General features: G+C 34.9%; 2 protein-coding genes across 2 annotated transcripts; one reads left to right on the forward strand and one right to left on the reverse strand.

Moving 5' to 3' along the window:
- Window positions 1-13,683: 13,683 nt before the first annotated feature.
- LOC145594214 (uncharacterized) lies at window positions 13,684-15,168 on the forward strand. Its single transcript, XM_081650549.1, has 2 exons — window positions 13,684-14,296; window positions 14,579-15,168. Exons 1-2 carry the CDS (start codon window positions 13,684-13,686, stop codon window positions 15,166-15,168), a joined length of 1,203 nt encoding a protein of 400 aa, XP_081506675.1.
- A 26,133-nt stretch (window positions 15,169-41,301) lies between these two features.
- Window positions 41,302-43,141, reverse strand: LOC145594216 (protein FAR1-RELATED SEQUENCE 5-like). Its single transcript, XM_081650550.1, has 3 exons — window positions 43,076-43,141; window positions 42,312-42,790; window positions 41,302-42,142 (listed from the first exon to the last, which is right to left on the reverse strand). Exons 1-3 carry the CDS (start codon window positions 43,139-43,141, stop codon window positions 41,302-41,304), a joined length of 1,386 nt encoding a protein of 461 aa, XP_081506676.1.
- Window positions 43,142-72,089: the final 28,948 nt, after the last annotated feature.

A 72,089-nucleotide genomic window follows, 5' to 3' on the forward strand; every position in this document is an offset into this window, starting at 1 on the left:
ACTTTTGGACATGTAAGGCACTTTGCCACAAACTCGGCTACATCACACTTCATGTTTGGCCACTAAAAATGTTGCTTAAGATCCTTGTGGAGCTTATCTTCTCGGGGATGTACAAAGTACGGGGTGTTGTGAGCTTCTTCTAAAATCTTCCTTTTGAGATCTTCATTTTTAGGAGTACACCATCTCCCTTTGTATTTCACTGTTCCACTATCTTCTACATCAAACTCAGTTGTCGCTCCTTCTTCTTTCATCTTTCTCACCTTGGTCAACAACTCATCTAACATTTGCTTCTCACGAATCTCATCATATATGGTAGGTTTGACTGACATTGCATTCAGCTGAGCGTTCACCTGACCATACTCTAGTACTCTACAACCTCCAAGTTCAACTTCCTAAATTCTTCACAAAGTTCCTTGGCTAAAATCATCAAGTTCACTGTATGACTTGTCTTCCTACTCAAAGCATCAGCTACCTTGTTCGCCTTTCCTTCGTGATATAGAATGTCTGGGTTGTAATCGGTTAGAACCTCAAGCCATTTCCTTTGCCTTATGTTCAAATGAGTCTGTGTGAATATGTATTTAAGACTCTTATGGTTCGTATACACCTTACATCTCACACCATACAAGTAGTGTGTCCAAATCTTGAGAACAAACACTACAACTCCTAGCTCCAAATCATGAGTAGGGTAATTCTGTTCATGTTGCTTGAGTTGTCTTGATGCATAAGCTACTACCTTCCCATGTTGCATATGTACACACCCAAAGCCATTATTAGATGTGTCACTATAGATTTCAAACCCCTCAGTCTTGATGGTAAGGTTAAGACTGGTGCTGAGGTGAGTCTTCGCTTAAATTCTTGAAAAGATTGCTCACACCTCTCATCCCATTGAAACTTAGTAGTCTTCTTCATCAAATTTGTTAAGGGTTGAGCTATCCTCGAAAATTCTTGCACAAATCTTCTGTAGTATCCAGCAAGCCCTAAGAAACTTCTCACTTCAGTCACACTTTTGGGTCTTGGCCAATCAGAAACTGCCCGAATCTTAGATGGGTCCACCGCAACTCCTTCCTTTGAGATCACATGGCCTAGAAATGACACCTTCTCTAGCCAAAATTCACATTTTGAAAATTTGGCAGACAACTTCTTTTCTCTAAGAATCTCTAACACTTTCTTTAGATGTTCTTCGTGCTCTTCTCTATCCCTCGAGTACACCAAAATATCATCTATGATCACCACCACAAATTTATCCAAATATGGCTGAAAAGTTCTATTCATGAGATCCATAAAAGCTGCCGGCGCATTAGTGAGTCCAAAAGGCATAACCGTGAACTCATAATGGCCGTATCTCGTGCGAAAGGCTATCTTTGGTATATCTTCCTTAGCAATCCTCAAATGATGGTATCCTGTCCTCAAGTCAATCTTTGAAAAGATCACAGCACCTTTATATTTGAAAAGATCAAACAAGTCCTCGATCCTAGGCAATGGATATTTGTTCTTTATAATGACATTATTTAACTCTCGGTAGTCAATACACAACCTTAAGGATCCGTCCTTCTTCCTCACAAACAAAACTGGTGCTCCCCAAGGTGAAACACTTAGCCTTATATAACCCTTCTCCAGCAACTCCTCCAACTGTACCTTCAACTCTTTCATCTCTGCTGGTGCCATTCTTTATGGTGCCTTAGAAATAGCTCCAGTTCCAGGCACTAAGTCTATTTTGAAATCCATCTCCTTAATTGGTGGCATCCTTGGGATTTCATCTAGAAACACATCTTGGAATTCTCTCACCACTGGAATGTGATCTATGGACTTCTCTTCTACACTCACATCTTGCACATGGCATAAATAAAATAGGGTAGCCCTTTCGGATATAAGAATGAAAAGTCATGGCTGACACAATACTAATCCCTGGTTTTGACACAACTCCCTAGTAATAGATTCTATTCCCCCTTGGCCCCCTAAGAGACACCTTTTGGGTATGACACTCAATTCTAGCCTTATACTTGCTAAGCCAATCCATCCCCAATATCACATCAAAGTCGGTTAAGTCAAACTGAATAAGGTTTGCAAGCAACTCAGTTCCAACAATGTTAATTGGAATGTCTTGGTATATGGATCTACAAGGAACTACCTCCCCTGAAGGAATTGTTATATTGGTTTGACACAAAGATGAAGGTTTTAAACCATGTTTATTCACAAAAGAAGTGGCTACAAAAGAATGAGATGCCCCAGAATCAAAAAGTAAGTAAGCAGGCTTTGAGTTCACGAGAAAAGTACCCGTCACAACGTTGGCATTAGAGTCAATCTCGTTCTGGTACATGACATAAATTCTTCCATTACTGGTCCTATCATTGCCATTGTGGTTGCGTCCTTCGCCATTGTTGTTGCTTTGGCTATTCCCTCCTTGAGCATTGCCATTTTGGTCCTAAGAATTGCTGTTGTTGAAGTGGTTGTTGTAGTTTGAGTTCCTCCCATAACCACCTCCATTATTGCCATTGTTGTTACTTTGCCCATTCTGAGCCTAATTATTGCCATTCTGCTTCTTTGGGCACTCAAATTTCTTGTGACCAACCTCCCCACATTCAAAGCAAGTAAGCAAATCTTCATTGTAGTTGTGTCCTGGATGGCTCTTGTTACATTTACGACATGGTCGATTGCGAGATCCTTGCTGATTTTGTTGTCCCTAGCCCCGGTAGTTATTGCTTCGATTGTTGTTGTTACGTCCTCCCTGCTGGCCATTTCCACCATTCCCATTGCTATTACCTCCGTGGCGTGGTCTCTTGTCATAATCTAAATGGTTCGATGAGCTCTCACCATTCCCCTTCCTCTTATGCCTATCCTTGACCTCTTGCTCACGTTTCAAAATCCTTTCAATATTACAAGCTCTATCATAGGCCTTCTTATAGGTAGCAGCAGTACCAACACCAATCACCTTCTTTTGAATCGTAAAAGTCAATCCATCTTCAAATTTCTGAGCTTTGGATCTCTCATCAGGCACTACATTGGGACAAAACCTAGCATACTCATTAAATTTCTCACCATACTCCTGCACACTCATACCAGCTGTTTGGTTAAACCTACTACACTCACTGTACTTCTGCCTCTTGATATGCTCAGGAAAGAAACGATCCCTGATTGCTTTCTTAAAAGCCTCCCAGTTAAAGTTCTGTTGGGCTCTTATAGTGGCTCCTTCATTCTCCCAACAAATATCAGCAGCCTCACGTAAGTAGAAAGTGGCTTGGTCCACCTTCTGAGCATCAGGGGGACCAGCAGCAGTAAAAATCTTGTCAAAGTCGCGTACCCAGTTCTCAACCAACATGGGATCTTCCTTCCCCATAAATAGTGGAGGTTTCAATGCAGCAAGTTTCTTAGCCATGGCAGCTTGAGGGTCGTTGTCAATGTTGTTGTTGTTAAGCTGGTTTTGCAACAACATTCAAAGATTCTGGTTCATTTGTTCAAGAGCTCTCATCCTTGCATCAATTTGTTCAGGAGTCTCAGCCATTTGTGCAATTCTTCTTCAACAAGACCTAGTGTAAACGTTGTAATTTTGCATACACAATCTGCACAATTTCAACACTGGTGTTACGTACCACCACACACATTTTAACACGACTTATTAGATCGTGTGAATTGCAATTAAATTAACAACCACACTCTTTCATGTCACACATCAGCACTATATTCAAGAATTAAGCGGTTTATAGAGTCGTCCAATTTTCAAAGCCAAATAATGCATCAACTTAGCATTAGACTATAACTTCGCACATTGCTTTGTGATTCGCTATCACCTGACCAAGTCATTACCAGTCTTGACTAAAGTAAGCATAAGAAAATAAGAACTTTGTTCTATATAAATACAATAGAAAAATGAAATGATTTTTATTAATAATCATAAAATAGCAAGGTATAAATATATTAATCAAAATTATTTTATTGCAAAACCAGAAGAGAATGAAAATTGTCTTTTGAAATAAAATACTAGTACCAAATAGCTCAATAAACTACTAGTTACAAATAAGCCAAAACTATAGTTTACAGTCATAATAAACTGGCTTTTATTTGCAAAATTAATATAATTTTTTAACCAAATAAACTAAGCGCAACTTAAGAAATTCAATTATTATTTTCCCCTTGACTCTCACGAGCTTCACTTTCCTGGGGCTCATCCTCCTCATCATCATCCAGGTTATCTCGCTTGGCTTCCATCATTGCCTTTTCAAGGTAGTCCATAGTAGGGATCCATCTTCCATCATAAAATACTTATCATTCGGTTTACCATTAATGTATAAGTCAACATACTTCTTTGTAAGTTGAGCATAGGGTCCCTTCCCAATTAACGTGTGCAGAAGGATTTGAGATCGCCTCTCTGGAGTGAGATAATCAGATTGGCCCCCAAGTATATTGTAATGAAAGTGCTCAATGCAGAGATTTAAGCGGTGCACGTAATGTAAAATATTTTCATTACAATTCATACTAATCCCGTAAGGAGAATCAGGTAATAAATGTGTACTCTTCATAGCACTCGACTTTCTTGCAGTTTTAAGTACTCGTACCATCTAAAAAAAGAAAGTAAATAACCACATAATAAGTATTAAATAAAAGTACTATAAAAATCAATAAATCCCTTATCGTGATTCCCACACTCAAGACTTTCCTAAGCTTAAATCAATTTTAAACTTAAATACAAATTTTAAACCTAAGTCTTTAATTCATTTTAGTCTCTAAATTTTGAAAAACCTGGGCTCTACATACCAATTTGTAACACCCCAAAAATTCGAGTCTTTAATAACAATAAGAGTAACCTTTTACTTTCAAACCGAACCATCAAACCCTGGGAGTGTTACTGTTACACTTATTTTCCGTGGAAAAAAAATGCAAAGCAAAATGAAATAATATATAATAAACTAAGTGGTCTAATTGGTGGCAAATCAAATAGTCATTACATCAAAACTACAATTATTTTGAAAACAATAGTTAAAAGGAAATAATTAAGCTCGGAAATAAATAAATTGTCTTAGCTACGTGATTATTCTAACGTCTCCTCACACGTAACCGAGTACCCTCTTACCAACCTGCAAAATAAATCAGAAAAAAGAAAAGAGAGAAAAATTCCAAAAATCAGATAAACTGAGTAATTCCAACTCCATCCCGTAAAATAAATAATTTTAGTTCAAAAACATATTATACATAATATAGCTTCATAGACATTATAATACTCAACCAAGTTCAAATTATCACATAACATATTATTACTTTGATGAGTGACATTTATGGCACTCATTTGGTCCCTTTTTGAGATGAATTTCATTTCATTTTATTACTCTTTTCTTTAGTTTTCCTTAGTTTTATTCTAGTTTTCTTCATTTTATGCTTTTTGTAGTTAGTTTCTCTATTTTATTCATTTTCTAGTTTACTTGTTATTTTTCCCTTTTACTTGCTTTTTATCCTTTGTTTGTAGGTTGTGATTGATTGTCCAAGAATTCCCGAGCTTCCTCTCCATGATCTTTCATTGTTTTTCATGCCTAAAGCTTGTGCAAGGAGTTTCAAGTCAAAGGGGGATCCAAGGAGCATGCTTCAAGGCCTTGCATATGCTCTTTCCATGGCCTATATCTTTCAAGAATTTCAAGAAAGTTACTGCCTACCTTGTCCTCTATCATCATCATCTAGGATGTGTGCACCACATGAGCTAGGACGAAGAGAAGAAAGGGGGGCTGCCAGTTATGTGCGGGCGCACATGGGGAGTGTGCGGCCGCACATTTGTCGTGTGCGGCCTCACATGAGGTGTGTGCGGGCGCACCTTTTTGGGTGTGTCCCGTGCGCACTTCTCTCTCTCCTCCACGCGCCCGCACCTGCGTGGGTCTATTCTTAGGCGTCAAAACCGACCTTCTCCTTTGTATATATAGTTATTTCCTTCTATTTTTGTAAGAAGAAGTTTTCATAATAGAATTAGATCATATTCTTAGCTTAGTTGAGAGCTTCTCTCTCTAGATTTAGGGGTTAGTTTTAGGAGTAGATTTTAGAGAGAGAAAGTGAAGAATTTCAATGGTGATTGAGAGATTGAAGATCCAATGGTGACAATTGTATTGGAGATCTACTCTATTATCAATGAGCATTTCTAAACTCTATCTCATTTATTGTTTTGTTTAGTATTAATGTTTGGATTGTTGGATTTTGATTGGATTTTGATGATTTGATGATTGATGTTTGATTAGAGTAATTGTTCTTCTTTGATTGTTGATTGTTGATTTCTTTGGTTATTAGTTGAATTGATGATGTTGCTAGAGTAATTGTTTGGTTAGGGATTTGGTGAAGCTTGTATTATGTAATGGATTGATGTAGATTGGGGATTTTGATGGAGTTGATGATGTGATTAAATTGGTTAATTGATTATGTGCATGTGTGTGTTTGATTTAGGCTTGATCACCCTAGTTATTCACACTAGATTGCATTGTAAGTTCACATTGATACGGACCATTGATTTATGGCTTGCATTTACACGATTGAGGTGTCTTGTGATGTTTCCTAGCTAGAGTTTATCGTAGTTGACGCTAGTTAGACCTCTAGGAGTATAGCTTGATATGCTCTTTTGGTTGCATAATTAATCTTCCCTCACATTGCTTGACTTAGTCAACTTCCTAAACCAATTTGCATTGTTCATTGCTATTATAAGTGAATCCTAATCCCTAGCATTTTATTTGTTTGATTTCTTTGTCTTTGTAGTTGTTAGTGTCCTCTTTTACCCTTCGTCTTCGACCCAGCTTAGGCACATAATTGAAAACACTTAGACATTACCGTTCCTTTGGGTTCGACCCTTAAATTACCTCTATACTTGTATTTAGGTTTGTTGAGTGTTTATAAATTTTGTTTGGCTTAGGAGGATTAGTCCAACGACCTAATTTTCCCACGTCATAATTTATTTAAGAAAGGGAAAGAGAACGCCACTAAGCCAAGACTAGTCCCTGTCATCACCTACTTTACAGAGGGTCGCGCGTAACCCCAAATGGCCATAAAACTATAAGAATGTCCCTAGTGTGCACACCCCTCACTAATACCTAGTGATTAGGAGGAAGACTAACAGTAATATACAATAATTTAAACAAACTAGTAGCAACCATAACCACTAGTGGGCAACCTGTTGTTCACCCTTTCGGATTTCATTTACCTTCTTAAATTAAATTTCACTGTACATTTTATTAGGTTACATTGTCCGATCACATAGCACACAAGCATTGCACAAATCAATTTAATCCCAAGTAAGAACATTTCAATTCCAATATTATTCGAACATAGTCATTCCACATGACATACTAATTATAACTCGATTCTCAATAGGCCCTAGAGAGCATCAATTAAATATAATCAATTATCTAATTCCCAAGATTATTTTTATTTTAAAATAACTCATACGATAACAAATAATCATATTTTTTTTATTTAAATTACATATACTAGTTCACAAAATAGAAAAACTCAAATATATTATATATGATTCCATATTACCATACGATAGCACACTCATCACATATAATTACATAAGCAAGTATTTGACACATAATATTTCAAAACAATTTCCTAACGAGATTCTAAAGATGATGGACATTGAAAATTACCTTGATCGTGCGTAATATCTCAAGGTAAATAACCTCTGAAATGTTCACCTATTAGCCTCCGTCTACAAATAAACGAGTCCAAGTTAGTTTAGTATACTAATCGAATTAGTTAGGCATCACCATTAATGCTTGATGCCTATTATTAATACACCACTACGTAAAAAGAAAGGAAGTAGATACTTTATTATAAAAGAGATGTCTGCCAACTCTTTCTAACTTTGTAGATCAATTACTCATCTTTCCCCACCATTGTTGCCTGCCTAACCATTGGTTGTGATTGAAATAATCATCTTACAATTTACAGAAGACCAAAACCCCCCCCCCCCTTTTTATTTTAACAAACAAAAATAAATAATAAAAATCATACTCCTTAAAATGTGAATCGGAAGAAGCCATAGAAATATAACTCAAGGTAAAGGGACGAAGGCGTAGTTCGTGGTGGGTTGGCTAACAATTATTATTATCAAGAATGATAGGTGAAGAAGAATTATCATAGCTTACCACTATACGCAATCAATTATAGTTGGTGTTTTAGCAAATGACACAAACTAAGGGATAATAATCGGTTTGAGGGGCACAACCATCACGTGGTTAACTTTTCTCTCTTTAAAATTTCTAGAGCATCTCTCTCGATCTAAAGCTTCTGTTATTTCTGTTTAGCCTTTTATGTTAAGTTGTTAACCTTGCCTTTTTGATCTGCATTTAACATGATCCATGATCAATCCTTTTTCCTTAATACAAGGAAAATGGGTCCTGTTTTTAGACCAACCAAAGAAGAAGAGTTAAAAGCTTTGAATGATAAGAGTATTATTGTAGTAGGGAAACATAAAAATTGGAGAGGGAAGACTTTTACAGAGGAGGAGATTCAAAGTTGGATATATTCTAGTTGGAGATTCAGAGGGCTGATTATTGTGGAAAAAGTTGATGGTCTGTTTCTCTTGAAGTTCACTAGAGAGGATGACTGTAATGCACTCTTGAGATATGGCCATGGGAACTATAAAGGGGCTTTGATAATATTTAAGAGGTTCCTGATTGGGCATGCCTTAAGGTCAATGAACTTTGATGGTGCAAACTTATGGGTTCGTGTTGAGGGGTTACCTATCCATTACAGTACTATCTCCATTGCCAGTAGAGTTCTTTCCAGAATAGGACGGGTGCTCTGTTTCGATGGTGAGTCTCTGAATCCGCCAGTAAGGGAAGCTTTTAGAGCCAAGGTCTGGCTAGCCTGAACAGGCCGTTAATTCCAGGCTTCTACTTTGAATTTGAACAAGGAAGCTTTGAATGGGTGGATATCCGATGTGAAGGAGTGTTTGTGCTCTGTAGAACTTGTGGAAGAATTGGACATAAAGAAAAGTACTGTAAGCTATGCCCTCAGAGAAGGAGTAGGGAGTTGCAAGCGGCGATGTATGCAGCGTGTGACAGCTCGGGTGAAATTCGAGTTGATCCAACCTACCTCCCTTTCTACACGAATAAAATCTTTGGACTTAAACGTGTTGAAAGGAATAGAACTTCAATGCTGAACTTAATTGAGATTAAAATGTCTAGAGAAAGAAGAGGTGAAAGCGAGTCTGAAGCAAACTGGTCTCCTGAGTCGTCGAACGGTTCAGGAGGTGATAGTCCAGTAGATGTGGATTGTTCGCGGGAGAGTGCAGAGGATGATGATGGTAGCTCGAGCTCTTCCAACATGAAGGGAGCAAAGGGTGGGGATGATGGTGATGGTGATAGTGAAGGTGAAGGTGGAAATGATGACAGCGATGGTGATGATGATGGTAATGGAGGGGGTAATGAAGAGAGGAAGGATGATGCCGGGGGGGATAAAGATAAAAATGGTGGAGGCGGAAGGGGGGCCGGTGGAAATGGGGGTGGTGGAAGTAATGGTGGTAACAATGGGGAGCAAAATGGAAATAAAAGAAAAAGGGATGAAGATGACGGTGGTGGTCAACGGGGAGCAAAATTTCGTATATAATTTTCCCAAGGAGGAAAGATCTTGGTGGCGCGTGGAAGACACAACCTTCTAAAGAGGGTGTCAGAAGGGGAAAGAAAGTGAAGTTGTCAGGAGAACCCGATAACCCGAAATGCTTGAACCCGTCTGGGTTGTGGGATAAGTCGAGATTTCTAAGCAGGAAAAGAAGCAGAGGGGACATGGAAGTAAATGATGGTTTAGAGGGGAGCAATTTTATGGTTGATGACTGTAAAAAAAGGAAGAGAGTTATTGAGACTGAAGGAAAATTAATTGGGGTGGCAGCTATAAGCTACTATCCTGTTTGCAAAAATAGATATCCGAGTTTAATGGGAGTTTTGGAGGAGTACGGGTATTTATTTATTCCCTCTTATGTTAAATTTTTGTTGGTTGATCCGAATCATTCTCATTCTTATTCTCTCTGGACCCCCACATCTCTCCAGTTTTTATTTGATAACCCTCTTATACACCCACTGGTACTAAAACACCTGAATAACTTCAGTACAACCCGATTTTTCCCTACTATAAAAAGCGCTGACTTTCCCCATTTGGATGCACTTTCCTTTTTTATTACATTGGTCCCCTCCTTTTACTCACTTGTCTATTTCATTTGGCTACTTGTGTCTCACGCACATCCAACAATCACACTTTTCATACGCCTTGTTTTGTGCACAATCATGGATAATTACCAATCCCTTGCGGATATTTTGCTGCATGATGACTCATCTTCGGAGTTTTTATCCGTGGCCTCCTCTCCATCAGTTTTGGAAGAAAATGAAAAGAATGAAAGTGTGAAGCACAATTCTATTGACTTGGAGGAGTTTAAGACTTTAACTCCACCTAGCCCAATAATTTCAGCATGGGGTCCTGAACCAAACTCTCCGATCTTGAGTTTTGCTCAAGCTCTTCTTGATCTTGATCTGTCGAGCAGTGACAGCGGTGGTGAAGCCCATGAAGAAGTTGCGGTTCCACTAAGCACAACGTTGGGCCAAGAGGAATCAGGTGAAAAAAGCCAATTCGAATCATGTGATGAGTTAAGTAAGGTTGTTAAGCCTTTTATGTTTGGTGATAGTGGATCGGGCCCAATTTCTTCTCTAGAGCCCAAACCAAACTCCTTATTTGAGCCTACTGATATCGCTAATAGTCCAAAAAAACCCTTGCTAAACATCAATCTTGTTACTGAGGAATTACCAAACCCGCCGAACTCCCCGGTTTCACCCACGGATTCATACCTCCCAAATTCTCCACCCGCCCAGCCATTGTCAGATCTGGTAATAGCCCAGATGAAGAAAAATAAGAGTGAGGTCTTGAAGCCGGCCCAGCCTGATCCAATTGATGAGCCTAGGAAGGAGTTAATGGATAAAGCTCGAATGGACAAAGGAAAGGGGATCTTGATTGAACATGAAAGTCCAACTCCACCTAAGCTCGCGTTCCGTGTGAATTTCAGCCCAGATATAGTTGAAATTAGCTCGGACTCGGAGGAGTGCGTGGGAACGTTCGATTTGAATGAGGTGCCAAGGCTGATTGAAGATGAGATTTCGGCAGTGTCTAAGGAGAATGGGAAGAAGAGCAGTGCTGCAAGAACTGGCAAGGGCGTCAAATTGGGATTATCTGATGGGGATAGCGTTAAGTCATATGAGGACTTGTTGGGAGGAGAGTTCAGGAAGAAGAGGATCTCAAAAGAACGAAATGTGCGTGAAGACAAAGGGTGGAAGTTCCAGTTACCAAGGGGAAGTCGTTGCTTTTGTGGATGTGTTAAGGGCTTGGTGGCTAGCCCAAAAGAGCCACAAGGAGATACATGAGGCTTTGGAGCTGGAATTACAGAGGACTAGGCAACAAAAATGACTCTGCAATTCCTTATATTAGGAGTATGTGTAATAAGCTTAAGTTGGATGTATGTTTTCTTTCTTAAACTAAGTGTAGTATTAGTAGTCTAAGTCCAGTCTTTGCTATTATGGGATATCATGAACATTTTGGAATCGATGCCTCGTGGGAGGCTGCGGGGGGGTTGTTTTTATGTTGGTCTTGTAAGTTAGAAGTTGTAGCTTCTTCTCCTAGCACTATTTGTTGTAAAGTGCAGGATGAATTTAACAATATAATATATGTATCGTTTGTTTATGGTTTGCCTTATGTTGATCGAAGGACGGAAGTGTGGGAAACTCTTGATGATTTCCTTAGCTCATATGTGGGGATACACGTTGTGATGGGTGATTTTAATCAAGTGGAAATGAGTAGTCAAAAACGAGGAGGGAGCAGGATAATCATTGGGGCACTGGCATTCACTAATTGGAGACTTAGCCATGGACTACTGGAAATCCCGCATAAAGGAGTAGACTACACCTGGACAAATAACAGAGCAGGTGATGAGAATGTTATGGAAAGACTTGATACGGCATATGGCAATGTGGCTTTTAGGGATCGGTTTTTGATGCTCTATTGTGGAATTATCCTATTTTCATCTCTGATCACGGGCCAATTCTTCTAGACTCGCAGCCCGGGAAAATTATAAGGAAAAACAGACCCTATAGGGTGGAGGCGTGGGCTTTGAACTTCTGGGAAGTGAGACAAGTAATAGCAGATTCGTGGAGAAGTGAAGTGGGTGGTTCAAGAATGTATTCATTGCAGCAAAAGATCAAGAATGTCAGAAATTGGGTGAAAAGGTGGTGTTTAGATTATAGAGACTTGAACAGAATTAATTGGGAACATATTCATGACTCTCTGAATGATTCACAAAGGCAGGAAGCGACGGTGGAAAATATTGAGCAGGAGAAGGAGATGAGGAAAAGTTTTGAAAAGGAAGTGGAAATTAAGAATTTGTTTTGGAAACAACGTGCCAAGAGTAGGTGGGATCATCTGGGAGATAGGACTACGTCTTTCTTCTTCAGAGCGGTAAAGGGAAGGAAAGTAAGGAATGAAATCCGTGCCATCCAAGTCAATGACAATGACTGGAGTTGGGAACCTGGGATCATCAAGCAAGAGTTCGTCAATTTTTTAAAAACACTTTACTGTGCAGATTCTGACCGAGAACTTGAATCAGGTGCAGTGGAGTTACAGCACGAGTTAGCCCAAGATGAGGAATGGTTTCAACACATGCCGCAAATGTCTGAAGCACAAATTTCTCTCTTGAATGCAGACTTCACTATGGAAGAAGTTCAGAAAGCGGTTTTTGACATGAAGCCTTTAAAAGCACCAGGACCAGATGGATGCCCTTCTGCCGTGTTTCAGAGATGTTGGGAGACAATGGGAAGCGACATTTTTGAAGTTGTGCTGAGTTTCTTTAATGGTGGATACATTCTGAAGGAATGGAACAAGACTTTCATCTGTCTGATCCTGAAGGAGGAAAATGCAAATAGGGTAGATCTATTTAGGCCTATCGGGTTATGTAACACAATATACAAGGTGATTTCTAAATGCCTGGTGAACAGATTGAAGCTGATCTTGGGAAGTATAATTAGTGAGTTCCAGAATGCGTTTGTTCCAGGAAGATCGATGGCAGATAGTGCAATTTTGGGACATGAGCTGATTCAGTATGTAAAGAAGAGGAGGGCGAGGGATGGAGTATTTACGGGGGTCATGAAAGTGGACCTAAACAAAGCATATGACAGAGTGAAGTGGAGCTTCATCAATAGGATTCTCAGACGAATGGCCTTCCCAGAAAGATGGATCCAATGGATAAATCAATGCATAACCACTGTCAGATACTCAGTACTTGTTAATGGAGAGCAAACATAGTGGTTTTCGCCAAGAGCAGGTCTTCGGCAAGGAGTTGTCTCCATATCTTTTTATCCTATGTATGGAAGTCTTATCCAGAAGACTATCATGGCTTCAGGAGCAAGGGGAGATTGCGGGAATTAAAGCAGCAAGGAGAAGCCCGGAAATTTCGCATTTGTTTTTTGATGATGACGCTTTGCTATTTTTCAGGCCAAACCCAGATACCTGTAAGGCGATGAGGCAAGTTTTGGATGATTTCTGCAAGATCTCAAGAGAAGTGGTGAGCTCAAAAAAAAGTCTTTTGTTATGTTTAGCCCGAATACCCCCTCAACTTTTGTAAAAATTCTAAGAAAGACTTTGGGCACGACAAGCAAAGCTGAGTTCGGAAAGTATTTAGGCTGTCCGATGGAAGTTGATGGGAGGAGTTTATCACAGTTTAGCTGGTTAGTGGAGAAGATTTCACAAAAGGTGTTGTCTTGGAAATTTAGCGCTTTGTCTCAGGCTGGGAGGTTGATCTTAATCAACTCTATACTGGTGGCCATGGCCTCGCATATTCTTACTCTCTATTTGCTGCCGAAGAACATTATGAGAAGATTAAGCTCTTTATGCTTAAGGTTTTTTTGGGCCGGGGTGAAGGATAGGAAGCCTATTTATTTGGTTAAAAAGGAAACGTTGGAAAGACATAAGGCGGAAGGGGGTTTGGGATTACGAAACTTCCACATGTTGAATCAGGCACTAGTTGCAAAGCAGGCGTGGAGGATCCATAACCAGAGAGACTTGTTAGTGAGCAAATTCCTGATTGGAAAGTATGGTCATATGCCAATTGAGAAAGCGGCCATGGGTAAAATACCACAGAGATGCACCTGGATGATTAGAGGAATGATCAAGGCAACAAGTCAAATGAAAGGCGCTTTCTGGTACAGGGTAGGGGACAAAAACAGTGTGCGAATAGAAGATGATAGGTGGACAGCTTCAGGGCTGGTCTGGGTGTCCTCAGGAATCCATGCAGAGGATAGAAGTAGATTTAGGGTGGTATAGGACCTTTTGGATGAACAAGGGAATTGGAAGTTTAGAGAGATTTGGAATTTGTTTAACTTCAATGACGCAAAGAAAATCCTGAGCGTTACCCCGAGAGCTGGAAAGAAAGATGAAATTTTATGGGGAGAAACAGAGAGTGGGGAGTACACTGTCAAGTCGGGATACTATTGGTTGAGGGGGGGGGGGTCAAGTGCAGATAGCGGGTGCAGATCCTGGAAGGAATACTAGAAGTTGGACATAATGCCCTCCTGGCTAATACTAGGTTGGAGGATTATGAATGGGGCTTGTAGCAGTAAATCTAATCTTATCAGGCGGGGATTGAATGTGAGCCCAATATGTATCCTCTGGAAGGAGGAAAGGGAAACTGCGGAACACCTGTTTAGAGATTGTCGGATAACCAGAAGGGTTTGGTCTTGCGGGCAGTTGGGTGTTAGGATTATGGAGGAAAAGCAGGATATAGGAGTCTGGTTGCGCAATTTCCTTTGGTATTCCATGAGGATAAAATTGGAGAATCCTACCCTTGCTGGATCACTCTTTGCTGTGATCTGGAGCCTTTGGAATCATAGGAATGACATCATTTTCAGGGGGAAAGACTGTTCTCCTTCCCATATAATGAGACTATGCAACCTTAATGTCGCTAAAGTGTGCAGGGACCAGGAAAAGAAGAAGGAAGGAAGCCATGTGCAACTCAATAAGGGTTCTGAGTCTAACGACCTAAACTACTGGCAAAGGGGGACGCATGATTCAAGATTAGTAGTCATAGTGATAGTGGATGGAGCATGGAAGAGAATGGATGGTAAGCGGGATGAAGCAGCAATAGGTTGGGCACTAGAGAAAGATGGATGGACTTAAGTAAAGGGAGCAAACAAGTGCTGGGTTCTTCCGCACTACACTGTGAACCGCTAGCAATGAGGGAAGGAATTATTGAAGCTGGTGCAAGATTTAATCAGATTGAAGTCAGGACTGATAGCAAGCTAACTGCTAAGGCGATTAGGAACCCAAGACAAGCCCGAAGGATCTGAGGAAAATAGTGGAAGAAATCCATTCGTTGATTGAAAAATTTGATTAATTTTGTTGTTGTCATGTCTCGCATAGTGGAGTCTCGAAAGCCCATGACCTAGCTGTTAAAGCTAGAAGGGGAACTTAAGAGACTCCTTTTCTGTTTGTTTACCGGTTGTCAAAAAAAAAAAAAAAATCGGTTTGAGGGAAAAAGAAAGCTTCTTGGAGCTAATATTTTCTCATAGTAATTTGGGTGCGTGAGATTGGGTATTTATTAACTTAATATTGTGAAGGTAGATTCATCCAGAAGTCATCTACAAGATAAGAATTGATTTCAAATAGAATTTGTTTGTTGTTTTTTCTTTTTCTCCGATAGCACCAATTCTAGAAAATCTGTTTCTCATTCGCTTTTTTTTCTCTCTCTTTTTTTTTTTTTTTTTTTTTTTACAAAATAAGTTTCTTGAAATAATCCAAAATCAGCTTCTGAAAATTATCTGTTTTCAGTTATATATATATATATATATATATATATATATATATATATATATATATATATATATACACGATATCAAATCCGAAAATAATAATTATAAATCTATTAAAAATTAACATATATAATTAAAGTTTAAAAGTTTATACTAGCTAGAAAAGTGGGGTATTACATCGACCCCTCATTTCGTCCGCCGTTTCTTGGGATCTGGGTTGGTAGGGTTTCGAATGGGCATAGGTTTGGTGGGTTTCGAAGGAGTTTGGAGGTTTGTTAGGCTAGGTTTCTAGTCGGCACTGTCGGCGTCGGGCTGGTAGTGGCGTTTCGATCTGGTGAGGTACGGTCATGTGGGGATGGTGGTGCGGCAGTGGCTGAAGGTGGTGATTTTTTTTTTAATCATATTTAACGTTTTTTTAAAAAAAATATTATTTGATTAACTTTTGTTTAAAAAATAATAATTATTGACCAATCACGTGGTGACACGTGTAAATTAATTTTTGTAAAAAATAAATAACCTATCCAACCGGTTACAAGTCACTTGGGACCATTTAAAGAAGTTTGGCATTAAAGGTCAGATTATTAAAAAATAATTAAAAGGTGGGATTATTTTCAGCGGATGAGGCAAAGGTGGGATTATTCCCGACAATTTTTCCTATTAGAAAATATAAGAAGTAGTAATTTACCATACATGTTCCTTAAGTGCCTTGTAAGTTGTAACTCCCCCTTGATCCACAAGAGCTTCCTATGCTCTCCGAATACTCGAAGTACCTCTACAATAAATATATCACAGTTATAAATTTGGTAGTGCATCCGAACCTTCACAGGAAATATGATCTTGAGATTCTTAACTATAATATTTGCTTAAAGGGTGGTCTTAAACCCTCAAAGAACATCAATGCTAGAATATTTTTATATACTATACTAATATAGGGTACACTAGCTCCTTGGCTGACACGCGTCCCTGTTTTAGTTTAGTGTAGGTGTTTATTTTTTGTTTAAGTTTGTCTCAGTGTATGTTTGTCAAATATTTTATTCATATATTGCATATATTTTTTTTTATTTTTTTTTGTCAACAGCTTAAACAAAAGAAAACAATACAGATAGAAACTAAAAAACGTCAAAAATTGCAGAAGTCGAAAATCTATTTGCGGTGACCCGACATTGGTTGGCTATTTGGTGGGAGAGATTGACCTCTGATCTGTCTACCTTAAGGACGATGCAATGTTGAAAGGTGCTTCCAATTTTAATAATTTCCTTCAAAGTCCAATAGAGGTGAATGTCCGAGGGGCTCTTTTTCCTCAAAGTTGTGACGAGTAAAGCAAAATCAGTTAAAACTTGAATAGATCTATACCCATTTTCACTAGCCCACCTTAAACCATAAAGGCAAGCCCAAAACTCGGTCTGTAAGGCTGAGGAAGCGATCCCAGAAAAGCCACTGGCCTCCTTTTCACCCACTTGTTGCAGCTCTATTGTCCAACCTACCCCATAACGCGTACTACGTTTGTGCCAGGATCCCTCCACTCTAATAGTACTTAGAGTTAATGTGTCGTTGAAAAGAAGGACATGTTGCAGATGACCTAGAGAAGCTTGTAAAAATCCTGGGGTTGGTAAGATGGATAAATCCGTAATAGAAACCAAGTCCTGTTGCCTAGTATATGATTTCATGAATTCGTGTAACAAGAGAAAAGCCTTTGAAAGATTCCTAAAATAACATCGTAGGTAGCCATTTTAACCTTGAAAGATACGCTTATTCTTTGTTATCCATATAGCACACAAAGTAACCACAAGGACTTGAATACGATGACTTCGTATTCCATCCTGACTATAAAAGAGCATAATATAACTTCGGATCCAATTTATGTAGAGAAATTGGTCCGGTAGGTTTTGTGCAGTTCGGAATTTGGCAAGTATCCCAAGCAAACCGAGCTATTGAACAGTCAAGGAAGAGGTGAAACCCATCCTCCTCCTTTACACCACAATAGTCACATAAGCTAGGTGTCAGTGATAATTCCTCTCGTTCGAAGATTAGCTCTAATGGGAATACCATTGACAACAAGTTTCCAAAAAGAGATACGCCTTTTAGGGGGAATTTTCAGGTGCCATAAAACTCTGTAAAATTAAAAAAAAATTTCTATGGGGGGGCTCAGCCTGTCCACCATGGTTAGCAAGAAAAGCATATCCTGTTTTAACCGTATAGGTACCTGTTTTATGCCAAGGCCAATACAATTGAAGTCTTCCTCTTCCTCTGACAGGAGATCAATAGTCAAAATCTCCTACGTACTATCCCACTCAAAACGTTCTCGAATAAGTCCCACTTTTCAGGAACGAAGAGGGGTGATAAGTTCCTCAACTTTCCATAAAGCACTCTGTCTGAGATTATGGTTTGAGTTCACTATTGGAATTTTATTGTTGACCCAGGGGGAGCTTGAAGCAAAAACGTTGTTCCTAGAGCCAATTTTCCAAGCAAAAGCTTTTCTCATTTTCATTGAGAGAGATGCATAGTCTTCCTAACCCAAGAGAGAGAAGCTGGAGGAGGCTTCCGCAAGTTAGTTGTTGGACAAAAGATATAGTCAGATTTTGCATTATAAATCCTTGTGGCAAGAAATTGAGGGTTGGTATGCATTTTGAGGATATTTTTAAATAATAAGGCATCATTATATATTCCCGTGGCACGGATACCCAAACCCCCCATGCCTTTAGGGAGCTGAATTTGTTGCCTGTTTATCCAGTGAATGCCTTTCTCTCCACTTTTAGCCCACCAAAACCTACTGAAAAGGGAATACAGTTTATTGGAGATGGAAATCAGGAGCTTGCAAGACTTCTAATAAGTGACTTTTATGTCACTTTTAGGGTGTTTATTGAGTCGTATTCCGGCTTATTTTCCAATAATTTTCACCCTTTTTATCCTTTATTTCTATTATTTTATTTTTCTCGTCTTTTATCTTTATTTTAGTACTTTTGTAATTTTCTATAGTTTTTAGTTTATTTTAGTGTTTTATTTTATTTTTCTTACTTTTAATGTTTATAGTTTAAGTTGTTAGTTTTTATTTTTATTAATTTCTATTTTTTATCTCGTTTTCTTATTTATTTTAGTTTCGTATTTTATTTTATTATTTCATTAGTTTTAGCATTTTATTTTATTTTACTTTATTTATCTTATTTTATTTTACTTTATTTATCTTATTTTATTTTATCTTCCAATACCCTCGTGTTTTTTGTTGTAGGTCGAGTTTGGTGTTCCGGGTTTCAAAGGCTTATTCGTGTTCGGACGTCCAAGGTTCGAGGCACAAAATTTGAGTGAAATATTCCAAAGTTGCTGCCAGCTCTAACCTACACCACACCATCCTTTAACCTACACCACACCATCCTTTAACCTCCACCACACTGCTCGAACTCTCCCTCTCCCCTGCTCCCTGCCTTCGCAACTGCATCACCACAAATCAACAAGATCAACGACAGCCAACAACTCCCTGCTTTCCCAACGCAACCAACATCAACAGCAGCAACCCCAAACCACCTCCAATCACACCACCGTCACACACTCACCAACAACCCCAATTACAGCAGCCACCACTCACTCCCCTGCTTCACCCCATCAACAACACCAGCAGCAGCGACAACAACCATCAACAACACCAACAGCAGCGACAACAACCATCAACAACAGCAACTGCAACAACAACAACAGCAGTTACAACCAGCAGCGCCACTCAAACCCAGCCTCACCTCCCATTTCGCACCAAAAACACCAGCACGAACCCCCCTTACCACCACGCAAACCACCTGCGAGCAGTGATGCAAATCAGAACAGCCCCCAAATTTCCCCAAATCAGCCCGCAACTTATACCCACAAACCTTAATTAAGGTTCAATTTGATTGGAGCTTCGCGGCCGCGCAGGTCTGTCAGAAGGCGCACACAAATTGGAGTCCAAATCAGAGTCGAGGCAGAAGGTTTGCGCGACCTCTGCACCTCGTCTTCGCGGGCGCGTAAATGTGGGTTCAATCACGAGCTTCTCACGCGAGTTTTAATGAAAATTGAACGGCCTTGATTGATACTTGACTGATGACGATGAGGATTGACGGTGGTGATTATGATGAATTCTTGCGTGATGTTGGATGATGAAGAGAGCAGCCATGATCGAAGGGAGGAGGAAATCGTGTCTGATGCAATTTGGGGATTTATGGGTTTTATTTTCTTTTTATTTTAATTTTATTTCCTTTTTCTATTTCCCTTTTCTTTTGTTTTATTTTATTTTCTTTATTTGTTTTCTTTTATTTCTTTTATTTTATTTTGACTTGTATTATAAATACCCCTTTGGGGGTAACTTTCAACAACTTTCAATAACCCTTAACATTTAATTTTACCCTAGATTAGATTAGAGTAGTTTTAGTTCTTTTATTTTCTCTCTCTTAGGGTTAGATTAGGAGTTTCTCTCTCTAGTTTAGGAGTAGTTTAGATGGAGAAAGCTTGGATTTTTCATGGAGTTTTGAGAGGTTGAAGAAGCATTTTTGGTGGATTTTTCTTCTCATTTATTCAATGAGTCTTCCTAACTTTCTCTCACCTTTATTGCTTTCATTTATTATTGTTTTTGCTTATTTATTTGTTTATTTGAGTAGATTAATTAATTTAGTTGTTTGATTCTTGCTTTTATTATTATTTTACCTTGTTTTCCTTGTTTTTGTTCAGCATGTTAGCTTAGATTTTGTTCTAGGGAAATGGATGAAGGTTATGTTAATAAATTGGATGATGCTTTTATGGATTAGAATCTTTCTAGCTAATTGATTCTATGTTCTTAATTGTATTTTCAATCAATTGCGCGAGAGTGAGTTGGTTGAGAGCCCATAAATTCTTCCATACCTTTGCTAGGCTAGTTGCACGAGAGTGAATTAGTTTAGTAGGATAATTAACATGCTTAATTGTGCGAGAGTGAGTTAAATGTGTTAATCGTTCCTAATCAAGGTCATTTTCATCTAATTGTATGATGTTATTGAATGTATTGATGTAATTGGATTCCACTTTCCCTAGTTTTAGTTGTTTGCTCTAAGTTGTGTTTATTTTAACCTCTCTTTACCTCACAAGTTTTCCTAGTAGTCTAATTAGCATAGATTGATACACTTAGTCCTTTGGGTCGACCCTTTACTTACCCCTACACTCATATTAGGGTAGTTTAGGTTTTATAAATTTCTAATTTGATTAGGGTTAGTAGACCAACGACACTACTTTCAACCTCGATCAAATTTTGGCGCCGTTGCCGGGGACTAAGGCGTTCATTAGTTTGTGTTGATTAGATTAGCTAGGTTCTTGTATATTATTTGGTTTTTATTTGCTTTTCTTTTTTCTTTGTATAAAAATGGCATGCTTATCTTTTCCTCAATTTGATAATGAACCCTTTTATGCTTACATTGAAAGACTTGATGGTTTCCTTAGTTACCATGGGTGTTCTCTTAGTGATGCTTGTGGTGTAGCTTATTGGGGCATGAATGAGTATACTAGTGGTATGGTTGAGAATATGCACAATGGTATATTCCATCATTTGTCTATGCATGATGCTTGGAATTTCTTCACATGGCTTGCTGGAGATTCTTATGATAGAGAAAGTCATGTTTCTTGTTTTGATTCTCAATGTCAAGATTCTTCTAATTTTTGCATGAATTCTCTTGATGCTTCTAATGTGCCTTGTGATGATCCAAATATGCATGTTGACCCCCTCCCCTCTTATGCTCATTGTGATGAGGTTTGTGCTAATTTTGATGATGTGCAATTTGATTTTGATCATGAACCTCAACCCGATAACATTGATGCCCAAATTCTTTCTCAAATGCAATATCTCACCCAACAACTCCAAGAGCTTCAAGAGGAACGAATGAGTTTCAACCTCGATCAACTTCATAACATGAGCCACCATACCCAAAAGAACAGAGTTCAGAAGAATGAGTTTAGCACTATCTGAGAGCTTGCAGTGTGCCCAAGAAATAATTTTCTTTTTAACTCGTTCAACAAGTTCCACGAAAAGGGGGCTTTCCTTCCGGAAATGTGTATATGTACTCTAAAATGCTTTCCCAGGTTATCGATAATAGGAACTCGTAGAATGGACTTGTACAAGTTTTCTAGCTCTGGGGATATAGAGGGGCTGCATTTAATGAATGATTTTGAGAGAAAAAGTTATCCATGGTTACCTAGCCATCCAAGCTAGATGAAGAATTATGTATGTAATTCAAAAAAATAGTTTGACATTGAGCAACATTTTAAGGAGAACATATTAGTGTAACTAACTCATATGATCAGACCAATGATAGATCATCGCATACTCAAAATAAAGACTAGAGGGGGCCCTTGGAGAGGATGGATAGTGAAGCAACAATAGAGCAATTACATATTTTAACAAAGCAGACAAATTAATGATTACAGGACATGGGGTTAAGTGGGATCCTTACAACAGATTTCAACTGCTTACAACAGCATAGGGGCTAGTAGATCTTACTTCGTAGTGGCTACTGCCGAAAGTTGGGAAAAAAAGGCTCGAAAAAGGAAAGACAAAAAATAAAGAGAAAGGGGAAAACAATACAAATAGCAAAGAGCAGGAAAAAGAAAAGAGAAAACCGAAAAGGAAAAAAACAAAGCACATAATATTACATATGCATTTACACTTACCAAATGCCACAACCTCTTCTTCCTCATCAAACTTGACATGCTCTGGCCAATTTTTCACAATACTTCGGCGTCTAAACTTTGTTCTTTTCACATCACTGTCCATTCCACCTGACTCAGTCAACTCTTCTTCACTCTCTGACTGAGATTCAGGTTCGTCAAAGTCAAAATTTAACCCGTTGTTGCTTTCACCATGAATATATGCACGAGACCTCTCCTTTTGGAGTCCCATTGAACAGGTTGTATTCATTTGAGATTGTGTCAAGGGTTCACCTCCAAAAGCAAAAGACGTCATAGGAGAGGTCAAACACATTCAACAAACCTTTTAGAATCAAATGAAAGTCAAACACATTCAAACAAAGCTTTTTGAATCAAATGAAAGTCAAATCCACTCAACAAAGCTAGTTGAGTCAATTGAAAGTGAATCACATTCAAACAAAGCTTTTTGAATCAAGTGAAAGTCAAATGCATTTAACAAATCTTATTGAGTCAAATGAAAGTCAAATGCATTCAACAAAGCTTTTAGAATCAAATGAAAGTCTAATGCATTCAACAAAGCTAATTGAGTCAAATGAAAGTTAAACACATTCAAACAAAGCTTTTTGAATCAAATGAAAGTCAAATGCATACAATAAAGCTAATTGAATCAAATGAAAGTCAAACACATTTAAACAAAGCTTTTTGAATAAAATTAAAGTCAAATGCATTCAACAAAGCTAATTGAGTCAAATGAAAGTCAAACACAATAAAAAAAGCTTTTTGAATCAAATGAATGTTAAATGCATTGACCAAAGCTAATTGAGTCAAATGAAAGTCAAACACATTCAAACAAAGATTTTTGAATCAAATGAAAGTCAAATGCATTCAATAAAGCTTTTAGAATCAAATGAAAGTCAAACACATTTAAACAATGCTATTTGAATCAAATGAAAGTCAAATGCATTCAACAAAGCTAATTGAGTCAAATGAAAGTCAAACACATTCAAACAAATCTTTTTCAATCAAATGAAAGTCAAATACACTCTACAAAGCTAATTGAGTCAAATGAAAGTCAAACACATTCCGACAAAGCTTTTTGAATCAAATGAATGTCAAATGCATTGAACAAAGCTAATTTAGTCAAATGAAAGTCAAACACATTCAAACAAAGCTTTCTGAATCAAATGAAAGTCAAATGCATTCAACAAAGCTAATTGAGTCAAATGTAAGTCAAACACATTCAAACAAAGCTTTTTGAATCAAATAAATGTCAAATGCATTGAACAAAGCTAATTTAGTCATATGAAAGTCAAACACCTTCAAACAAAGCTTTTAGAATCAAATGAAAGTCAAACACATTCAAACAAATCATTTTCAATCAAATGAAAGTCAAATACACTTTACAAAGCTAATTGAGGCAAATGAAAGTCAAACACATTCAAACAAATCTTTTTCATTCAAATGAAAGTCAAATACACTCTACAAAGCTAATTAAGTCAAATGAAAGTCAAACGGAATTATACAAAGCTTTTTGAATCAAATGAAAGTCAAATGCATTCAACAAAGCTAATTGAGTCAAATGAAAGTCAAACACATTCAAACAAAGCTTTTTGAATCAAATCAATATCAAATGCATTGAACAAAGCTAATTTAGTCAAAAGAAAGTCAAACACATTCAAACAAAGCTTGTTGAATCAAATGAAAGTCAAATCCACTCAACAAAGCTAATTGAGTCAATTGAGAGTGAATGATGGGAGACGAAACGGTAGGTCGTTGGGCTACCTTCCCCACCCAATCAAACAATATTTATAAACTCAACAAACCCCTATATGAGTATAGTAGTAAGTAGAGGTCGAACCCAAGGGAATGGTAATTGAAAGTCTATTGCCTAATGTTAAGCTACTCCGAAGTCAACAGCGGGGTTTATAACTAGAACTAAAGCTAAAGCTAATAATGCAAATGAACATGTATGAAATCAAAGGTAATAGGCACTAGGGGAATGGTTCCACATGTAGTTGCAATAGAGAAGGATAATTGGGGAGGTCAAACCAACTAAGTCAATCGATGTGAGGGAAGATTAAGCATGCATCCAAAAGAGCATATCAAGCTATTCTGCTAGAGGTCTAACTAGCGCCAACTACGTCAAACACTAACTAGGAAACATCACAAGATACCTCAATCGTGAAAATGCAAGTCACAAATCAATGGTCCGTATCAATGTGACCTTACAATGCAATCTAGTGCAACAATCAAAGATGGCTAAGCTTCAATCAATTACACACATGCACATGAATCATCAACCAAGTTTAATCACATCATCAACTCCATTAATTATCCCCAATTACTCTAATCCATCACTCATACATGCTTCACCATTACCTTAGCAAGTAAACTACTCACTAGCCATAGAAATTAAGATCAAAACTACACTAATCAACAATTTCATCATCAGTATATTAGAAATCAAAAGATCAATTCAAAAATCAATCAAACTTCAATCAAACATCAAACAATCAACAATCATATGAAAAACAAATGAAATCAACTAAAATCAAACTTATATTGAAATCAAAGATGAGTAATCCTTACAAATTAAACTTGATCAAAGATCTATTACAATGAAGATATCTTGAATCATCAACAATACACCATGAGTTTCTCTCTCTAAAATTCTAATAAAAAACTAAGCAAATGAAATCTAATGTAAAAACTTCTTAATGAAGATCTAATTTTCTCTCTAAAAATAGAAGGAAATAACTATATATACAAAGGAGAAGTCGGTTATGACGTCCAAAAAATAGACCCACGCCGGTGCGGTCGCATGTAGGAGAGAGAAAGGGGCGCACGGGCACATACCCATGTGGGTGCGCTCGCACGCGCCTGATGTGCGGCCGCACATCCCCTGTGTGCGCCCGCACCTATGTGGGTAAGCTCCCCTCCTTTCTTCGTCCTAGCTCATCCGGTGCACACACCTTTGGTGATGGTGATGGGGAACGAAGTAGGCAGCAAGTTTTTGACAATTTTGGTGGGCACAAGGCAAAAATGGTGTCCACACCGCTTGTGTGCACCGGTCTTGAAGCTTGCTCTTCGAGTCCCTCTTGAATTGAAGCTCAATGCACTAGCACAAGGCTTCAAAAGCAATGATAACCGTTGAAGGAAAGCTTGGGAATCCTTGGACAATCGATCATAACCGACAAATAAAAGAAAAGAAGCAAATAATAGAGAAAAACAACGAATAAACCAGAAAATGCACAAAATAAAGAAACTAACTATGAAAAGCACAAAATAAAGAAATAAAGAACAAAACTAAAGAAAACTAATGAAAAGAGCTATAAAATGAAATGAAATTCATCCAAAAAGAGATCAAATGAGTGCCATAAATGTCACTCATCAAATTCCCCCAAGCTAAACTTTTGCTCGTCCTCGAGCAAAACAAAGCAAGAAATATCAAGGATGAAAAATTTATTGAAAATGAAAAAGAAAGACTCAAGATAAGAATGTACACTAAGACTCACTGTCGTAGGAATCACGGTTGCTTTTAGCTACAACCAGCCCTTTAAACCCTAAAGTCGCGTATGAGGACGAGTGAGGTCTCGTAAGGGTATTCTAAGAGTTTTACCCATAACTCTCCACCAAACATCAATGAGGCAAAACCATAAGAGAAAAGAAAAGAAAATGAAAACAAAACCTTTGCGAAATGGACTGAACTGAGCTGAACTGAACTGACTTGAACTTATTAGAGCTTAACTGAATTGAACTGAATATTTTATGAGAGAAGGCATTTAAGATAAGAACCGAAGGTAATTACAATCAAATTAAGGACATGTCACATTTACTGAATTAATTGGAGTTGAACTGAAACTGATTGGAGTTGAACTGAACTTAGCTGAAATGAATATTTTATAAGAAAAGGAAATTAGGAGCTGAACTGAAATGAACTGATTGGAGCTAAACTGAACTGAACTGAAATTAAGTAAATGTAAACAGGTCCTAATTAGTCCCAATTGAGTATTATAGAGTCTCAATAAAGAATAGTTGAAGGTTATTACAATCAAATTAGGCATACCCAGTTAAGTATTATGTAGTCCCAAAATCACAATAAGTAATATTTGAAGGTTATTACAACCAAATTAGGCAGTCCCAATTAAGTGTTATATAGTCTCAAATCCCAATAAAGGATATTTGGAGGTTATTACAATAAAATTAGGCAGTCCCAATTAAGTATTATATAGTCCCAAATCCCAATAAAGAATATTTGAAGGTTATTACAATCAAATTAGACAGTTCTAATTTTGTATTATACAGTCCTAAATACCAATAAAGAATATTTGAAGGTTATTACAATAAAACAAACATAAATACTACATTAAATTCATAAAATAATTATTTAAAAAAAAAAACTCCTCAATCTCTAACACTTTGTTTGGATTGAGAGAATTGGGAAAAAAAAAAGAGAAAAGAAAAGAAGAGATCTATCATCTCTTGTTTGGATACCATGAAATGATTCATTTTTCCCTGCCTCCTTTAATAAACCAAATCCTTTCAATGTTGGAATTATATTTTTGAGGGAAAAATGTAACCTTATTGCCTATATCCCCTTCCTTATAAAACTTATCTTAACTCATTAAACCTTATATATTAAAACTTAATTATTTTAGTTTTAATTTGTCTAATCTTTATCATAACTTATTCTTCATAAACTGAATTTATCTGAACTAAACCGAATATATTTGAACTTATTACAACTAAAATAGGTGAAAATAAGGTTAACAAATCTTACTTGAACTTATTACAAATGCTGAAATGCTGCTTGTTAGAAAGTTTTTAACAATTAGTGGTGGATGCACAACAATTAAGTGGGTCCTTTATTCCACTGAAACATGAAAAAAAAAATCTTATAACTTTAATTCATTTTCTAATGAAAATTGCTTATTTATTTATTTATTTAATTTTTTTTATCAAATGACCCCATTAAAATTTATGAAGTGCATTTTGACTTCGTTAAATATTTTTCATGGATCCACAACTAACTTCAATCATAAATTACTTAAATTTTATGACTTAGAGAATGTTTCCATAACTAAAGTTCAATTAAATATAACTTCGAATTATAACTAAAGTAATATCAATCATAATTATAGTTTAACACAAGTTTGTATGTACCCTAATGCAATGGGCATACCCAAACATGATATTATGCCATTTAAACTTAAAAATTTTTACATGCTATAAATATGTGTATGACTGCACATAAGTTTTTGAACTTACATACATAATCTCATTTGGATAAAAATAAATAACAAAAAAAAAAAAAAAACAAGGGTGTCATTTTCGGTAAAATGATAAAAATGCAATTTAATAAGATCAACCCTCTCTTTCATCATACCCTAACAAGGTAGGGATACCCACCCAAGATCTGAAACCACCCAATTAACAAGATTAAAAATACTTTTTGATGATTTTAAAAAAAAGTAGGTGAATAATTAATGAATTTGAAAATATATGTATACACATAAATAGATTAGTCTTCTTTCAAAAAAAAAAAAAAAAAATAAATAGATTAATCAGATAAGCTTACATAGTGGATTAGTGGGTGTCAAATGTCAATGCAGTTAATCAATGTTTGATAATTTTTTTTTTAACATTAGCTTGTATAGGAGGTTTACAATTGAAGTACTCCAAGTGTATTTGTGATGTATTTGTAATGACTATTAGATGTACTTGCAATAGTATTTTTAATTTTGTCAAAAAAAAAAAACAAAAAATAGTTTTCTTGATATACCTACAAATAATTATAGAAACTAAAAGATATATACTACTTCGTAATATTTACATAATATATTCTGACAATTAAACATTATATTGTTATATTTTAACTGTCTTTTGACAAAAGGATAGAATTACTAAAAAAAAAAGTACTATAATTTAAGGAAAACTAAACGCACGTTTCAGTTTTAGATACCTTTCTACAACAGTCGATAGCATATCCATAAAATACTAACTAAAAAAAACAACATAAAAGTCGATAGCTTAATCATCACCAAAGTCTTCATTTCCAGATTCAGGATCAGATTCATCATTAGCACCACCACCAGCATCCCTGCCTCCCACGTCAGCATCAGCCTCATCATCATCCTCATCAACAGCTTCCAAACAATGTGTAAAAACAATACAATTAGTGCCCCTTAATTGTCAGCGTAAAATAATTCAGTAATGTCAAGAGTTTCATTATATCATTACATATTTATGTTTTTAACATAAACTTTAGAACGAGTTCAACCAATATAAGTAATTACCAACATATAGATTGGCAATTACAGATAATAGGCAATAAGAAATTACAGATCATGGCAATAACCAACAAGGTATATGGTGACTATGAAGATTAGTAAAACAATTATTTTTAATTAATTGCTAGTATGAGTGAGATTTAAAATAAAAGGTTTTGTCAAAAACAAAAAAAATAAAAATAAAAATAAAAGGTTCTGTTTTACTATATAGATCATAGGTATTAACATACATATAGATATGCAATTACCAATTAAATAGAAAGCATAAAACATAAGCTTGATTTACATAGGTATTTATATACTTATGAATATGCAATTACCTATTTAATAATAACAGATCATAGGCATTAATCAACAAGATTTATAAGCACAACAAATTAGCTCTTACATAAATACCATAATGTAAATTAAAGAATTTTAAGTACAATAAATACCTGGAGCCTCATTACGAGCGTCTAGCATTATCTGTGCACTCTCTCGGATTTCACTCATAACATCAGCAGTGAATAGGTCCGGCCTCATACGCTTAAGCATTTCTTGCACAACGATGCTCTCAAGTACGGCAGCGTCTGTAGGGCCTACGTCAGCATCAACATCATCATCAATATCAACATCATCTGCCACCTTCACTTTTGGTTCGCGTCTACGTATAGGTGCACGCTTGACCCCTACTTTAACCCACTTCTTTGCATCGGTATCAAACTCTTACCCTAAAGCATTACAACGGTGCTGTCGTTAAACGGCTGCTTTGGACCAGATGTCACTACTTCCTCAAATAAATCAACATTAAAATGCATAAAAACCTTGGTCAACCACATCCCATAAGGAAGGAATAGACCTTCCTTTGATGATCTTTGAGTAGTAATCATGTAGTCAATCATCATCCTTGGCATATTCATTTTGATACCAGCAAGTACAAAGTACATGACCAACATGTCCAAGTATGTCAATGAGGACAGTCTCCCATTACGGCAAATAAAGCTCCTGAAGAGAATCAGATGAAGAAGACGCGTAGGTAGTGGCAGTTGATAGATTTCTGGTTTCTGAGTCCTACCAGAGTCATCTTCCTCAAGTACAAGATTGAGACTTTTTTGATAATCAAATTCCTTAACAGTGCTCCATTTCTTACCCGGGAGAACGGGTCGCACTCCTCCTCGAGGGATTTTCAAGATTCTGCTCAAAGAATTTTCATCCAACCTTTTCTCTTTTCCCTTTACCCATGTGATAATTACTCCCTCATTTTTGTTTGCATGATCAAAATGAGTGTAGAACTGGCGAACAAGGTCGGGATATATAGGGTAATTTTCAATTAGCAACTTGTCCCATTGTTGGTGCTTAAACCACTGTCTTATAAAACCAGCATGGACCTTGTCAAGTGCATCGAAGTCTACATGCCTGCATTCACATATTGTCCTTTTAGTGAATGACTTGTAGTACTGCTCACGGTAGAGGGTCGACTTGAACCGTGGTTCCGGTTCTGGCTCGTTGTCACTGCCCGTATCTGGATCAGATGTGGGAGGTGGTGCTTTAGAGGTGGAAGCTGTTCTTGCAGATTTTCTTCTACGAGTGGGATCTTCTTCAAGCCCAACGATACGTGCCCCCTTTCTGGGTCTCTTGTTTGGTTTAGTAGCTACATGTTTGACTTTTACCATTATGCTACAAACAATACAATAAATAAATAACCAAATCAGAAAGTTAATTATGATGAATGAACTCAGAATCCAAGTTGAAATTGCCAGCCACAGTGAAATACAACAAGGGTCAAAAGTACACATAACAGGAAGTTTAGAGCAATTCATTTAGGTAATTACCAAAATCACGATGTGTAATTACATACCTAATCTAACAGGTCATTATTTTATTACATAGATGATTGGATTTCATTTGCACAGATCATGGGTATTAATCAACTTAAAAAATGGATAATGCATATTTAAATCAGACTTTCATTTGAAATGGCCAAACAGACTCCCAAAAATAAGGGATTTAGCAAACACAAGAGCATAAGCTTTCACCAGCTGTCAAATACAAAAAGGAATTAACCAAAACAGAAAATAGTAATTACAAAACCAATATTTAAGAACATTCAACTTTAGACACATAGGCAATATTAGATGCTTGGATTTCCTATGAAACTATGAAATGAAAAAATGTATAAACAAATACAATTAAGGGTATTGCAACATCGAATCAGAATGCCATTTAAAATGTCAAGGCAGATTTAACCAAAATGAGTCTCATCATAGGTAGATAGAAAACAGAAGCTATGATCCACCATCAAATTAAAATTGGTATTAACCAAATCAAGAAAGAGAAATTACAATCCTTATAAAGCATGTAATTAGAATTTTGAATACATGGGCCAATTTCAAATACCCCAACTTAATTTATTTCCTTTCATAAAAAAGAATAAAAAATATATAAATAAAAAATAAGAAAAAAAATTTAAAAATGTTAAACAGAATGACAAAATCATGTTAGGGTATGGACAGTTAGGTTTAAAAAATAATTCAAAATTTTGTGTACAGATTGGTATTACCGAAACGGGTAATTAGAGATCTAATAAACAAATTTAAAATTTATATATATATATAAAAAAAAAACAGAGTGCAATCTAAAAACCCAAAAAAAAAGAACACAGCTTATATGTATTTTGTTTGGGAATTTCTTTCAATTTGAACTTAAAGTGCCTCCTATTAATTAACATATGAAACATAATCCAAGAAGTAATAATGACCATTCAATGCATAATAGTTCATATATCAACAATTTAAGCAAATTTTCCCAAATCAAAATGGAAAACATACTACTTTTACAAAGCTAATTGAATTTCAAAGAACATGACAACATTACTTGTTTTGATTCTCACAAAATCAAATACGGAAAAGACAAGTTAACAATTGCAAAATGAATTTAAACTCTAGTATACAATATACATGCATCATATTAATTTTTTAAAAAAAGGAAAAAATAATCAAATACCCAATAACCTATAACAAAACATGTTCGACATAGTCATTGCAAGCAATAGAGATAAATTTGTATAAAAAACGCTAAATAATTGAATAGAAAATAACTTACTTTGATTTTGGTTGCAATCGACAGAGAGATTGTTGTTGTAGTTGAAAAAAGTTGAATTGGAGAAGAAGAGTGAGATAAGTTTGGGGGGTTTCAAAGGCGTTTTTGAGGGGATTTATTTCCTCTTTTTTTCCCCTTAAGTAAGTTCTAGTATGTTTTAATTTTGAAATTTCATTTGTTTTGTTAATTTTTTTTCACCAAAACCGAGGGCAGTAATTTTGTGGATGGGGATGGTTGAGTGTTGTAGTTGATGTGATGAACATGATTACATCACATTAAATGTTGTAAGTTATTTTTTTTGTAAGTAATTTTTTTTATTACCTTTTTTTTAACTGCCTAAATTTATGCATTCAAGGATTCATGATAATTATATTTAATACCTCACTTAGTTTTTTTAAATTTTTTTTTGGGCACTTTAATAAATCACTATATATTAGTAATACATGTAATTATGCATATAAGTATTTTATGTATGTAATATTGTTGGTTATTAAAATCACGACTCGTCGTTTAAAAAAAAAAATAAAAAATCACGACACGTCTTCAAACTTATTAATGTGATCCAACCTTGATGTCACTTATTCAAGCATTTTGGCGCCATAATTTTGCTATAAATACCTAGCTTAATCACTAGATCAAAGCATCACATTTATTCACTAGTAATTCATTTCTAGTTATTTTATACTTCCAAAATTTCTCTATATCATTCCATTTTCTTCAGAGATGCCCCCTAATCCAGAAGCTGCCTTTGATCATGAGTTTGACATTTTTGAAATTAGGTTATTCATATCTCATTTACTTTATCGTATTGGGGAAAAAAAGGTAAGTGACATATTGCATGCTTGTGGGCAATTACCCACGATAGAATTGGTTTTTGCCCAAGAAGTCACGGTGTATCGTAGGGATAACGGATTGCCCTACGATGAAGACCCGGATGATGTGCCTCTTCCTGGATTATTTTGTGATGATGTAAGTCATGCAAAAGATTTGATTGAATTACGGATATTTATGAAAAGATTAATCATCGTTTGTGGTGTAACACAAGCCGAGTATTTGATTGATGATGTGTTCGTGACTAAGCTTCTTAAGACTATTTTCCGGCTTGAGCTTAACTCCTACTACAAAGAGCAATATATGTTCGACAAATTGCCGCTGAATGAGAATGGAAAGCGTGTTCTTGAGGTTGCGGAAACGCTTTATGATATTGTTTTAAATGAAGTAACATGGACTCCAGATTCATTCACCAAATGTCCTGAAAAATTAAAGTCCCCAAGATAACCAAATACACTGATTTCATTAATCTTACTTCGGAGGATTAGTTGGATTTTTTATTTCATTGAGTACCGCTTATATTATTATTATTATTATTATTATGACCTTATTATGAATTTTACCTTATTTAATTTAGGTTAAAACCATTTGGGTTTTCTTTTAGGGTTCAATTTGATGTTACAATTAAATTCAATAATACAAAATTTCCTTATTTACTTATTGTTTTGGTGTTGATTTATATTTGCATAGGTGATTAACTTTTTATATTAAGTTTAATATGTATTGACAAATCTTCTCACCATTTAAAAAGGAAATGGATAACAAATAAAGTATAAGTGATAGTGGTGGATATAATTCTACCACGGTTATAGGCAGGTAATATGGTGTGTATTTTTTTAATATAAAATTAAAAATCCCCTAACAATTTTTTTTTCCCCACGTTCATGTACAAATTAATAAAATTAATGGAAAAAAATAACCTTAAAAAAAACTGACATTTTCAAGTTCTTATCTGCAAAAAACGGTTATAATATTTTTTATTTTATTCTTGACATAAAACATAAATTACTTTTTTAATATTACACCATGATAAATAAATTCAAAAAAAAATAATAATAAAACGGTTACAATTTGCAACCATATAAATCATTCTATTGTCCTTATAATTGTTGTGCAACCAAGAAAAAAAAACAACGTAATTTTAGACACAATGGAGATTAAAGAGAGCGGTTCAGACAAAATGGAGGAGGAGGAAGACAGTGTATGTGTTAGATATTTCTTCATAATGAATTTCAAATTTTATATCATTAATTAAGTTAGACTATCATAAAATTTGCATAAATATAGTAATAGAATCTATCAAAAAGTTTATAACGTATATAATGCATTTTCTATATTTGGTGCATTTCGTTAATCATATAGTATATAATTAGAGATCATATAATAACTTCTTAAAATGTTCACTACTTGCATTTATTATATTAGATGTTTTTTTCTAAAGCGCATGGTATTTTAATTTTCTTAAACTTTTCTTTATTATGATGCTATTTGTTAATTACTTAAGTAAGTTTATAATATATTTAACGCTTTTAAGTGCTGAACTTGTCGTAGGAAAAATGGATACATGTTTAATTTTGATATCACTATATGTGATGTCATAAACTATTTATGGTTATTACATATGTTAAAGGAATTATTATTGTTTACATTTCTCTGATTGCTAGGATGTGCTTAGTGAAGGCAAAAGGCCATTACCCATTGGAGGATGCAATACAGTTTCTAACAAAAAACAAAAGACACATGATGCTTCCAACTATAATGAGTGGCAGTTACAAAGACAGAGGATAGGTGATGAACAACATGGACAACCGGACACTAGAATTTGCAACTGTTTACAGAATATAGAGGAGGATAAAATGAGGGACCCTAATTGGTATGTTCCTCCGTTGCCAAAAGCATTGTACTTTCAATTGTGAACATTTCATGATGTGATACCTATTGATCCAAAAAGTCCTTGCATAGGAGGAGTACAACCCGTGATGGAGTTAATTTGGTCAAAAATGAGTGAAAAAAGGGTTGCTCAATCAATGTTTGTCTGTCGTGAATGGGGGGGGGGCTATACCATTCTATGTGAATGATTCTAGTGTGCGTCGGAGGTGGTCTTGGTTTCGTGACAACCCCAATCAACATAGAATCAAGAGGCCAAAGCCTGATTTCACTCATTACATGAATCGTCTACGTCAAAAGAGAAGATTTTTTTAAGTAATTATTATGCATTAATAGTTTTTTTTTAATGTTATTACTAATAGTTCTTAATTAATGTACTGAAAGTCATAAATATTATGTATTAGTAGTTTAGTAAATTATTAAAAATATTTAAGTAAAGTTACTGTATTTGTATTAAACAATTATAATGCAATGAAAAATGTCTTGAATGGTAACTAATGTTTATTATGCAACCTATAATGGTTGTTACTAGATTATATAGCTTTAATAATATATGCTTTCATATCATGGCATGGAATACAAAATTGTTAACATAATCAAGTGAACAAGTGTCAAATTTGATTTTTAAATGTCAGTTATTATTTTTGTCAAACCATTCCAATTCAGAAAAATAAGGGAAAAAATTGATTATATACTGTGATTTATCAATTTCTTAATAAAGACCTATAATTATGGTAATAAAATTATCCCTCAAAAAACGTATAATAAAAAATAATGGTAACAAATTATCAATTAATATCACATGCATAAGAGAAGATTAGATTATCTTGAATTATTATAGTTATCTTATGTAATCAAACTATATATAATTGTAACTATTTTGTATGTTAGTAATTGGCACCATCATCCATGAAATGTAATGACCAATAACAGTATAGTGCACAACCAATTTATTGTTATTTATTTTATTCTCCTTCTTTTGTAAGCACGACCTAGTGCATGTTTATAATTCTTTCATGTGTTATCTGGTATATTTTATTAATGTTTCCTATACAGCCATCAATGAGTGATCAATTTTAATTATATAGTTATATAACAGTCGTAACTATAATCAGTTTATTAAAGTGTGCTTTTTTTTTTATTCTGTTGGATTTATTCAATTTTTACTAATCGCAATCTAATATCGAACAACTTAATTTTTTTGTTTTTTTAATTTTTATTTAAAAAAAATAAAACTAAAACCGCTGCATGATTGCACCATACCCTAAATTTCCCATAGAAAGTGCCTAAAGTTATGGCATAGATATATCCAACAATATCACTTTGTGAGTGAGTGGTTATTAGTTTTCCTTTTATTTTACCAACAAGAAAAAAAAATAGAAATAATATTTTCTGAGATAAATAACTACCTGTTTTAAATCGTTTGAACATGTATGAATAGATTAGGGATGAATATATTAGATTTAATGTTGTTTCAAAAAAAAAAACCAAAAAAACAAGTATATTTAATGATTTTCGAATATTATCCTTTTTAAACTCCTTTGATATATATTTAAGGTCTGCCTATGATATATGACGAAATATATCATAAACTATAATAAATGTTGATATTAGTTGTTGATAATAATTTACTCTTATCAATATGTAATGTAAAATGTCATTATAGGTCATTACTTATCATTAGATATTAGTTGTTGATGTAAGTTAGAAAAATTCATTAAAACTCCTGTACTTATACTAAAAACAAGTAAACAACAGTTCACTCAAATGTAACATGTAATGATTAATTATAGAATGCAAAATGACAAAATAGTTTACAATGTCAGACATGCTACATAATATCTCAATTTGTTGTTGTTGAGATTGATTAAATTGCAGTTAGTAATTGGCACAGTCATCCATGAAATGTAATGACCAATAGCAGTATAGTGCACGACCAAATTAATGTTATTTATGTTATTCTCCTTCTTTTGTAAGCACGACCTAGTGCATGTTTATAATTCTTTCATGTGTTATATGGTACTCCCTCCTTTTCACTTTGTTAGTCCCATATAGAATCAATCACAAATAATAAGAGAATGAATAATATTTGGAATCTTACCTTTTAGTACAAAAATTGCTTAATTAATGCTATCTTATTAAATGTTCTGTTTTTTTTTTTCTTTGGAAAGCATCAATTACAATGCTTGTTTAAGGTGAGGAATATTAATCAAATGCCATGTCATCAATCCACTAATGGGATTAATGACCAATCAAAATATTTAATTACTGCCATGTCATCAATCCACTAATGGGATTAGAAATTATAAGACCGGATTAGGAAAATAAAATAACATAAAAAAGGAATAGATTCAATATGGGTAGATCATTTTGAAACACCCAAAGTAGTATATGGGACTAACATTATGAAACGGAGGGAGTATATTTTATTAATGTTTCCTATACAGCCATCCATGAGTGATCAATTTTAACTATATAGTTATATAACAGTCGTAACTATAATCAGTTTATTAAAGTGTGCTTTTTTTTATTCTGTTGGTTTTATTCAATTTTTAATAATCGCAATCTAATATCGAACAACTTAATTTTTTGTTTTTTAAATTTTCATTTAAAAAATAAAATAAAACCGCTGCATGATTGCACCATACCCTAAATTTCCCATAGAAAGTGCCTAAAATTATGGCATAGATATATCCAACAATATCACTTTGTGAGTTAGTGGTTATCAGTTTCCATTTTATTTTACCAACAAGAAAAAAATTAGAAATAATATTTTCTGAGATAAATAACTACCTGTTTTAAATCGTTTGAACATATATAAATAGATTAGGGATGAATATATTAGATTTAATGATGTTTCAAAAAAAAAAAACAAAAAAACAAGTATATTTAATGATTTTCGAATATTATCCTTTTTAAACTCCTTTGATTAATATATAAGGTCTGCGTATGATATATGACGAAATATATGATAAACTATAATAAATGTTGATATTAGTTGTTGATAATAATTTACTCTTATCAATATGTTTTTTAAAATGTCATTATAGGTCATTACCTATCATTTGATATTAGTTGTTGATGTTAGTTTGAAAAATGCATTAAAACTCCTGTACTTATACTACAAACAAGTAAACAACAGTTCACTCAAATGTAACATGTAATGATTAATTATAGAATGCAAAATGACAAAATATTTTACAATGTCCGACATGCTACATAATATCTCAATTTGTTTTTGTTGAGATTGATTAAATTGCAGTTAGTAATTGGCATAGTCATCCATGAAATGTAATGACCAATAACAGTATAGTGCACGACCAAATTAATGTTATTTATTTTATTCTCCTTCTTTTGTAAGCACGACCTAGTGCATGTTTATAATTCTTTCATGTGTTATCTGGTATATTTTATTAATGTTTCCTATACAACCATTCATGAGTGTTCAATTTTAATTATATAGTTATATAACAGTCGTAACTATAACCAGTTTATTAAAGTGTGTTTTATTTATTATGTTGGATTTATTCCATTTTTACTATTCGCAATCTGATATCGAACCACTTAAGGTTTGAAAATAAGTCAATGCACATATTTTGGAGCCACATTTTGGTGGGAAAATTGATAATTTTTGGCGCCATAATATTATTATAAATACATAGCAAATAAGCCATAGCAACGCACCACACGCCCACTATCAATTGCTTTCTCTTTGAATCCTGCCATTATTTCTCTTTATCATTTCATTAAGTTCACAAATGGCTCCTGATCCAATTGTTGTCTTTGATCATTTGTTTGATATCATTCACTTTAGTATATTTATTTCACATTTACTTTACACTATTGGCGAAAAAAAAAATTTGTGACATCTTGTATGCCTGTGGGCAATTACCTACTGTTCAAATGATTTTTCGCGATGAAGTTACGGTGTATCGTATGGATAATGGAATGCCATACGATGACAACCCTGATGGTGGACCTCCTCCAGGGATACTTGGTGATGATGTCGGACAAGCTAGAGATTATATCCAATTTCGTATATTTATGAAAAAACTAATCTTAGCATGTGGTGTAACACAAATTGAGCCTTTGATTGAAGGTCAACCAGAATTTCTTAAAAAAATATTTCGGCTCGAGCGTAACTCATATTACAAAGAGAAACATATGTTCGAAAAGTTTCCTTTGAATGAGAATGGAAAGCGTGTGGTTGAGGTTGCAGAAACCCTTTATGATATGGTTTCAAATGAAGAAACATGGGCACCAACAGGCTTCACAAAACGTCCACAGAAAATACCCAAGATAACAAAATTTATTGATTTTGTTGATCTTACGTTGAAGGATTAAATGCTCTTAATTTTTAAATTTATTTAGAGTAATATGTCTTTTAATTAAAGCTTTTCTTAATATCGGAGTAAACCATTAGGGTTTACGGCTATCACATTTGTAATTTTTTATATTCAATAATATATAATTTCCTTCCTTTGTTGGTTTTGATACATGTTTGTATAGGTTAATACTTGTTTTATTCAATAACCAACACAATCGCAATGTTTTTTAATTGAGAAGGACAGAAATAAAAGAAAGAAAGAAATTATATATTTATGTGTAAAAAATAATTCTAATTCGTGCCAAATTTTAAATATTTTACTTAATGTACTATAATTAATCGAGTAGTTATATTAGGCCAGGTTTTTATTTAAGGTAACAGCAAGTAGGAAAATATATACAAGTCAAACTATAACCTATCTATAGCCTACAATCAAGGGAACATATTTAAAGATATTCACAATAAACCTAGTATAAGAAAATCATATATATCATTTGTTATTTATGTTAACTAATTTAAACTGTAGCCTACAATCAATGGGAAACGTACATGGTAAAGATATACATAGAACTAAAGTACTTAACTAATTTGAATATATGCACAAGAAACCTACTTAAAAAAAAATCCCTCTCATATGTTAATTTTGTTAATTTTTTTTAAAATGCCCTTAAAAAAAATTAACTAATTTAAATGAAAATGAAATCATATAAAATCTGAAATCTGTAATTCAAGATTTATTTATGTACATTTATTACTTATGGACAAATTTTAAAGACTAATTACACGCGTTTTAAGGGATACTATTTTTTTAAAATTTTTAATTTTTTTTTTAGAAATTATAAGGGATATTTTATGCGCTGGTAATTATTTTTATAAATTCACAATAGCAGAACGTATGGAGAATATCGATTGTAAATTTAAAGTTAAACATTTAGACTGATAACAAACAGGTAATCCATAATAAAATAACAGGTCAGTACCTACCTTATAAATTTAAAACACACATAACAATTTTATTGAACATTCAAAAGTCTCAACATTAACAATAAACTAAAATAAAAAAAACTTGGTACTATCTCTAATAGCTGACATTCAGATCCCAATCGAAAATGGTGGGCATTCTCTCGAATATGCTAACCTCATAACTATCAGTAGCTCTTGCAACATCACCCGGCTGGTATGTCCTTGACATTAACTGTATTAAGAGGTCAACAAACCCACCTCGTTTAATAATTGTAGGATGGTCAGTGACTTTAGGAAACACTTCATCTATGTCATTACCCTCCTCATCAACATCAAGTCCATCCAAGCCGTAAGTTTTCTCCTCAGTGGGTTCAAGATCATCAAATATACGTTTGGGTCTTCCCCTTCCCTTTTTTTTGACAAACTTTTGCTCTATAATAATATCTTTTTCCTTAGGGAATGTCTTTTCTTTCTCAACCTCCAAAATCATCTTTGTCAGTTTGTCCTTTAGCGAAATTGATCGATCATAAGAGGTAGACACCATTCTACAAAGCTGGTTGCTCAATGCACTTAGAAATGCAAATCGTCCATTTGATGATGACTGATCGTTTGCTTTTTTTAGTTGAAATTGCTTGTAATCATCAGAAAGATGCAGCTTTGCTCTAATTGTCCATCTTCGGAGTATTACACCCGATGGTAGCTCAACCATTCCATAATGTTTCATGCATGCAAACATATGTCGACATGGAATCCCTATTGACTCAAGTTTCATTCAACAACAGACCATCGATTCTAGTTTCTTGTTGAAACAAACAACGTACTTACACTCTTTCACCACACAGTCATTTATCCAAAAAGTAACAGAAGGCCCATCAACATGCATTTCGTCTTCCTCCATTTTGGTAACTATGTGCCTTGATTCATAACTGAGTTCCTTACAAAACAAATTGTAAGCGTTCCTTGTGTAAGTCCACGCAGCTTGGGTTTTATTTCAGTCAAGACACCACCAATAACAGGGAACTTGTGTGTGGAGATGTAATCATCTTGATCTTCTTCAAACCTTATAAGTTCAAGAACTTGATCATATAGCTCAACAAACCGGTACAACATTATTTTTGATGTTATGACCGTTTTCAGGGTGCTATTCATGGACTCACATCGTTGTGTGCTTCTCATTCCTGCAGTCACAAATTAATTATAGAATGCTGTATAAATAATGGTTCATGGAATAGGTAATGACCATTTTAATTATTATTGAAAACAAATATTTATAGTTTAAAATATGCAATGATAAATCAATTTCTAGGTAATGACAAATTATAATTAAAAAATGAAACGGACCATAAAGGTTAATCATACACACATTATGTAAGTAATGTCCTATAATCGTATCTGTCATAACAATTTTCTTCGATTTTCCTCTCCACTGACATAGGAAATGATTCCATATTTTTTAGGTTATGACCCTCTATCAATATTGTTAATACAAATATTTCTAATTACACTTATCTGCATAAAACTGTCCAACCATAAATGCCTCAGCCCACTTGCTTTTGGCACTGTAAAGATCTTTTGCCCACTTTTTATCTCTGACTTTAAGGTATGCTTTCATTAAATCCTCCCACGCCTCCTCGAACTCAGTTGGTGTCCGAGCTCCGTCGACGCATTTTATGAACCCATTACAAAACCGCCTATTTGTGTGGCCCTTGATGTTACGCATTAGATGCCAAAGACATAGTCTGTGATGAGCCTTTGGAAATACTTCTTCAATTGCGAGTGCCATAGCCTTGTCCCCATCTGTGACCACAGTATGGGGAGTGACACCACCACCGGCCTTTTTTAACTGTCTTAACACCCATATGTAGGTATCTGTTTTTTCTTTTGTCACAAGAGCAACACCGAATGGCACGGTCTTTCTGTGATGGTTCACACCAACAATAACAACAAAAGGTTTTTGGTATGCGTTGACTTTGTAAGTTGTGTCAAATGCAATTACCGACCCGAACGCCTTGTAATCCCCTTGACTAATCCCATCACACCAAAACATTTTTTCTATCATCCAATTTTTTGGATGACGAGTATATCTAAGGAAAAAATTGGGGTTAGAAGCTGTTTTACCAAGCAAATATGCTAAGACAGTTTCGGTATCACCGTCTTTTATCTCTTGTTTCTTGAACCTCTCACAAGTATTATACAAATCTTTCTTTAAGTATCCTACTCCACGTAATCCCCCAGCGTTACGTGCAATATTTCTCATAGTGATAGATGGTTTCACTCCAGAATCAATCAAAGACTTCATATAAATCTGATCGGCTTCACTAACATCTCTAAATGTCCTGTATATTTTAATTCAAATAAAACAGTTACAATTGATGCTCGATTAATCGATTACTTTATTTATAATTATATTTGTTTTAAACACAATTTAAAACCGACCTTTCAAAAGAAACCTGGTTCATGGGGATTAGGGTATGGTTATGCTCAGCCACAAAACTTTTTACATACCATGAATCTTTAAGGTGATCCCATTTAAAATTAATCACTGCAGTACAACCGCATCTAGTAATTGGTTTTTCCTTACGCTTCCTATCAGGTCTGAGAAGGTGTTTCGCTTCTTGAAAACCCTCTCTATTGCACCAAATGATTTGTGAGGTCGGATGGCCATCAATTTTGCTTAGTCTTGTATACTTACGCCGTATTCCAAACCCCGTACACTTGGCATACATCTTGTAAAAATCAATGCATGTTTGAAGATCTTTGAATGATAATCGTTGCATGTCTTCAAATGTAAAATCCTCTAATTTCTTGCCAATTTCTTCCCAAACTTCTAGACCTCTAAACGATTTAGGCATCTTATAGTTGACAGTTTCTGATTTATTGTTGTCATCATCTTCATTGTTATCCTCATCTCCATCATTTTCATCTCCATTGCCACCATGTCCATCGTCTTCATCTCCATAGCTATCATCTCCATCGCTGTCATCCTACATAATTTAGGTCATGTATTTATATTAAGATTGTGTTGTTTAGCTGTACATTGTTTAATATCTAAAAGGTATTGACCTATATTAATATAGGACAATGCCATAGTCAAAAACTTAATTAATACCTGAAGCCCTTGAATCTCAATAATCTCTTGATTATTTGTCTTGTGGAAAGATTTTTATATACAACAACAATGAATTAGACGCCAGTGAATGGCCTATAAATTGTGTTTTCGTCTGATAAGTTCTTTGGGTAAAAAAAATAATATTTGCAACAATACATACCTTAGAAAGTTGCTGTGTATGAGTTTCATCTACATCAGACACGTCGTCTTCTACGAAAAAATCCATTATGAGCTTAAAACCGCAAACTAAAAAACAATGTATCACGATGTTCTTAATGAATAATTAAGTATATAAATTTAAATTTTGAATAGGAAAGTGATCTGAGTATAAAAGAAATATTTTAGGTAACTAAATAAAATAAGATTGGATTTGGAAAAATATATATTATTCCATAATAGTTGTAACTAAAATAAGATATTTTATCAATTAATAGAATCTTTGTGCGTTAGTGGTTATCATTTTAGTTATTTTTTTTTGTTATCAAAAAGAAAAAAAAAAGGAAATTAAATTCAAAAATATAACTATCTTTTCTAAATCGTGGTACATGTATGAATATAGTATATTTAATGATTTTTGAATATTATCCTTTATGTTAAAAATATAATTGATTTCAATTTTATCATGTACGAGAACATAAATTTGTAGTTAAAATAATAGTGTAGGTCAATACCAATTCCATTTTTATCAAGTATGAGAAAATAAATGTGTAGTAAAGAATGTTAGTGTAGGTCAATACTAACTTTAATTCATCAAGTATGAATAAATATTAGTTGCGGATTTAAATTTTTATTTTTTTTTATTTTTTTGGTGCAAATTTGTTGATATTAATTTGATAGTCAGTAAACACACATAATTTCCTAACAGAATCCAAATTATTCTATTTTTAAAAACTGAATATTTAAAAATAGTTGTAACTAGGGGTGAAACAAACTCAGTTTAAAACCAAACCAAACCGATTAAGAAATATGTTTCGGTTTTTTTCTTAAGTGGTTTGGTTTCGGTTTGCAAAAACCAAAAACCGAAATTATATGGTTCGGTTTCGGTTTCGGAAAATAAGAAACCGAAAAACCGAAATCGAACTGAAATTTCGGCCCAACACCAACAAAACCCAAGCCCAATTTTACACAGTATATAAAGGAAAAAAAAAACCCTAATCATTTCTCACTCTCTCAGCCCCTCTCTCTCCGCCTCTCACTCTCCCTCACTCTCAATTCCCAATCAGTCATACACTCATACTCCATTCCACCGGCGACCGTCCACCGACCACGGACCACCGACCATCGACCACCTATCACCTTCCAAAGGTCCGTTGCAATTTCACCTATTGGCGAAGCTGAATTGTTCAATTGCTTCTTCTCCTTACTGCTGCAGTGCTGCTCCTTCTTCTCCTAACTCATGCTGATGTTGTGTTCATGAAAGCTGACTGCTGCTGGCCTACAGATCTGCCATTCTTCTGCTGTTATTTTTTTTTTTTTTTTTTGGGAAAATCTGCTGCTGGTATGTTAAAAATTGTTTAATTATGTTAAACCTTGTTTTGTATGGATTAGTTTGGTTTGGTTTTGATTTGTAACTTTGATGTTAATAAAACTTGTTTAATTATGTTTGTATGGTTTGGTTTTGTTTAGATTGGTTTTGATTGGTGTGGTTTGGTTCGGTTTTTTGCAATATTTGATGATTACGATGAAAATTCGGTGTGGTTCGGTTTTTTTAAGGAAAACCGAAATTTAAGTGGTTTGGTTTGGTTCGGTTTCTTTTCTTAAGTGGTGCGGTGTGGTTTGCAAAATCACGAAACCGAAATAGGGTGGTTCGGTTTCGGTTTGGCCTATAAACCAATCTGAAAACCGAACTTTCACCCCTAGTTGTAACATATTATTTTTGTTAGTTAAAGGAAATTGTATAATTAAACAAAAAAATAGTCACAGTTTTTTGCATATATATCTTTACCATTTTTAAAGGATACGTGGTGGAATATTATAATTGTTTTTTCTTTCTTCTTATAAAAATATTTAAAAAAAAAAACAAACAAATTGAAAAGCAAAAAAATTACAACCGTCAAAATTAAATGTACACACATTTACCAAGGGCGGTTACTATTCACTTTCAATCTCTATTGCACTTTCTCTCTCTCTATTTCCCTTTCTCTCTCTACTTCCCTTCATCATTAAGCATTGAACTTTGAGAAACAACGGTGCCGGAGCCGGCGACATCAACGGCAACCTTTGGGAAACAACAACCCACACAAGCTTTGTAAGTTCTATCCAACCATACTTGTGAATTGTGTACTTGCATTTCGATTTTTACATGCGTTTTCTCTATATAGTAATTTGCAATTTCAAAATTTATCCAATATAATGATGTTAAGTATTATGTGGAAACTAAATTGGGTTCTTATGTAAATTTTAATTAGTTGTTGGATGGGTTAATTTTACGAATAATGATGTGAAAGTAGTAGTGATTCCGAACTATAATTTGATTATTTGGGGTTTTAATTTTTTTTTTTTTAAGGTGTTTATATGTGTGAATGTTTAAGTTACTTGATTGGAAGGGTGTGGTTAATTTCATTGCGATGCATAGATTACAATTTTTCTTGAATTTTGTATGTAATGTTATTTGTTACAATTTTTGCTCACTTTAAATTTAAGATTGTTCGATTGCATTGGTTATGAATTGTTGTTACCCACTTTAAATTGTATTGAGTAGAAAATAAATCTGATTTCATTATTAAAATGTGAAAGTAGACACAAGTCTAAGAATGTCTTCTCGAAAGAGAAAGGCAACTCCAAGTTCTGCTCCTGCCCCTACGCAAGAGAAGAAACTTAAACCATTCCTTGTTAAGAGTACAACAAAAGCAAAAACAGGGGTACGTATTATATATTTTGATTGTCCTCATGTCTTCACCGGATAACTGTATTTGTTCACAATATAACACCACATTTTTTTTTGTTTTTGTAGGTAATTTGGAAACCATTGTGTCACCTTAAGGAATTTGGTGCACTTGTTAAAGGTTTTCCAAGAGAAAAGAAGGAGAGGTTGGAGGCTTTGGGATTTGGTTTCCTTTTGCATTACAACACCAAAACAACAAGGAAATCGATGTGCAAGTGGGTTATTGATCACTTTGATCCACCCACAAGAACTCTTGGCGTATATGGTGATAGATTAGAAATCACACCTACCCATGTGGAGTACCTTTTGGGTTTTAAGGATCATGGGTTTGACATTGATAGCGCAGAGTTAGATGCCAAGAATGCGGTTGATGAAGCACTGCATAGGTTTACGACGCTGAAAATTAAAGGAATGGCATCTGAGCTAAATAAAGTTGCTCATGATGATCCAAACTTTGGTGCAATGTTCACCATATTTCTAATGACAGCTTTAATACGCCCAAACTTGGATGAACAACCGTCTACATAATGGCTTCATCTAGTTATTGAAGAAGATTGTATACGTCACTGGAATTTTGCAAAATATGTGCTGGATAGTGTGGTTACTACCATAGAAGAATTCAAGTCCAAAGAGTCACCAGAGCATTTGGGTTGCTGTACTCTGCTGCTGATAATATGTATTATGTGCATTTTATTATGTACTGACCAATTTATGTATATGTGATTACCAAACCATTAAAAAACTGTGGTGTTACAAAATCTTCTTGGCCTGCATTATATTAGGTATTGACCAATGAGCTTATAAAAGAGTACAATACCATAAAAGATGCTCTGTTTCTAAAAAAATGCTTCTGTTATGCGTTAAACAGACCATAGATTAATGAGTATATTATATTGTAGTTCTGTTGGTATGTTTGTTCATTTTATTAGGTAATGACCAACACATATATATGTAAATGCCAAACCATATAATATGCAGCATTGTTTCATTTTTCTCCTTGGCCTGCATTATATTAGGTATTGACCAATGAGGCTATAAAAGACTACAAAACTATAAAAGCTACTCTGTTTATTTAAAAAAAATGCTTTTGTGATGCATTTTACTATGAATGGATTAATGAGTGTATTATATTGTAGTTCTATTGGTATGTTTGTGCAATGACATGGTGTTTACCATTACATGCTTTTAGATATTATTAATACCACAAACAATGTATGTTACACTACTATATGGTAAGGAATGACCAAATAGTACGTGTATGATCAAATATGTATGGTATACTACTGTAATGTAAGTAGCTAAAATAGGTGTTTTATATTAGCTTGTTAGTTAATACATAAATATTGTACAAGACAGTATGCATTAGATTGTTTGTTGATGCATATACAGGCACTATTCGGCGAGTACTCTCCTCGAGATGTATATGGACTGGACAGCATATGAAAATATGACTTGCCTAGGGTTAGAGACTGGACTGATGCAAATATGAAGGCTTTGCACGAATATATAAGCGGCTTGGAGGATGGATACAAAACAAATAGAGTAATTGCCGTCCTGGATATTTCTTTTTGTTTTTTGTTTTTTTTTTGTTTTTTGATTGTTTAATCTGTTGCGTATGTTTTTATACTTTCATTACCTACAATAAATATGATTACTTTTTGTGTTGTAGTTGATGGCGGTGATTGACACGCAAAAGGCTCACATGATTGGAAAAAAGCCACCAGAACACATTCAAGTTGTGGAGAAAGCATTTGACGTCATTCAGGATAAGATTAGTAGATGGGGTGCTGCCATGAACGAGATGTGGAGGTTGATGGGCAGCTTTTTGGCAAACGTCTATGAAGACATGGGTATGCGAAGAAAGGAAAAAGAAAAAGTTGAAGAGGATGAGGAAAACAGTGATTATGAGAAGGAATCAGACCGTGGAGATGAGGATTTTGCAAGTGAATCTGATAGTGAAGAAGAAAGAAAAAAGAAAAAGAAGGTGAAGAAAGGGTTGCCTGAGGTATTCACCATATTTATGCTACTGATGTGATGTTATATACATTTATTTATGATATATATGTATATTTATGCAAATATGATTTAACCTATAATGTTGTGTGTCATTACAAAAATTTGTAATGTAAGGAGGCAGAAGAAGATGATGATGAAGAATAGACAGAGGAAGAGGAAGATGAGGACGTACCAGAGGAAAACCCCAAGGGTAGAAAAAAGGGGGTGAGAGCTTTGAAGAAGGTATTCCAATATTATTAATTGCTATTTATCTGTATGTATATGTTCACCAAAGTATGATATACAAATACAACGATAGTGTTTTATATATGGTTTAACCCATTAATATGTGTGTCATTGCATATGTATGTTTTTAGTTTGATTTTTATTGAGATTATATATGTATATTTATGCAAATATGGCTTAACTTATAATCATGTTTGTCATTACATTAGTATGTGATATGTTAGTTTATATCTATGTATCTGCCCTCCCTTTTCATAAAGCAGCCAAGAAGGCAGCAGAAGATGATGATGACGAGGAAACAGATGAAGAGGAAAAGGAGAAAAAACCAAAGAAAAAAGCGAAGGGAGGGAAAAAGGGGAAGACTGCTTTGAAGAAGGTATTTACTATTATCATATTAATTGTTAATTATTTCTATGTATATTGTCACCAAAGTAAGTTATATAAATATATCGATGGTTTCTTTATACGTGATTTAACATATTGTAATGTTTGCCATTACATATTCATGTTAAAGGTTTGATATGTATTTAAGTTGCATATATATATTTAATCAAATATGGTTTCACCTAAAGGAGTATATGTCATTACACATCTGTATGATATGTGATTTGTTAACTCTATGTGTACTGCCCTACTATTTCAGAAAGAGGTGGAGGCATATGAAGATTCTGAGGAAGAAGAAAAAGATAAGTAAACTCCAAAGCCCAAACCAAAACCAAAGGGCAAACAAGGAGCTGTGAAAAGGAAGATTGATTTATAAGGGAAGCAAGAGGAAGTGAAGAAGGGAATTCCTGGGGCACCCATGGAAGTTAAGCCCCCCCCCCAAAAAAAGGAAGGACATCGGACCAACTTGAAGCAACGGAAGTGCAAGAAGAAAACAAAGAGGCTTCAAGTGGAGACGAGGGTGGAGAACAAAGCGCTGAAATTACCATTTCACGCATTGTATCTTCAATTGAAAATCCCTTTGTACACGTTGTCCAAGAGCCACATGCTGATGTTGTTGATAGAGGTGTAGTTGAAAAAAAACCGATGAGGCTGAAGTTTTTTCGGGTTTTGGTATTGAATCAGAAAAGAAAACTGAAGTTGTGGGACAGGAATCGAGCAGTGTGATTGTGGCAGAGGGTGTGAAAGGGGCAGAGGGTGAAGATGTTGCAACATTGAAGCACACCGACGCTAGCGAGGAGGTGGAGGATGAGAATGGCAATGAAAAAGAAGGTGAGGATGGTGGTAATCAACCTACTGCTGCTGCCATCAATCAACCTCTTGAGGCTGTTAGTGAACATGGTGAATCTGCTACCACCGTAGGGGCTGGTGATCAAGGTGGTGATGGGTCTGTTGGTGCATCTGATCCAGGTGGTGATGGGTCTGCTGTTAGTGAAGCTGATCCAGGTGGTGATGGATCTCTTGTCACTACAGCTGATCCAGGTGGTGATGCTCCTGATGCCTCTGCTACATGAAGTTAACTTTGAAGTTTTTGTTGTTGAAGTGGCATTAACATAACCTAAGTTTGGTTATTACATATTTTGAATAGCTGATGTTGTATTATTGCGTTCATGGACAAGTTTTTTTTTTTATTTGCACAAGTAGTAGTAGTAGAACTCTGTTTTTAAAAACAGTATGTATTGTTATATGAAACATCCTAATGTTTAAATGTTTAGTGGTTTGGGCTTATTATAATCGTAATTAGTTGGAGGAAAATAAATATAAATAAAGAAAAACAACAAAGAAAATGTATGTCCAAATGGTTAGCATCTTTAAATTATATGAAAAAAAAGAATCAATCCACAGGGCCTATAACTAAATACAAAAACATAGACAAGAAGGAACAAGAAGCAGCACAACAGCTTATTTATTTTAATTTTTTTGAAATTTTTTTAAATTTGTAACGTCATGTATAAATATAGGACATTGCCCAATCTTGTATAATAACAATATAGTGCAGGTTTTTTACATGTTAAAATAATCAAGAAATCAATCCACAGGGACTATAACTTAATAACAATAAATAAACAAGAAGCAGCAAAACAGCTTATTTGTTTCAATTTTTTTATTGTGTAACGTCATGTATAAACATAGGACATTGCACAATAATGTATAATAATAATAATATGAAAAGATAGGCTGATTTGATGGGACTTGCCCAATCATGTATAATAAATAAATAAATAAATAAATAAATAAATGAATAAATAATAAAATAAAAGAAACTAAAAAAAATAATGACAAAAAAAATTAAAAAAAAAACAAAAAATAAGAAGTGTAATATGTTTCGGTATTGTCCATACTGAAAATAAATCATTGCATATGTATATATATACATTCTAAACAAAAAAAAAAAAAGATTAGCTAATGCTGTCTTTAAATATTATAAGAAATTGGTAAATAAAAAAAAAATCTTGTTACAACACGTATTTCACTTGTGTACTGCCCAAAATGTTTACATGTTCGAGACTAAAAAGTGTAATTAGCCCCGCTCAAGCGGAAAAATCACTGCACAACCTCTTGATGTTGTCATCGATATTATGCTCGTTGGTAAGAGGCTTTACCAAGTACTTTAACCGTTCAGCACGCATTTCATTTTTGTCTGTTCAATGGCACAATAATAAAGAGAATTAAATTTATTGCTATTACAATAGTGTAACTTTCACAATTAGTAAAGTTTCAAAACACACTGAATATGTAATGTCCTTCATGGCCCTGATATCACCACACTCGATGTACTTCAATACATACATTCCACAATCACGACAGAAAAGAGGTAGAAAATAAAGTTAATTTAGCAATGTAGATTAAACTGATGAATATTTGGGTTAATTCTATGATGTTAGATGGATGTACCCATGTGGTTGCGTATGAACATCTACAAATTGATGTGAAATAACTGTATAGTCTTTGAAAATTCGACCCAATGGATTTCTTCGTGTAGCATTGCTATCATATTTTATATGTTCTCAATTTAATAAACCATTGTAAACAAACAACAACAACAAGTGTTTATAAGGCTAACACACAATCGGATAGTTACCATATCCATTGAAAGAAGCATTCGGCTATTAGTATTCTCTTGCGGATCAACGATGTACACCATTTTAGCAAAGACATGATATACTAGTAGGAACCAATTTGGCGCGCCTAATTCCGTAACTGGGATGAATATCTGATGAACATACATCATTTAATGACGCACATACCATTAAACACATGCAAAATTGTACCAAACAAAAAAGGCGCAAACCTGTTCAATCTTGTCGAGATCTCCAGACAGTACAAAGGGTTCAAACACTTTGTACCAGTAATTAAGAGTAGATTGATTTATCATATGCGGACACCGTTCATCTGATCTCATTACTATAGTCTGGGTGCAGTGTATAATTAAACTATTGTTATAAATCATAATGAATTGACATGTGAAATACTAACTATTGTAAAAACTTGAAATATTGTCGGCAATATGATCTTAGTTGGGTCATTTAATCCCATTACCAAATCATATAAGTACACATTTATCAGCTGCATTTGAAGGGAGAAAAAATATTACAAAACAAATGACATATAGGTTAACATGTCTATGATCATTGAACTAAGGAGGGTTAGAAGATTACGATATATCATACCTGAGCAGATAGAAATCTATCTGGATACAAATACCAAGATTCACCGATGGTCAACCTGATAATTTGTTTATTTTTGGCACAATAGAATTCTTCAGAATGCCGTTCTTTGTGAACCATGATACATATATGTTTCTCCAAGGATGTTAATTGTGATACATATTCAAGAAATAAGGGAGTTGCAAAAGAATGCTGATATTAAAACTGATTCACATCACCATTATCATCATAACTTTGTACTTTAACCTTATTTGTTGGTCCCTACGTGTTATGCGTTGTAATTTAGATAACAATGAACCATAAGAAAATAGGATAATAAATTAATTATGCAATAACCAGTACTGTATTTAGTCATTGCTGTAAACAAATCATTTTATACGAGATCACCTCTCTGGTAAATGCATTCGTCATGCATTTCTTCTGCCTCTTTGATTTTGATAACTGGGCCTGAAAATAATTCTTTGTATGATGTCACTTATTTGGATCAAATAGAGTTGAATATCAAATTAAGAAACATAAAGGAAATATGATTACCAATTCTCCAAGAGTTTGATTATCCTTCTCAATGGAGCACGTTGGAGTTCTTTCATGAACAGGTGTATGTTGCTACAATACACAGTTAGCAATACTTAGTAGTCAGTAGAAAAATTAAATTTTAAGGAATTATTCATGTCTATTACCTTCTCCAATTGTGCTTTTGATTTGCCCTTATTTCCTTTTTCTGGCTTTGAGGACGATGAAGCCTTTATCAAATTTAACAGATGTAATGACCAAAATATCAATGAATGTTTACCATATTTTAATGTAATGACCTAATTACTTTCTTTGATGAGGGTGTCTCTGTACCACAGATACATGGGTGTTTAGGGTTAGGTAAGGATGGTGAGAACTGCCCAACAGTCAAGGATTTGCAACATGAAGTTTACAAGGAGAGGAAGGTGCGGCTGAATATGGCCGACGGTGATTGTGCTGCCATGATGGAATATTTTGAGAGAATGCAGGCTGATAATTCTAATTTTTACCACTCACACCGTATAGATGGCGAGGGACGGATGAAAGATGTAATGTGGGTGGATGCTCGTAGTAGGTCAGCATTTGAGTATTTTGGAGATGTGGTGTGTACGGATGCAACTTACTTGACAAATGAGTATGAGCTTTCTTTCATAAATTTTGTTGGAGTGAATCATCACGGGTAATCTATTTTGTTGGGTTGTGCATTGGTATCACGTGAAGACACGGACACTTATGCTTGGATAATTCGACAGTGGTTGTCTTGCATGAGCAATAAGCCGCCCACTGCAATCCTAACCGACCAAGCCGCAGCCATTAGAAAGGCATTGGTGCTGGAAATGCCAACTGCTCGTCACCGTTGGTGCATTTGGCACATCATGCGAAAAATCCCCGAGAAGTTAAGAAAATGTGATGGGTAAGTCATTGAATAATTTATTAATATGGCAAAAGACCGTTGGTGCTGTTGAATTTTTTTTTTTTAGTTTTTTTTTTGGGTGTAAACTTGATTTGGGACACTTGAATTGGCAACAATTTTGGAAATTATGATGTGGTATAATGCCGTGTATTTTTATGTCTTTGTTGTAGTTTGTTTGTTCTGTCTATGACTCGGAACACATTTTGTTTTGTAAGTGTGTTTGTCATATTGTTTTGTAAGGGTCTTAATGTCATTGATGGTAATTTGAAGTATATATTTTTGAGTCTTTGTCATATATGCAGTTTGAATTTGTTTGTATATCCTATTTTATTGTGTCATATTTGCATTTTCTGATATGATGTTTATTGTGTATGAAATATGCAAGTACTTGGATTTCAAAAGCCCTTTGAAGGCTATTGTATATGAAAGTTTCACACCTGAGGAATTTGAAAGCAGATGGAACTCATTAATTACAACGTATGAGCTTGAGGAAAATCCATGGTTAACAGATCTGTATGAAGAGAGGTACATGTGGGTTCCCGCCTTCATGAAGGAGCACTTTTGGGCGGGAATGAAAACAACACAACGCGTAGAAAGTATTAATAGCTTCTTTGACAGGTTTGTAAGCAAGAGTACAATGTTGTTCGAGTTTCCTGTGTAGTACACCAAAGCAATGACGAAGAGGGTGAAAGATGAAACAAATGCAGATGCTAGGTGTTCCAAGTATATTTGTCGCCTTGTTAGTGGTTTCAAGGTGGAGAAATTTTTCCAGAAAATAGATACAGACGCGAAACTCCAAGAAGTGCAAAAAGAGTGTGCCCGAATGATGTATGTGTACCCCAGGGAGAAGAGGCAGCTAGAAGAAAATGTTACCGAGTACACGTTGGAGGATCGGGTTTGGATAATCCCTGAAGGACCAAAGACTGAAAAACTGACAGACAGGCGGAGGTTATATTGTGTAACTTATAACTGTTTGACTAACGACGTCATTTGTGATTGCAGGAAATTTGAAACATTTGGTATTTTGTGCAAGCATACCATTGCCGTTCTTGACCTGAACTTGGTGTCTGAGATTCCACAAAAGTACATCCTAGATAGGTGGAGGAAAGACATTGTGAGAAAGCACACAAGAGTTAAAGTCCCTTACTATGACCCTTCTGAGACGCTTCATGTTCAAAAGTTCAACCGTATGATGAGTAGGTTTGAGTGTATATGTGACGAAGCATCCACTGCTAATGAGGACACGGTTGACCTGGTTCTAAAAAAGGCTAAGTCAGCTTGCAGAGGAAGCTAAAAAGAAGAAGGCTTCTTTTGAGGATAAGCAGGTTCTTCCTCCAATGCCAAAAGCATCCATCCCTCCATCAGAGATTAGTTCTACCACACATGTACTAACTCCCGAGAAGGCCATAATGTTACTCCGGTTTCTGTAACAAAACCCAAGTTGAAGCAGACCAATGTTGCTATGAAGGATCCTAAGTCTCGGAAAAGACCCCGTGGACGACCAAAGGCAACGAGGTACAAATCTTTGGCAGAAACTGGGTACAACACACAGAAGGGGAATCAGAAGAAAGTTGTTCCACCAAAAAAGCCAGTTAGTTGATTCTATCCTTTCAATAGCCCTTTTTTTATATTGCTTTGGTTACGCATTATTATGTCTCTAAACTCAAACATAATCTACCCACAGGCAAAGCGCAAATTGTCAGATTTAGATGATTGCCCCGTTCTAGAGACTCAAGGTGACCCTTGCGTTGATATTACGGCTGATGATGATCACCTAGTGGACACCTATGTTGCATGGTCTTCCCCGTCCAAAATGTTTTAAACGCTGCTTGTCCTATGTGTCTGTGTTGTAGTGGTCTAGAACTAAGTTGTTTAAAGTCAAATCCTATTTCTATTTTATTGACTACTTATCCAGTAGTTGAACTTCAAGCAGTATTAGTGTTGTATGGTGACCTGAAGAACTCCATTACTGCCATATGTGTGTTTTATGTATTTATCACAAGTATAATGGTTTATGTAGTAATCTTGCGCTTCCCTTTTTTCCTGCATTCTATGTGCTTGGCCTAATATTGTGCTACGATAGATTTAGGTTATGAAATCCTTTTTTTTAATTAATAGGTTTTTTTTATTATTTAATTTTAAATATAATGACATATACTTGTATGTACGTTTTAATTTTATGAAAGTAAACACTTTAACTGATATTTACGAGGAAATTGAATGCATTGGTGTAGGCTAAATTATGAAATTCAAATATGCAATGGTGTAGTCACCTAAAAATGTCTCCCCAAAACCAAACCCGATGATGAACAACCTTTTGCCGCCATTATTGGTCAGGTTGAGTATGTAATATTTAGAGTGCTTAAATCCATGTTCATTCCCAATAAATTTCATAAACCAACCCAATTCATAGCCCATTTCCTCAAATCATAACTTATTTTCCTCTTTTCGTGCTTTTAAACCCAAAATAATCATTTCGTGTCCATTAAAATCATTCATTTCGTGTCCTTTTTATAAAAACGTTTAGATCAGTTTATTTTGGTCCATAATCTGGGTCCAATGATTAAATATTTGGATGGGACTTTAAAATAGCTTTCCAACAATATATTATAAGCCCAAATCCGAGTTATAACGAATAAGTTATGGCCAAAATACTAAACTGAGTCTAAACCGAACCTAAGCCCACCTTACCTACGACCCAATGATCATGTGGAGGGTCCAAAGGCTTTAATCCCATTTCTAAACCAATTAGGATTAATTGGAAGCTTCTATAAGTTTCTAAAAGATCTTAATTATCCTTTTTGAAAAGATAAGATTAAAGAGTTTGAAATAGAATAAAACTCCTCTAGTAATTCGATTCAAATTGAAAGACGTTCAAAGATAGTCAGTAATAATTTTCGTTCCCCACTATTTTTATATAATTCTTAGATGGTTGGATAGCTCCTGAAATTATCTTTCCAATGATATATTATAATATTAATTCCGAGCTATAACGAAAAAGATATATAAGAAATACGAAACTCTATTAAAAACTGAAACCGTCCCACTATTTCGGCCATATATTTTATTCTATAAAATATTTTAATCTGATTTTAATTGGGTTAGAAAGTATACTTCAAGAGCTTTCCAACAATATCTTATTCATCTTATTCCGATTTCTAGATCTAATGATATGATAAAAACAAAAACCGCAAAAACTGCTGTATATCGCAAGAGTTTTATCCGATTCGAATTCTTATCTTTTCTTGATTCGACCCCTCTTTTTTCCCTATAAATAGAGGTCATATCTCCCCTTTTTCAATCATCAACAAGATTGATCACCAAATCAGTCTCTCTTCCTCTCTTCTACACCAAAAATTATTCTCTCTCCCTACACCAAAAATCATTCTCTTGCTCTAGCCTAAATTCTAGCTACCCTATTTTCTCATTTTATATCCCTTAAGCACTCTAAGGAGTCCATACAATACCCGAAGTTCTATACTTAAACCAAGGCGTGAAAGGTAGAATTAACTGAGGGTTTGGACCAAATCAACTCTACTTTTATTTATTTTAATTTCAATTTGATTTATTTTTATTGAAGTTACTAACAATTTATTCATGATGTAGCAATGTCAAGGAAACGCGGAAAGTGAGTAATTAATCACTTAATTACTCTTGCTATTATTTCATGTTGCTATTATCATGATTAGTAATATTATTTTCATTTGACTAACGCTATTATTGTTAAATTGCTTCCAATATTAATGTTTATTCTATTATTATTTATGATCACCATATTGCATATTTAAAGGAAATATGTAATTGAATATCACGACTAATAAGATAATTTGGACAACCGGTTTAGGTTCCTTTTTAATCTTGTTATTAAATGAAGTGATCACCAATTTTTTTAAATAACACGTTGCATTAATATTCAACCAATTTAGCATAATAATAGTTTGGAGCAAATTGAATAGTTTGTTTGTATGCTTTTGAGATCATAGGAATACTTTTCAAAATAAGTATCAAGTAGAGGCCAATATGGGCGAATGTGACTCCATGACTCACTTCGTACCATCATCCCCGATCCTCCTTTCGTGGTTCCGAACCATATGGAGTTAGTAATCTCATGGATTATGAATGGGGTGTAACCTTCACGGGTCAATCGTTGTTGCCTATCGTTGTCCCTTTTCGTGGTTGCCTTATAATGATCCGTGAACGGTTTACAAGTTCCTTAAAAACTTGTTGGCGGCTGACTACTTTCCTTGTCCCTAATTGTTGTCCCTAATCGTAATATCAATTCCCACTTCCTAAGAGTGCCAAGCATATTCACAACATTCTTTTACGTAGGCGCACTTCGAACGACGCCTACAAATGGTAACACACAAAATACTAAGGTTATTTTGTCATTTGGTTGTGTAAAAATAAGATCTTCAATTAATTATGATTGTGGATTGGATTACTAAATTTCTTCTCCTCTTATTCTTTAACACCTCTTATTTTGTGATCATTTAGTCAATCAAATACTGTCTTATTTGTGACCAATTAGCCGAAATTTTGAAGTCTGTTTTATGAGTAGAACCCATCCTTCAATGCATCCATGTCCCTATATGGAATTACAATGCTTTGTGAATTTTCAGAGCAATCTGGTTGTAGATTGAGGGGCTTGTAGATTGGGATTGAAGATTGCAGATTGTATTTAATATTTTGCAAGAGCAAGTTGTTTATTGCATTCACCCATTGTCTAATAAGGCACAAACAAAGGGATCTAATCATCAGCAGTATGTCACTTTACATATACTTAGCAATCCATAACACTAAGTAGTGCAAAAGGGATTAAATCCTAACACAGTCAGCTTAAAAAAATACACGGATGCACCCACATTTGTAACAGTTGTAGTCCTTATATGCACAGCCAAAAGCCCTTGATCATATACTCTGAGTTATGATCTTCTTGGAGGGTACCCCAGAACACTCAAGTGAATGTAATGCTTAAAATTGGGGGTTCCATACCCTCCAACTCAATCAAAGCCCTTTCACCAACTTCAACCCCCTCACCCACAATCATTTCCGGAACTCCTTTCTTCACTGTGCATTTTACAATCTTCTTGTTTGAGTCATAATCAATGCGCAGTGTTGCATTCCACCATCGGCTGACATACAGTGCAACTGGAGTCTCGTCTTTGAGACCGTTGAAATGTGCTCTGGCAAAGGTCAATGGAATGTTTTGGAATTGCAATAAACATAAAAAATTAGCAACTCAGTAGACTACACACCTTAACCATTAATAGTAATCAAGAATAATAAATGACAAATGTGCTTAAGTTAAGTCAAGAACAAACATACAATTCTAGCTTTGTCAATGTAACCCTTGGAGAATGTGAATTCGAAATATGGTGGTCTTAAATAAAGCTACATAGGCATATACTCGTCTGGGTCGAGGTCACTCATAGAGTCATCGATCTCTATGAGTACATGTGGGTCAACTATTGTAATTTCTTCCTCTCCCCACCAGATCCGTACCCTATAAAGCATTCCATCATCGTCCTCTAACTGGATGCGGTCTTTGATTTGTAAATTGTTCGAGGTCACGAACTCGCTCCATCCTTTGCTTAGAAATGTATCAAACTTACCAGGACCAGTAAACACATATCTAAACCGGACTGGAAAAACTCTCGTATCAGTACCTCGGTGAAGACGTAACAAACCATCTGTCACATCCCTTTTAACCCATAACTCTTGAATCTCCCTAATCATACGATGCAGAATTAGCTGTAAACATATAATATTAGTTCAATATTCTGACTGTGATAGTTGAAAAACATAGTTCCAATGTTTAGAGAGAAAAACTAGTATTACTCACCACCCTTTTAAACATATGAGGAGTATCCAGGGTGAAATAAAACCGCCACATTGACATAGTCTAGCAAATACCTATGACACGAAAGTTACAAGCAACATCAAAAATCCTAAAGCCAATATGTGGAAATGTATTGCGAATACCTAATAATAGATTGAACACTCATTAGGTAGTTTTATATGCAAAAAAGCTTTGATGCCGAAATTAAATAGTATGCACCAACAACAAATTATAAACTGAAAAATTTTTCACGGTTGATATCCACATACATTTGACCAACACCATATACCGAAACAAGTATTCTTATTTACTCTCACTGTATTCAAAGCTGATATTCAAATCATTTGGAAGGAACAAACTGATCAAAATGCAGATGTTTTGGGTGTTTTTGTCCCTTGGGAGAGTTACAACTCGAAGATTGGTCCTGCTGGCTTCTGTACCTGCAAAATCAACGAAGACATCGGTTGGGTGGTGCTCCGCCTCCAACGCTCAATTTAGTAACTTGAAGGAGAATAAAAAGTGCGGAAATTTAGGTGGGGATCTGCTTGGATTCCAAGCTCAGGTGTTCTCTGATGAGAGAGAAAGTAGGATGTAATAAATGATAGTAAATTTCTGAATGTCCCCCAATTTGGGGGAATATCTCCCTATTTATAGGGTCATTGGGAAAAGTGCCCCTTCCTAGGTCATTTTAACCTAGGATTGATGGGCTGTGTTTTGGGGAATTGGGCCCTTGAAGGCCGCAATTCTAAGGGAGTATCTGGAGAGGCCACGTGTCTGCTGGAGATTGGTCAAGGATGACCTGCCAGCCCCTGACACATGGCACCTCCTCATTGGTCCATTTGTCGAGGGTAAAAATACCCCAAACAGCAGATTGGTTGTGGAATGAAGTATGGCGTGCTCCAGTACAGCAACACAATAAGGCATTTATTTGATACGCTTGTCAAATAGACTCATGGTCAATTTGAATTGATCTAAGCAAAATTGATCAGACAATTTCAAATGTTATATCTTTAATGACCCTGAGAAAAGCAGCTTACACATTTACACATATTGAGGAACTGTTAAGGGTGTACGGGTGGATAGAAACTATTAAACCTTTTTTGAAGGTGATCTTAAGATTTGGATTAGTGTTCTTGATAAGAGTGCATTGATGAATTATAGATGTTGCTCTGCCATCCAGTTTAAGCTATGGCTCTTAAAAGAGGTATTGTGCTAGCATGAAATGTACATGTTAGCAAACTGGTGACCCAGCTTTATAATCTACCATTTGTGCAATCGATTGGATTACATAGCAAATCGGAGAGTGGTTCAATCTAGTCGTCCTACTATCCTAAACTTGGTAGGATTAAGGAGGACGATGTAAGGGGTGTGGCTTTCTTCACTTCTCTTACCTTGCCTAGGCTAGTGTCGATGTTGTAGTTGATTACTTTCTAGTTTGCTTGGTCGTTGGATAATTCATTATTATCAAAAATCTTACAAGGGAAAAATAATAACTTAAGAATTGTATTCTGCCATGATTTCTCATAAAAGCTAAAAGCGACAGAAATATGAATTAAAGGTGTCACGGATCAAAATTCTTCCACAACTCTCCTGTTTTAGTGCTTAATGGATCTATTGCAATAAACATTATAGTACAGTTCATTCAGTAACACAAACATTTGATACATAGCTAAATACCTCTAACTCACCAACTGAATCTTATAACTTTCCCACCCTCAAATGCATATCGCAGATAACGAATCAAGTGATTTATAATTATATATTGAATCAAATTATTTACAATAATACGAAATCTGATTAGCATTAATAGGTGAAGGATAAGGTGCACGTACCTGATCAGAGTTGTGTGTACTTCGATCTTCGTTCTCAAGAAGGGAATAGGGGAGGTGAGCGTTTACTGTGAGTGGGTGGCTGAGTTAGGGTTTGTAAGATCGAGTTGAAATTTGAAACTCACAAATGTCTAAACCCTTGTTTAACTAATCCTTTTAAATCGAGGTTTAAACTAGTTCCAAAAAAATAAAAAATGAATAAGAACAAAGCAGTACATCCTGTACTTACACGTAAAACAATAGGGGTGATATGCTTTCTAAAGTTTGGTGACATCTTACAAATTTTTTTATTTTTTTTTTAAATTTTGGGGTAGGCCTGTTTAATAATCGGATAAAAATCTTTTCGTAGGATATATATTAATTGATACATCTCATAGATAAACTTTAATTTACCAAAAAAAAAATATATATCGTTCGTACGCGGTGGTTTCTATTTTTTATACAATTTATATGAATTTTTACCTGTTATTGATGGGGTATTTATATTTCGCAATCTTCTATTTCGCAATATTCACCTTTCCTAAGAAACCTATAATGTACCGTTCAAGTCGTATTACCTATTTAGTGCACAACAAAAAAAAGATTAAAAAACAAAAATTTATAAACTCATAAACAACATTTATAACTTTTAGGGAAAAAAAATTTTATGTCTCAAATTACTTTTGAATACATACATTTTACAGGTTCAACAGATTTTAAAATATCTCATTTTTTACAAACAGGACAAAAAACAAAATATTATTCCTTTTCCTCAAATATTGTCTTGTAAACTTTAAAAACTAGATTTTACAAAACGTTGACTTACTTGAATGTTGAGCATCAAAAAATACAAGGTCGTTTAAGGTTGGCTAAACCGTGCCCACACTGCCACACATATGAAATACATAGTCTGTTGTGGTAAAGGTGCCACATGTTAGTGTTTATACAATTACCTTTGTTTTTTTTGGGTGATATAATATTACTTAAATATTGAAGTCATGTTTTTTTGAATTTGTGGGAAAAAAAAAGTTAACTAACTAAAAACAAAAAAACTAAGGAAAAAGACGTTTCAGTGAATTTAATTAGTTAACTAAAGAGGTCAACACAGTCTATAAATATTCTTATGCATTGAAACTTATAGAACTCAAACAGTAACATCAAACCCTAACCCCTGTTCAACAAGCTCCAATCTCTCCCTCCCAATTGAGTTATTGCTCCCTATTTTCCGGGTCTGAATTGTGCAGGTAATGCTCTGACTTGTAAATCATTTTATTAGTTTATGTGTTTTATTTACATGCAATTATTTACTGAATAAATCCTCATAATTAAGTGCTCTGCTCTTAGGGCTGGCAAATGGATCAGGTTGGGTCGGGTTCGTGTTCGGGTCAGCTGATTTCGAGTCAGCTACCCCTCAACCCGAACCTGATCCATTTAAGTTTTCGGGTTGAGAACCCCGACCTGAACCTGATATTTTCGGGTTCGGGTCAACCCGAAAGTAACCTGAATTGACCTGATTTTTTTATTAGGGTTTAAATCAGGTCATTTTGACCTGAAAATGATCTGATATTAGCCGGGTTCGGGTCAACCCGAATTTAACTTGATTTTTAAATTAAGTTATTTAGCAATTCTAATTAAAGATTAGATATAAAAATATAGTACACTAAATAAATTACAAACCAGAATTAATGTTTTTAATTTTTTTATAAGACTTTATACAAAGTAGTTCTCAAATAATGTACAATGATGGAGACTTGAAGCAAGTTGAAGCAGGGGCTACGTATGTTTGTGGCGTGTGAGGATCAAAATCTGCCAAAATCAATAAAAGCAAACATCAATAATAAAGGACTCAATCCCTACAATACAATAATATAACAAACACAAACAACAAATAACAAATAACAAAAAATACAATATCATATAAATTATGGTTTGAATAACAATTAAAACAGCAAACAACATCAAAATTAGGCTTTGAATAGCAAAGAAAACAACAACAACAAACATGTAAGAATATTCAAACAAAAAAAAAATATCGTATAAAAGCAAACTTCAAAATAGCAAGTACTATACCTTAAAAGTTGAAGTGGTAAATCTTTAAACACTTAAATTATGAAGGAGAGGAAGATCTAAGGATTATAAAAACCGAGAATTGTTGATTTAGATCTGAGGTTTGAAGAGATGAGAGTTGAAGAGAGAGAAAGAGAGAGAGAGAGAGAGAGAGAGAGAGAGAGAGAGAGAGATGAGCCTAAACGGCTGATTGTTTGTGAGGAGGAGGCATTTAGGATTTTAGGATTTTAGTCGTTTAGATACTAGTTACATATATTATTGGGCTTGGGCTGAATTTAATCAGTTTTGGTTTTTTTATATATTTTTTTAACCTTAAAATATTCGGGTTATCAGGTCGGGTTCGGGTTGACCTGACCTGATTTTGACCTGAAATTTATTTCGGGTTAAGTGGGTCGTTTTCGGGTTGAGATTTTCAACCTTAACCTAACCCATTTAATTTCGGGTTCGGGTTCGTGTTGACCCATTTAAGTTTTCGGGTCGAAAAACTCAACCCTAACCCACTTTTTCCGGGTCGGGTTCGGGTCGGGTTTTCGGGTCGGGTCAGTTTTTGCCAGCCCTATCTGCTCTACATTGCAATCGCAAATGATCAATTTAGTCCGAATTGAGCCGTATTTCCCGATGATTTGCAATCGAGAATGTTGAATTGAGTTGTGGAAAAGATAGATACATGGTTTTAATTTGAATTTTTGAATAGGTGGGTACATGGTTTTGGTGAAATTGGGATGATTGTGTTGGAAATTTGTATATAATGTTTGAAGGAAATTCAAATTACCCGTTTGAAAACCCTTCAGTAGCAAGTTGTCAGCTCTGTTTTTGGCAATTTTATTTTGAGGTGTCTGGCATGTATTCTTCTATGTCTGGTACTCCAATTATATGGTTGTTGTTCTTTAAGTCAAATTGTGTTTTAAGTGAGATTTGTATACCTGATTCAGTGACAAAAACCTTACATTCAAGGTGTTCTTACTTAATTATACTTGTCATGCCTTAATCCAATATTTTCATTAGTAATCCCTTGTTCTTGTAATAATAGGTGGGGAAATAATGTCTGTTACCCACTTTGAATTCACAATTGACACTCGTAGGCGCTTAAAAAATGTGGTAGGCACCATTTTTTACTACGTATTGTCTACGTGCTTTCACCCAAAATTTTTAGATTTGCTAAATATTGATATGTGCTCTGTTTTGCAGTTCCAACCAGCCTATTCCGAATCGCATGTCTTGAGGGGTTAAAGACATGTGGAGCACATGGAATAAGTACCGTGTGAATATTGTTCTGAACCTACGCCGGGGAGGTGATAAAACTAATCACAAGGTCCAGTTAAAAGACTTCATTTGGTGTGATGGGAGAGTTGAGACTTATTTAAGTAAGGGCTGGGGAGATTTTGTGTGCCATCACAACTTACAAGTGGGAGATCGTATCCTCATGACTTTAGTTAACTATGTCAACATGGTATATCGGGTTAGGATCTGGAGGGATGACATTGAAATTACAGGCTCTGAAGTAGGATCAGGTAGCGATGAGGACGATCCATACTTTAATTTACAGTTCCTTCATAGCTATGTCTTTAGACCCACCATTGTAAGTTTTTGTTTGACTGGTTGATACAATTATGCATGTTGTTGGATGATTTTTTGATATGTTTCATAAAATTTAACACTGTAAGTTCCTGTTTGATAAGTGTTGTTACAATTTGAGATTGTAAGTACCTCTGTGATAAGTGTAGATACTATTTTTCATTCTATCTTCCTCTTTGATATGTTTATATAATTTTACATGTTTTTTGATGCCTTTATGATTTTCTTATGGGAAGGAGAACGGTAGGTCGTTGGGCTACCACCCCACCCAATCAAACAAAATTTGTAACTTAACAAACCCCTATTTAGTGTAGTGGTAAGTCAAGGTCGAACCCTAGGGAATGGAGGTCGAATGCACAATGCCTAAGTCAAGCTATTTCGAAGTCAAGTAAAGGGGGTTTATGAAGGAAGCTAGAGCTATAGCTAAATGATGCAAGAACTTGTATGAAATCAATCTAAAGACACTAGGGCAATGGATCCACATGAAATTGTAATGGAAAATGGTAATTTGGGAGGTCAAACCGACTAAGTCAAGTGATATGAAGGAAGATCATCATGTATCCAAAAGAGCATACCAAGATAGTTCACCTAGAGGTCTAACTATCGTCAACTATGCTAAACACTACCTAGGGAACGTCACAAAGCACCTCAATCGTGAAATTGCAAGTTACTAATCAATGGTCCGTATCATAGCAAGCTCACAATGCAATCTAGTGCAATAATCAAAGATGGCCAAACTTCAATCAATCACACACATGCACATGAATTATCAACCAAATTTAATCATATCATCAACTCCATCAATTATCCCCAAATTACTCTAATCCATCACTCAAACATGCTTCACCATTTCCCTAGCTAGAAAACTACTCACTAGCCATAGGAATCAAGATCAAAACTACAACAATCATCAATTTCATCATCAACATAATTGAAATCAAAGATGAAACCAACAATCAATCAAAAATAAATTAAACTACAATCAATCATCAAACAAACTTCAATCAATCAACAATAACATGAAAAACAAATTAAATCAACTAGAATCAAACTTGTATTGAAATCAAGAGGAAGATCCTTACAAAACTTTGATCTAAATATCAATTACAATTAGGAATTCTTGAGCAATCACCAAAAATCATGAGTTTCTCTCTCTAAAGTTCTTGAGTTTCTCTCTCTAAAGTTCTTGAGTTTCTCTCTCTAAAATTCTCCCAAAACTAACTATCAAATTCAATCTAAAAACTTCTTACTAAAAATAGGAAGAAATAACTATATATACAAGGAGGAGGTTGGTATTGACGCCCAAAAATAGACCCACGTAGGTGCGGGCGCTCGGAGGAGAGAGAATGGTGCGCACGGGACACACCCAGATTGGTGCGCCCGTACGCACCAGGTGTGCAGCCGCACCTGACCAATGTGCGGCCGCACACCACCTTGGTGCGCCCGCACCTGGATGGGTATCCCCCCTTCATCTCTTCGTCCAAGCTCAAGTGGTGCACACATCCTAGATGATGATGATGGAGGACAAAGTAGGCAGAAACTTTCTTGAATTTCTTGAAGAGTATAAGCCATGAGGAAGGCATATACAAAGCCTTGAAGCTTGCCCCTTGGATCCACCTTTGACTTGAAGCTTCCTGCACCATCTTTAGGCATGAAAACAATGAAATATCATAGAGAGGAAGCTCGGGAATTCTTGGACAATCAAATACCACCTACAAAAAAATGATAAAAAGCAAGTAAAAAGGAAAAATAACAAGTAATCTAGAAAATGCATGAAATGGAGAAACTAACTACAAAAAGTATTAAATGAAGAAAACATGAATAAAACTAAGGAAAACTGAAGAAAAGAGAGATAAAATGAAATAGAATTCATCCAAAAAGGGACCAAATGAGTTCCATAAATGTCACTCATCAAATTCCCCCAAGCTAAACTTTTGCTCGTCCTCGAGCAAAATAAAGCAAGAAAGATAAAGGATGAAAATTTTATTGAAAATGAAAAAGAAAGACTCAAGATAAGAATATACACTAAAACTCACTGTCGTAGGAATCACGGTTGTTTTTAGCTACAACAAGCCCTTTAAACCCCAAAGTCGCCTATGAGGACGAGTGAGGTCTCGTAAGGGTATCCTAAGAGTTTGACCCATAACTCTCCACCAAACATCAATGAGGCAAACCATAAAAAGAAAGGAAAATAAAATGAAAACAAACCTTTGCGAAATGAACAAACATAAAGACTATAATGCAAATGAATGACAATCTTTCTCAAGTAGTTAAGGTATGCACGTTTCAAGATATCCAAGGTTGATTGAAACATAGGGTATGCTAGGCATAGGAACTAGTTATCACAATCCACTTTCATCCCAAACAATCTTACCGCGTTCTCCCCACTAGTCTCAAATCTCCCCTTAGTGAGTGTCCCAATGATTCCTCGAAGGAACCGGAAAAAGAATTATTTTAAGGCTACTCGACAATCTTGACTATGCATCCCCTTTCCTTAGGCAATGACCCATGATGCCCTCCCCCGAATAGTGACTCAACTATCTTGGTCGAAAGGTCTTTCCCCAAGGTTGTAACGTAAGGCATAAAGGGTGAATGTAGGCTAAAATTTAAAAATTTGGTGATTTTCCTAAATAGTGAAGCAAAAGGGTGATCAATCCTTAACACCACAATCAAGAAATTACCAAACAAAAACAACACCCCCAAGCTTACTTGAAGCTATACTCACAAAAATATATACAAAAAGCGTACACGCTTCTCCCCCAAGCTAAAATGAAGCATTGTCCTCAATGCTTAGAAGGAGAAAAGAATTCATCAAAATATTTTTGAATTTTTTTCACTTTTTCATTTTTTTTTTTTTTTTTTTTTTTGTAGAATATGCAATGTCCTTGCCTTTTACTTAATTCGGACGGCTTTTCCTATATGCAACTTATTAGTCCATGCCTTTTATGAAGTAGGACGGCTTTTTCACAAATATTTGCCATTATTCACAAAGAAAATGAAATCACAAACTTGCATTCATAAAAACCAAAATTCCAACTTATCCATCACAAACTCCATCTCAAATGATCATATTGCTTCACAAAAACCAAGAGATTATAGAAAATGAAACAAAAGGTCAAATAACTAAAGATGTGGCTTGAAAAGAAGGGATAAGGCTCAAATGGTTGCAAGAAGGCAAATGTAAACCCAAAAATAAAGAAAATAACAAAATATAACAAAAATGAAAAATATCACCCCGAAAAATGTGCCTTTGTCCTTCCTAGATAGTTCGGTCTCGTGTTTGAGAATCATACATCAAGATTTATTAGATTAGGTTTGCATAGTCAAGGATCCATGCCGCTCATACAAGGAATGTTGAAGGCTAGAAAAACAAGTAACCTCACAAGGTTGTGGCAAAAACTCACTAGTGGTGTCAAATCAACTATAGGGAGCAACTACCAACATGGCACAAACAAGTAGAATCCGGCTTCATGATCCTCCTAGTTTAAACCAACTACCCTAGCATACACTATCCTAGAGTCAACCGAACATAGTCTCAAACCGTGCACACCTTTACAACCTAGGAAGAAAATCATTCAAAAGACAAGTCCAATGTACAAGGTGCATTTCATAAGAAAAATGAAAAATAATGCCTCAAAATCACATCTAAAATGAAAAGAAAAATAAAGGAAAGTAAAAGAAAAAGTAAAATAAAAGAAAGTAAAAGAAAAGAAATGGAAACATAGAAAAGGAAATATAGGAGAAATAGCATGCAATGGACTAGAAAGCAAGTTAAACACATAAAATTCCCAATCGACAAACAAGTGATCGATCGACATCAATGTCATCGATCCCAAACACATTACGTGTTAACAAGCATTGACAAGGAAATAATCGCGTCGTCAAACGACTACACCTAGATCAAATACAATTTATACAACCTAAACAAACCTAATACGAGTATAAGGCAAGCATAGGGGTCGAACCACAGAGAACGGTTAAACACCACCAAATGTTATCAACAATTAAGCTAGTCCGGAATAAGGGAAGGTAAACTAAAGGTCTAAACAAACTAAAACTAGAGATAAAACATTAAGGGAAATAGTCTAGGAGTAGCATTCACTTGAACATAAACAAAGGCATAGGAGTTGAATTAATTATGAACTAAACATGCTTGAATATCGAAGTAAAGTCCAATCTAGCCACCTTCCGGGGTCAATTGGCTTCTCCTAACATAGCCTCTATGCTTCCACATTAGAACCATATACTAGGAGGTACTATCAAATAACAATCGATAATAATGAACCTTAACTAAGTCAACTTCCGTTTCATGTTAGCAAAGAGTCACTCCCAATCAACTAACAACATGCATTTTGCAAGGAGATTGAAGAATATCAAGCATATAAAGACTTTAATCACAAATAAATCAATTCTAAACCTAGAACATGCTCAAGATCCAACTACACCACAACCATCCCCTTAATGGGGGAATTACTCACTAATCATGATAAAAACAAGATTAATCAACAAATAACCAAGAATCAACATGATTAACAAGCAATACAAACAACAAAAACAATAATCAAAATAAAGCAATAAAAATAGAGGAGAGAGAGTTAGAGATTCTCATTGATTGAGGATGAAAGTCTACAAACAAGATGATCAATCTTCTTCTTCAAAATCCAAGCTCAACAATGGTGAAACCCTCACTTTCTCTCTCTAAACTACTCTAATCCTAAACTAAACCTAGAGAGAGAAGCTCTCCTAAAACTAGGGAAAAAGATCTAAAAGAATGAAGTCCCCTTGTGCAAAACAAGCCCCGCAATATATAAAGAATCGCGCAAAAACGCTGAACAGGACTCGCTGCGCGCCCGCGCGAGGAAGCTGCGCGCCCGCGCAAGGCAGCTGCGCGCCCGCGCAAGGCAGCTGCGCGCCCGCGCATTTGAGGGTTGCGCGGCTTGTGCTTTGGTGTGTGCGCCCGCGCAGTGTCGGTGTGCGCCCGCGCACATGTCGCGCACAGGCCGCGCAAAACTTTCTGCCTTGCTTCTGCTATTTTGCCAGTTTTGCGCGGGTTCTCACAGGGCTGCGCGCCCGCACACTCTGACCTTTCTTCGATTCTTCTCTCATGCTTCCTTGGCTTCTTCTTTGCAATCCAAGACTTTAAATACCTAAGCACAAACACCAAGGGAAGCAATAAGGTAAAGGGAACGGTGCAAACACGCAATGAAAGCAAGCATTAAGGAATATACGCGATTTCATTAAAAACACATCGAGACATGCATGCACGCATTATTTGAACAAAACAACTACAAAACACCCTAAGACAAGCTAAAACAAGGCATAAACACTATCCTAGGAGCGACATAAATGTCACTCATCAAGCATCCATCCTCGAACCATTCAACTTCTCCTAAACTAATCCTATTCTATGCAACCAAGGAAAATAAAGAGAAAATAAGAAAGGTCTCACCGGGCTTCCAAGCTAACCAAAAATAAACGAAAAAATTAGAAACCACCTCGTAGCATTCCATATCCATAAGCTCGTCAAGGAACCAAGTGAGAAAAAGAAATAAAAAAAAAAACTATGAACAAAGAAAATGGTTTGTAACTTCAAAACAAAGAAAAGAAAACAACAAATAAAATGAAACTAATCCAAACAAAAAGTGTATACAACCAAAGAAAATAAAAGCTAAACTAATCAAAGAAATAGGAAGCAACTACCAACATGGCACAAACAAGTAGAATCCGGCTTCATGATCCTCCTAGTTTAAACCAACTACCCTAGCATACACTATCCTAGAGTCAACCGAAAATAGTCTCAAACCGTGCACACCTTTACAACCTAGGAAGAAAATCATGCAAAAGACAAGTCCAATGTACAAGGTGCATTTCATAAGAAAAATGAAAAATAATGCCTCAAAATCACATCTAAAATGAAAAGAAAAATAAAGGAAAGTAAAAGAAAAAGTAAAATTATCCCCAAATTACTCTAATCCATCACTCAAACATGCTTCACCATTTCCCTAGCTAGAAAACTACTCACTAGCCATAGGAATCAAGATCAAAACTACAACAATCATCAATTTCATCATCAACATAATTGAAATCAAAGATGAAACCAACAATCAATCAAAAATCAATTAAACTACAATCAATCATCAAACAAACTTCAATCAATCAACAATCACTAGACGAAAATATGAATTGGCCACCGGTTCAAAACCCCCCTATGCCACCGGTTTTGAACCGGTGGCCAGGTGGGGGGTGGCAATAATATTATTAAAAAGCCACCGGTTCAAAACCGGTGGCAAAAACAATTATTGCCACCGGTTAACCGGTGGCAATAATTGCTTCCCGCAATTTTTTTTTAATGGTGTTAAAAGGTATTGCCACCGGTTAACCGGTGGCAATAATGGTCATAAAAAACAAAAAAAAAAATTTTTTTTTTTCATTTATTTCACTTCAATTGTAGCAGAAATTATACATATATGTAAATTATATGTAAAAACACATATATATTCATAGTATCTAATAATTGTACACTTTTTAAGAGTGATAAAACCAAATTAATAACTACAACTAAATTAATCAAATTACACAAAACTAAAATTCCAACATTAAAAACCAAAAAAACAAATTTACAATAAAAACCAAAAAAAATTACAACATTAAAATTAAAAAACAACCATATAACACCTAAATCAATAATCCTGCATCTTTTTTCTTCGATTTAACATCTACATCCAAATCAATACACCTGCATCAAAAAAAAATTCGATTAAATAAAAAAAAATAAGATGCGAAAAACAGATAAAAACAACTGTATAAGCTGAGAACAAAAAAAAAACCCATAAATCGATTTAAATAGGTTAAATAAACCCAGAAAAAACACACAAAATATAAACAAAACCCAGAAAATTAACCCAGAAAACTAAAACCCAGAAAAAAAAAAAAAAAAAAAAAAAAAAAAAAAAAAAAAAAAAAAAAACCAGAAAAAAATTAAACAAAAATCCTAGGAATTAGTGAAAACCCGAGAGTTAAATCGAACTAAAAAAAATCAAAATGATTTGCAAAACGAGAACTAAAAACAAAATGAGAATTAAATCGAACACAAAAAAAAAAAAACTGATTTTCACGAACTAAAAAAAAAAAAATGAAAAAACCCAGAATTAAATCGAATAGGACCCAAAAGGAGATCCACTTAGAATCGATTAAAATCAATTAAAAATCGATTTAAATCGACGAAAATACTAAAAAAAATAATCCAAAATCGACTAATTAACCCAAAAAAATCAATAACTAGTAATGAAACAAATACCCAAAACACAAACCCAGAATTAATTGATTAAAATTGAGTAAAAACCCAGAATTAATTGATTAAACAAAAACCCAGAATCAAAAAACAAAAACCCGGAATTTAAAATCAAAAACCAAGAATCAAAAATCAAAAACAAACCTCGTGCATGTCTTCGTTGTGCATGTCTTCGTTGTGGTCTTGATGATGGTGCACGAACTCAAAGAGGAGATCGAAGGAGAAGAGGAAATCGAAGGAGAAGAGGGAGAAGGAGACGAAGGAGATGAGAAGAGAAGGAGATGAGAAGGAGGAGATCGAAAGAGAAGGAAAGAGAAGGAGGAGATTAGATGAGAAAGAGAAGGAGGATCGGCTGAGAGTGAAAGAGAAAGAGAAATGAAAGAGAAAGAGAAAGAAGAGAGGGGGAGCAGGAGAGAGAAAGAGGAGAGGGAC

This window comes from Chenopodium album, chromosome 19 (genome assembly GCF_948465745.1).
Source record: "Chenopodium album chromosome 19, dcCheAlbu1.1, whole genome shotgun sequence".
Taxonomy (NCBI): domain Eukaryota; kingdom Viridiplantae; phylum Streptophyta; class Magnoliopsida; order Caryophyllales; family Amaranthaceae; genus Chenopodium; species Chenopodium album.

Coding starts and splice junctions, on each gene's coding strand:
- LOC145594214 (XM_081650549.1), top strand. CDS start 13,684: ATGGAAGTTGATGGGAGGAGTTTATCACAGTTTAGCTGGTTAGTGGAG. Junction 14,297..14,578: donor AATCCATGCAGAGGATAGAA/GTAGATTTAGGG, acceptor GGCTAATACTAG/GTTGGAGGATTATGAATGGG.
- LOC145594216 (XM_081650550.1), bottom strand. CDS start 43,141: ATGGATTTTTTCGTAGAAGACGACGTGTCTGATGTAGATGAAACTCAT. Junction 42,791..43,075: donor ATACACAGCAACTTTCTAAG/GTATGTATTGTT, acceptor TAAATTATGTAG/GATGACAGCGATGGAGATGA. Junction 42,143..42,311: donor GATCACCTTAAAGATTCATG/GTATGTAAAAAG, acceptor TAAAATATACAG/GACATTTAGAGATGTTAGTG.